Raw genomic sequence first — 72089 nt, forward strand, 5'->3', positions numbered from 1 at the left:
CTCTCCATGGTCTTCATCACATGTGATGTCAAAGCAACAGGCTGGAAGTCATTCAGCTCACTAGGACGTGATACCTTTGGGACTTGGGTGATGCAAGAAGTTTTCCAAAGCCTCAGGACTCTCCCCTGTTCCAAGCTCAGGTTGAAGATGCGCTGTAGAGGACCCCCCAACTCCGATGCACAGACCTTCAGCAGTTGTGGTGATACTCCATCTGGACTTGCTGCTTTGCTGGCACGAAGTCTCTCTCAGCCACCTTTGTTGTATTTATTTTAGAATCTCTTTGTAGAATAAGTGATACTTGATCTGTTTCCACCCTCGTGTCGCTTTACTTGATGACATATGAAAGGCCTGCAGGTGTACAGTGGACGATTGCTTTTCATTTCATCACTTATCACTTATTCAATGAGCTGTAAGGGGACCAACACATTTGTCCCCGGCTGGATGTTCTCAGTCATTTCTTCTTAAGATCAGCGCTGACTCTTTCTCAGTAATTCTTTGAAGTCCCAGAAGTTTTTCTTTACTTTACTCATTCTTCTTTTCCTCTCACCTTTATATTTATCAGGACTGTTCTCTCCTTGCTAATCACCATTACTTTGATTCCATTCCATATTCCTGACAAGTCCTTGATGCCATTAGGGCAGTATCATCACACTACAGGGACTATTAATGGGTCCTCAGTGATTTGGAGATTGTCATTTGCTATTAAATATTAAATCAAATAATTTAATGTGACCAGGTAGTACTTATCACAGCGTGTTTAGTGAGGTTCTTGGTTACACATATGACAAACACTAGAGCTTATTTTTAGAAGTCATTGCAGACTGAACAAATATGTTTGAAGACTGGAAGCTATCAAATGTTGTCCCATTATGTTGAAATGGTGACCAGGCCACCACTAGTAACTACTGGCTAGTAAGCTGATCAGGTATCAGGAGAACATGAATAGAATGAAACATTAATAGACAGTGGAGAGCATGCACCATTATATGCTGTGAGTCTATGAGGACACAACAAACCTAAGGTGCACACAGAGAGAGAAGCGGAGAGGTGTATGTGAGAATTGACAGAGGACAGGATTGGGCAGAATCAGCCCAGTTGAACAGCCCATGAAAGCAGGACCAAGGGCTGTGACAAAGGTGTCATGGCTGGGCTCGAGTCTGTGAGCAATTTAAGGGAGCAGATGAGACAGAGAGGGCAAATGAGCTTATTGAAGATGAGAGGATCCAAGGCATGGAGGCATCCATTGTGACTGGCAAGGCATCCGTGTGACAGGTGGAGACTGACTGACGTGGCAGAACAGGAAGGAGCGGGCTACAATTATAACTGAAAACATCTCTCCACCTTTTGATAAGTAGTCCATGGTGCTGTGCTGATTTTAAATAAATAATCGCTCCCTGTGACATGCAGGGTCCAATTGGGCACAGAGGTGCAAATGTTTTTCACTCCAGGGACAAGTTGGGGTGCCTGGCTGGCTGAGCAAACGTGCAAATGCGAGAATCAGACAGGTGCCTCATTATTACCTCGGAGGGAGCGGTGTCTCTCACACACACACATAAATACGTGGATGATATAAGAGGGGAGAAAAAAAAACAAAAAGAACAGAGAAAGAAAAGATGGAGGTAGACAAAGACAGGAACAGGAGAGCCGGTGCAGAGGAAAGGGAGCAGAGAGCTGGGAGCAGAGCTCCATAGAGGAGTGTGGATTTGATGGTCAGGGGGATGAAGAAGATCCCTCTGGCTGAGCGTGTTCAGAGAGCTGGAGTGACCCGTTAGTCAAGCGAAGGACTCTCAGCATAAGACCAATGAGGGGGAGGCGCAGTGCAGCGCCTTGTTGGGGACACAGATGGCTGCAGCGACCTGAACCTGGAACAGAAAGTGGGCTGTGCCTGTCAGTAGGACATCTCCTCTGTCTGCAGGAGCCACTTCAAGGTTCAAGGTTCTTTTATTTGCCATTTGTGCATAAAACCAACAGTCAAAGCACATTGGAATTCTTGTGCAGAGCTTTGTCTGAGTCATAGTAAAACATTAAAAAATTTAAAACAGTAAAACAAAATAATAAATAATGTAGATTATACAGTGCATCCGCAAAGTATTCACAGCGCATCAATTTTTCCACATTGTGTTATGTTACAGCCTTATTCCAAAATGGATTAAATTCATTTTTTTCCTCAGAATTCTACACACAACACCCCAAAATGACAATGTGAAAAAAGTTTACTTGAGGTTTTTGCAAATTTATTAAAAATAAAAACACTGAGAAATCCCATGTCCATAAGTATTCACAGCCTTTGCTCAATACTTTGTCGATGCCCCTTTGGCAGTAATTCCAGCCTCAAGTCTTGTTGAATATGATGCCACAAGCTTGGCACACCTATCCTTGGCCAGTTTCGCCCATTCCTCTTTGCAGCACCTCTCAAGCTCCATCAGGTTGGATGGGAAGCGTCGGTGCACAGCCATTTTAAGATCTCTCCAGAGATGTTCAATCAGATTCAAGTCTGGGCTCTGGCTGGGCCACTCAAGGACATTCACAGAGTTGTCCTGAAGCCACTCCTTTGATATCTTGGCTGTGTGCTTAGGGTCGTTGTCCTGCTGAAAGATGAACCGTCGCCCCAGTCTGAGGTCAAGAGCGCTCTGGAGCAGGTTTTCATCCAGGATGTCTCTGTACATTGCTGCAGTCATCTTTCTCTTTATCCTGACTAGTCTCCCAGTCCCTGCCACTGAAAAACATCCCCACAGCATGATGCTGCCACCACCATGCTTCAGTGTAGGGATGGTATTGGCCTGGTGATGAGTGGTGCCTGGTTTCCTCCAAACGTGACTCCTGGCATCCACACCAAAGAGTTCAATCTTTGTCTCATCAGACCAGAGAATTTTCTTTCTCATGGTCTGAGAGTCCTTCAGGTGCATTTGGCAAACTCCAGGTGGGCTGCCATGTACCTTTTACTAAGGAGTGGCTTCCATCTTGCCACTCTGCCATACAGGCCTGATTGGTGGATTGCTGCAGAGATGGTTGTTCTTCTGGAAGGTTCTCCTCTCTCCACAGAGGACCTCTGGAGCTCTGACAGAGTGACCATCAGGTTCTTGGTCACCTCCCTGACTAAGGCCCTTCTCCCCCGATCACTCAGTTTAGATGGCTGGCCAGCTCTAGGAAGAGTCCTGGTAGTTTCGAACTTCTTCCACTTACGGATGATGGAGGCCACTGTGCTCACTGGGACCTTCAAAGCAGCAGAACTTTTTCTGTAACCTTCCCCAGATTTGTGCCTCGAGACAATCCTGTCTCGGAGGTCTACAGACAATTCCTTTGACTTCGTGCTTGGTTTGTGCTCTGACATGAACTGTCAACTGTGGGACCTTCTATAGACAGGTGTGTGCCTTTCCAAATCATGTCCAGTCAACTGAATTTACCACAGGTGGACTCCAATGAAGCTGCAGAAACATCTCAAGGATGATCAGGGGAAACAGGATGCACCTGAGCGCAATTTTGAGCTTCATGGCAAAGGCTGTGAATACTTATGGACATGTGCTTTCTCGATTTTTTTATTATTAATAAATTTGCAAAAATCTCAAGTAAACTTTTTTCACGTTGTCATTATGGGGTGTTGTGTGTAGAATTCTGAGGAAAAAAATGAATTTAATCCATTTTGGAATAAGGCTGTAACATAAGAAAATGTGGAAAAAGTGATGCGCTGTGAATACTTTCCAGATGCACTGTACCAGCACTATACAGAAAGGTGGTAATGTCTACACAAAAAAAAATACAATATATTTTAGGTATTGCCCAGTTAAAATATTGCACATTTTTCACTCGTCATTTACATGATAAGTGAAGTGAGGTAGCGTGAGGTTATTACACACATTCAATAGTTTTGTTTTTCCATCAGTCTGACTGTGGCAAAAAAACCGGGGAAAAATCTTGTTCTGTGAGTGATGATGCTGTCCGCTCTGCTGTGTCTCAGATTGTACGTACAGTTTTTGTGTCTGAGCAGAGAATGAGCTGGATGGAGTGAGTCCCTGATAATTCCCTCTGCTCTTTTCCGACAACGATGTGCGTACATAAAGTCCATGGAAGGACGTTTTGTCCCTATGATCCTCTCCACAGTCTTTATGACTCTTTGCAAAGCCTTCCTCTCTGCCTGTGTGGTGTTCCCATACCAGACAGTGATGCCTGTGGTGAGAATGCTCTCTATCAGTCCTTTGTAGGCCTGGGTGAGAGGGCGATGGTTCAGGCTGGCTTTCCTGAGCAGCCTAATGACATAGAGCCTTTGCTGGGCTTTTTTCACTGTGGCTGTGGTGTTAAGAGTCCAGCTCAGGTCTGATGTAACCTGCACTCCCAGGAATCTGTGGCTGTCAGCCCTCTCCACCTCAGTCCCTTTGATGATAAGAGGCTGAAGAGGGGGAGGATTCTTCATGAAGTCCAATATTATTTCTTTGGTCTTGTCTGTGTTGAGGATGAGGCCAGTCTCCTCTCCGTAGACAAGAATGTTGTTTACTATAGTCCTGTACCTTGACACATGCTCCCCCCTTGATGAGCCCCAAGTTGGTAGTATCATCAGCGTATTTAATGACGATGGTGTTGTCCTGGGTGGAGACACAGTCATAAGTGTAGAGAGAGAAAAGTTTGGGACTGAGGCAACAGCCCTGTGGGGATCCTGTGTTGTGAGCTCAGCAGACACCCGTCCTCCCATTCTCACAACCTGTGGTCTATCTGTCAAGAAGTCCAGGATCCAGTTGCAGGTGGGAGTTGGGACGCCAAGGTCTGTCAGCTTCTTGATCAGTTTTCCTGGGCGGATAGTATTGAAAGCAGAACTGTAGTCCAGGAAAAGCATCCTGGCATACGTTCTGCTACTTTCCAGGTGTTGCAGAATGTGATGTAGGGCTATTGCTACCGCATCATCCACTGATCGATTGGGGTGGTAAGCAAACTGGAGGGGGTCAACAGTGTCCGGGACCATATGGTTGATGTGCGTGAGAACCAGTTTTTCTAGACATTTCATACCGACTGGTGTGAGTGCCACTGACCTGAAGTTGTTTAGAGTAGATGTGTCCAAACTTTTGGGGACTGGTAAAATGGTGGAGGATTTAAAAATACGGGGGACTACTGCCTGGGATAATCACAGGTTGAAGATGTTAGCATACACACCAGCTAATTGGTCTCCACAGTCCCTCAAAACTCTGGGAAGAACTCCATCGTGTCCCACCGCCTTGTGGGGGTTCACCTTCTTCAGGGCTTTCAGGGCCTGTGTGTGTGTCACCTGAAAGACAGTGTCTGTGGGGTCACAGGGGGCCTTTGAGGGTGTGTCTGTATTCAGCCTGTCGAACCTGGTATAGAAGGTGTTTAGTCTGTCTGGAAGGGTCTCGGAGATCTGTAGTTTTTGTCTTTCTCCTGTAGTTTGTGACAGATTGAATTCCCCACCACATGCTGTGCGTGTTGTGGTTAAGGTAATAGCCTTCAAGTTTTTGTGAGTGAGCCCTTTTTGCTGCTCTGATGGACTTCTGCAGCTCATACCGGGCTCTCTTATACTCCACTTGATCTTCTAACTTGAAGGCCTCCTGCCGCTTCCTAATTTTCTGTTTTATATCCCCATTAAACCAAGGTTTTTGGTTGGGGAACATACGCACGGTCCTGGGAGGGGCACATATGGATGTGCACCAGCTAATGTTGTCACCCACAGTCTCTGTATATTCATGAATATCGTTAGTGGCCTTTTTAAAAATGCTCCAGTTTGTGGCCTCTAAGCAGCCCTGCAGACTAGCTTTTGCATCATCAGTCCAGATGTTGACAGTCCTGGTTGTGACTGGTTTTGTCTTGAGCATTTTGTTATAAACTAGTTTAAGCCAGATCACCAGGGGCCTCATGTATAAACGGTGCGTACGCACAGAAATGTTGCGTACTCCCGTTTCCACGCTCAAATCGCGATGTATAAAACCTAAACTTGGAGTAAAGCCACGCACATTTCCACGGTACCTCATACCTTGGCGTACGCAATTTCTCCGCTCAGTTTTGCAGACTGGCGACACCCAGCGTCAAAGCAGTGCTATTGTTCCTGCATGGTCACCCTTTGTTTCTTAGCTCCACATTCCTGACGCGGCTTTATAAATACACTGAAACTAACTGCATATTGTTTATTAGTGTAATGCATCTGATTGTAATTAACCTGCAGCAATATAAATAGTATTCCAAATACCATAACTGCTTTAGCGTTGTAACTCTCACTGCATCTTCTTCTTCTTTCAGCTGCTCCCGTTAAGGGTTGCCACAGCAGATCATCTTTTTCCATATTACTCTCACTGCACCACTCGGAGTATTTATATCACTGTATCTGAGTGAGGAATCACAGCAGCAGCTGATCGGAAAGAGAAATATCGGTACACAGCATGAAGCAGACGCTGACTGAGCCACGGCAAAATGCTTTAGAGACTTCCCAGTACGGACTTCGCGGTTTAGAAAAGGTTTCATCCCAAGAACTATAAACGTACTCAATCAGTCCATCAAGTGCTCCTTGTAGAACTGTTTACTTATAAGTACAATTACCTCACTGTAAACTTGCACTACGGTTATAATATTGCACAACCTGTGCCACTTTATAAAGCGCGTATTTACATATGATGACGATATCATTTTTAAGATAAAATGCAGCAAAATATGTTGATTACATTATACAGATAAAACTTTAACTTCATTTAAATAATCTGTATTTTTAATAATTAAACATGTGAGGACACAGTGCCGCAGCGCTAGCTAGTTCAGGGATTGTACCTGCATTGCATTGTATTCTTGCTGGTGCTGACGCGACACTGGAATGCTAGACGGATAGAATAATTAAACATGTACTACAAGATATTTCAATGTTCCTTAAAAGTTTTGAAGAATCTGCGTTTTAAGCTTACAGATGGCTTCACGTCTATATAGCTGATTGTGTGGCGATTGGGTTTTTGGAGAAAGAAAAGTAAGGACAGGAATTGTAGGTTAGTACGTTTAAAAGAGACAGTACTTCTGCAGTAAATTATTTCATCGAAGGTCGCGCATGGCGCCGCAAGCCTCTTGCGTGAGACATGAACAAGCACTGCGCCACCGTGTTCCCATGTTTAATAACATGCTTTCATTCCTATCATCATGAAAAAGATATCACGTATACATCTCAGTATTTTAATTATTCAGAGAGCTGTAATATCACAAATGTAATGGATTATATGTCCTGTCGGAGAAAGAGAAAGCCCGTTTAAGAAGCAGGTAGTGATTCACACATGTAGAGCACATAGAAGATCAAATACAGAACAAAGCATTTAATGTGCTACTTTAGTTACAATGGGATTTGAGAAACTAGTAAATTAAACGATTTTAAGATGAAGTTTATGATGTTCTAAAGTTAAAGTGGAAATTTCGAGATTAAAGTTGACATTTCGTGCTTTTTTCCCCACTGTGCGCCTATTTTTTTTGTCTGTACCCTAATAAGCTTTCATATGACACTCAGACGGTGGGCTACGACTCGCCTTTTCACTGCGACTTTGATATGTGATTTCTTTTTTATTTCGGGCACTGTGCGACTTTGTGAAATTGAGCTTTCGAGTTTCTCCGACACTCTGTCACTTGATCAACTTCCTTTTGTTGATTATACCACTGTTTAAACCAACAAATAGTACGTTTTTTCTTTGCCTCCACTTGGTATTCGCTGAAATTCTTATATTTCCCCCTGTGCTTTTCCCATTGTCTTTTCACAGAAGGCTATTTATATTGATTTGCATATTCAAAGAGGTGTAATTCTGGGAGGAGTTGGGGCGGGACAGAAGGCGCAAGCACGTACGTTACTTTTCACGCTGATCGGGATTTATGTAGTGGGAGAACGTGAAAGTTTGCGTACGTACAGATTCCTGCATCTGGATTTTTCTGTGCGTACGCACATTCCCGCTTTTGTGCTTACGCCATGTTATAGTGTGAGTTCTACGCACGGTGTTATACATGAGGCCCCAGGTGATCAGACTTTCCAAAATGAGGTTCTGGTTCAGCTGAAAAGGTTTCTGATGTTACTGTAGCAGTAGTCCAGTATTTTATTTCCCCTGGTGGGGAAGATCACAAACTGATGAAGTTTAGGCATATTTTTCCGAAGATTGCACGACACTCACAATGATGCATTGCAAGTTCTCTGGGCAGATAAAATGGCCTTAACTTCAAAGTCAGATATTCCACGTTCTCAGAACAGGATTTAGAAATGATCTTACAGTCGGTACCCCACAATTGTTTGACGAGGGCGACCGTTCCTCCTTCGTGAGTCTTACCGCTGTCCGCAGCGCCTCGGTCCTCCCTGAAGACCGTGTGACCGTCTGGTGTTATTGCCTCATCAGGTGTCCTCTCCCCCAGCCAGGTTTCGCAGAAACACAACTATGGAGCAATCCTGAATGTCCTTCTGCGTGGAAACCCGATCATGGAGCTTGTCCATCTTATTTTCCAGAGACTGAACGTTTGTAAACAGTATGACCGGGAGGGTTAGCCTTCCATTCCTAACCAAGCGCCGGAGCCTTCGGTCAGCTCCTCCTCGTCTGCCGCGCCTCCGCTTCGGCCTGTTCTCAGAAGAGCTCCCTGCCGGGGGTCGACCCAACATCGAGTCAGCATAGCACGCTAGCTCAGGGTGGGATTCCAGCAAGATCGGGTCGAAAAGTCTGATATGGTTGCGCACTCTCAGTTGTAATAAGGTCGCCCGATCATAGAAAACATTTGCAGAGTATGTCTTAACTTGGCACAAAGGGGTAAGCAGAGGAGATGTCGATTTTAAAGGGGGACTGAGTTTACAGAGACTGTGTACTGCCAAGTGATTTTAAACTCATTTTAATGGCTTATTTATTGGGACTGTGTTAAACCGCCACATTCACCTTGGTTTTAATAGATTATTTATTTATTGAAGAAGATTGCACTGCACTGTCTGTTTTTGGACTGATGTTTAATAAAAACACTAATTCACTATTGCACCGCCTACCCCATGTCTGGATGTGTGTGTCGTCATTTGCACGGCTCATCTCGGTTATGAGTATCGAAGATCTAGGGACAAGAGGCTCCCGAATGCCACAGGGAGAGCACAGCTAACCCCAACTTTACAGGGATGATTTTTATTTATTTATTTAAGGAGCACATGAGGGCACTTTTAAAGGCACAATTTCACAAATGTACAGGTGCTGGTCATAAAATTAGAATATCATGACAAAGTTGATTTATTTCAGTAATTCCATTCAAAAAGTGAAACTTGTATATTAGATTCATTCATTACACACAGACTGATGTATTTCAAATGTTTATTTCTTTTAATGTTGATGATTATAACTGACAACTAATGAAAGTCCCAAATTCAGTATCTCGGAAAATTAGAATATTGTGAAAAAGTTTAATATTGAACGGGCGGCACGGTGGCGCAGTGGGTAGTGCTGCTGCCTCGCAGTAAGGAGACCCGGGTACGCTTCCCGGGTCCTCCCTGCGTAGAGTTTGCATGTTCTCCCCGTGTCTGTGTGGGTTTCCTCCGGGCGCTCCGGTTTCCTCCCACAGTCCAAAGACATGCAGGTTAGGTGGATTGGCGATTCTAAATTGGCCCTAGTGTGTGCTTGGTGTGTGGGTGTGTTTGTGTGTGTCCTGCGGTGGGTTGGCACCCTGCCCGGGATTGGTTCCTGCCTTGTGCCCTGTGTTGGCTGGGTTTGGCTCCAGCAGACCCCCGTGACCCTGTGTTCAGATTCAGCGGGTTGGAAAATGGATGGATGGATGGATGGTTCAATATTGAAGACACCTGGTGCCACACTCTAATCAGCTAATTAACTCCAAACACCTGCCAAAGCCTTTAAATGGTCTCTCAGTCGAGTTCTGTAGGCTACACAATCATGGGGAAGACTGCTGACTTGACAGTTGTCCAAAAGACGACCACTGACACCTTGCACAAGGAGGAGGGCAAGACACAAAAGGTCATTGCTAAAGAGGCTGGCTGTTCACAGAGCTCTGTGTCCAAGCACATTAATAGAGAGGCGAAGGGAAGGACAAGATGTGGTAGAAAAAAGTGGACAAGCAATAAGGATAACTGCACCCTGGAGAGGATTGGGAAACAAAACCCATTGAAAAATGTGGGGGAGATTCACAAAGAGTGGACTGCAGCTGGAGTCAGTGCTTCAAGAACCACCACACACAGACATATGCAAGACATGGGTTTCAGCTGTCGCATTCCTTGTGTCAAGCCACTTTTGAACAAGAGACAGCGTCAGAAGCGTCTCGCCTTTGGACTGCTACTGAGTGGTCCAAAGTTATGTTCTCTGATGAAAGTAAATTTTGCATTTCCTTTGGTAATCAAGGTCCCAGAGTCTGGAGGAAGAGAGGAGAGGCACAGAATCCACGTTGCGTGAGGTCCAGTGTAAAGTTTCCACAGTCAGTGATGGTTTGGGGTGCCATGTCATCTGCTGGTGTTGGTCCATTGTTTTTTCTGAGGTCCAAGGTCAACGCAGCCGTCTACCAGGAAGTTTTAGAGCACTTCATGCTTCCTGCTGCTGACAAACTTTATAGAGATGCAGATTTCATTTTCCAAGAGGACCTGGCACCTGCACACAGTGCCAAAGCTACCAGTACCTGGTTTAAGGACCATGGTATCCCTGTTCTTGATTGGCCAGCAAACTCACCTGACCTTAACCCCATAAAAAATCTATGGAGTATTGTGAAGAGGAAGATGTAATACGCCAGACCCAACAATTCAGAAGAGCTGAAGGCCACTATCAGAGCAACATGGGCTCTCATAACACCTGAACAGTGCCACAGACTGATCGACTCCATGCCACGCTGCATTGCTGCAGTAATCCAGGCCAAAGGAGCCCCAACTACATATTGAGTGCTGTACATGCTCATACTTTTCATGTTCATACCTTTCAGTTGGCCAACATTTCTAAAAATCCTTTTTTTGCATTGGTCTTAATTGATATTCTAATTTTCCAAGATACTGAATTTGGGACTTTCATTAGTTGTTAGTTATAATCATCAACATTAAAAGAAATAAACATTTGAAATACATCAGTCTGTGTGTAATGAATGAGTCTAATATACAAGTTTCACTTTTTGAATGGAGTTACTGAAATAAATCGACTTTGTCATGATATTCTAATTTTATGACCAGCACCTGTATTTATTGAAATGGTTATTTGATGCACGTTTGGATATTTTAATTGTTTGCTTTTATAATAAATGTCTCTGATCCTTCTCGTACAGGACTACTGACATCCCATAAGAAGATGGTGCCTATGGCGCTGGGTGTTAGTCTTCAATAAGCACACCAGTTTGAATGTGAAATACTTTACTTTCAACAATGCAAAAAAAACACAAACTGAAAAAGAACTGAAATACAAACACCAACCAAACTAACAAACATCCGCGCACGCCTACAAGGAAGACACATTGTCTTAAAGGGAACAACAACAATAACTCAGTCTTAGTAGATTTACCATAATTATACACTTAACACGTATGTTCAGGTTATGCAAGTCATTTTGTGGCCAGCCTATGCTACTAAAGCTGTAAGAGGATGGGGATGGCTAGTTGGTTTACTGCCTGGATTTTATCGTGTGCCATATGGGAAGGTCTGAGTATCATCCTTGTAAGACAAATGTATTCTTTTGCAGTTTTCCTCCATAATTCTTTATGATTGTTTTCTTCAACTTCATTTACTCCCAAATCATCCAAAAACAGAAGATGTGCGACAATCAGGGGGTCTGGCTGGTTCTGGGTGCTGATGTTGAATCCATGACAAAGGATACTGAGAAGGGTGCTTCACTACTGTTGGCACTGGCATTAAATCTATGGTGAAAGCGAATCTCCCTGGTAAATTCCTTTTTTGGTTTGTATATTTGGAATTGTAATCTTTCCTTTGTTTTGGTGGAGCTGCAAGTGTGTCTGCCAGTGGTTCATGGTGGTGGAAATGAATGTTATGAGAGCAGGGTGGATTTTGTGCAGTTCCAAACATCGGAGTATCCACGAGTGTGGCAGGCTGTCAAAGGCTTTCTTGTAACCCACCCAAGGAACACTCAGGCTTCTTCCCTTTGTGCAGCACTCCATCACAGCTCTCTTCAATAGCTGGTCTTTTGTTCCTTATGATGATTGTTTGTTAACTTTATCTTCTGCTGCCGTTATGGTGTTGTCTTCCAGGTGACTATGAATTCTCTTATCAATTGTTTTGAAGAGTTTATAAACTGTGGATAGGAAAGGTATAGGGCGGTAGTGTTTTGTTTCATTGGTTGGGCCTGATTTTGAAATTAGAAGTGTTGTTCCAGTAGTGAGGCACTGTGGTGTCCTCTGTGGCTCCTGCATGGATGACTTTTTATATTTAGTCATGTCCTGCTGCAGTGCTGTCAGTTGTTTGAGCCAAAAGTCTGTTAAGGCATCAGGGCTGGGTGTCCTCCAGTTAGCAGCAGATTTAAGTGTGTTTACCATTTCTCAGTAGCTACCGAGGCCAATCCATTCCCGTCATTGTTTTGTTTTTATGTCTTTCTGGATTTTTCCTAACCAGTCCGCTTTCTTGATTGGAGAAACATACATGAGGATGCCCAAGAGCACAGAGTGTTTCAACATCTGTTTTTCTCTGGTGGTGTAGTTACTTCCACTGTGTCCCCACCCAACGCTCTACAACACATTTGTGCCTTGTCCCTGAATAATCTGTTTTGCTATTTTCCTTTCGCTTTTGTTTGCACCTTCTTAGCTTCTGAATTTCTGCAAGGATTTTGAGTTTGTTGTTTTGCTATTGTGAAGTTCGAGTCCCCCTGTGTTGAAATACAGTACTGTAGTTTCAGCTGTCGTATTTTAGCTAAGACATTACCTCTTCCATGTCGGCTTTGGTTAAATAAACCCCTCAATTTGTTTCACCCATGGAGGAATGTAGTTTTGCTGATTTTCCTTATCCTAATATTCTTCTGCTCTGCTAGTTTTAGGCTGATGACTTTATTTACATAGTATTTGACCTCAGCTCTAACACTGCGTTGTGGTGATGTTTATTGATATTCTTGGTCACCTCTCTCTTCTCTAGATATCTGTGGGTTTGTCCACATCAACAAGGTCCAGCAGCTCTTCCTTGATTTCCTTAATTTCTTTATTCCTCTATTGACGGTACCTTTTCTGATTCTTTCAGGGTATGCTCTTCAGATGTCTTATCCTTTTTGGTATTTTGTCGATTTTTTGTTGGTGTTTTTGTAGTTTTTTCTATGTCTGGCTGTTCTGCATCTTGAATATTTGGAGTTAACTTCTCTTGGGGTCCTTGTCAGTTTCTGTGGCACACAGTTCCTTGTTGTCACTTTCAGGCTGTTGCCCCTCAATTCCTTCCATTCTTAATTCTTTCAAAACTACTTCCTTTATTATTTGCATATCTTTGTTTTTAGAATCGGCTACTTTTAAATACATTGCATTTCTGAGTAGTAAGCATTCTGTTTGTGTTGCTGTTCATATTTGGATGTTTAGTTCCGAGTCGGTTTTCAACTATGTCTGTTTCCTCTTTTTTTACTGTTCGGTGGCTGATACTTTTATATTTGTGTAGATGCCACACCATACGAGATCTCTCCTCTTCTCTTCCTCCCAGGTCATTGCCCATTCAATTCTCATGACCCAGAGGTCTTGCCATTATTCCTGTATAACTTCTACTTTTTCTGCTTTGATAATTATTCTAATCTTTCTTGGCTTATTTGCTCTCTTTCTTTAATCATGCATATTAGTAATCTTAGGTTTGCATCAGTTTTTTTGTTTAATTTACTTTGGAAACTGATACTACTTTCTAGGATTCTGGTTTTGTACAAACCCTCTTCGCAAATCTTCTAGTCAGAAATTTGGGATTTGTTGCATAAAAGTCACAGTACACAAACTCATCTTTATCTTCAAGTGACCACTGGACTGTGTCCAGTCATCTTCATTTCTAGCTCAAGCTTCATTTTTGTGGTTTGTTCTGTTAAAAACCTTTCCTACTATAATAGTAGCTTCACTTTGATAAGGTTTGGTATAGATATTTTACAATGAAGCCCACCACGTGAAAGTACTCAACACTTGAGTAACTGGAAAGGTGACTTTTTCTTCCATTCTTTCTTCCTTCTGCTTCTTCACCCCTCTAACATACTCCTTTCAGGGCCTTTCTCCAGAATGGATTCTTGCGTGACTCTTAAGACTGCTACTCTGAACAAATCTTTTGCCGCATTCGGAACAGCTATATCGCTTATCTCCGGTATGAATTCTTGTGTGTGTGTGAAGATTGCTAATCTGAGCAAAGCTCCTGCCACAAACAGAACAGCAATATGGCTTTTCTCCAGTATGAATTCTTGTGTGATTTTGAAAATTTGTAACCTGGCTAAATCTTTTGCCACATTCAGAACAGCAATACGGCTTTTCTCCACTATGAAGTCTTTTGTGACTCTGAAGATTGCTAATCTGGTGAAATTTTTTACCACATTCAGAGCAGCAATACATTTTTTCTCCATTATGAATTCTTGTGTGATTCTGAAGACTCCTATTCTGGCTAAATCCTTTACCACATTCAGAACAGCAATATGGCTTTTCTCCAGTATGAATTCTTGTGTGATTCCGAAGACTCCTATTCTGGCTAAATTTTTTGCCACACTGAGAACAGCAATATGGCTTTTCTCCAGTAGGAACACATGTGTGACTCCGAAGACCACTAAACTGGTTAAATATGTCGCCACATTTAGAGCAGCAATATGTCTTGTCTCCATTATGAATTTTTATGTGCCTTTGAAGCTTGTAATTAAAGAGGAAACTTTTGCCACATTCAGAACAGCAATATGGCTTTTCTCCAGTATGAATTCTTGTGTGACGCTGAAGATCTGAAACATGGATAAATGTTTTGCCACATTCAGAACAGCAATGTGGCTTTTCTCCAGTATGATTTTTTGTGTGAGTATGAAGATTGCTAAGTTGGCTAAATCTTTTGCCACAATAAGAGCAAGAATGCGGCTTTTCTCCAGTATGACTTCTTATGTGCATTTGAAGGTTGTAATTAAAGAGGAAACTTTTGCCACATCCAGAACAGCAATATGGCTTTGGTTTTGAATGAACTGACTTATCTTTACATTCAGACTTCTTTTTAAAATTTTCTCCACATGCTTGACCAGCGCACAAAGCTTCTTGATCTGTGTTATGTGCTTGTTCTTGGTCAGATTTCACAGGTTCTCTTGAAAAAAGAGAACTACACTGGAAAGAGGCCGTTGCCAAATTCTCCAATCCTGTTGTTGATTTATTCATCATCTCATTGTCTTGTTTCTGTTCCAGTTTGCAGGCAAGAAGGGGCTGAGCAGCTGAAGATGGACAGAAGCTGACATTCACACATAAATCTGCAATGAAATAAAGAATTAAAATATCTTTAAATAGATAAAATCTTAACATGAAATTGGGTGCTCAATGGTTGGCGTCTCTGCCTCACCCCACAGTTCCATTCCTAGCGTAGTCTAAGAAGAGAGATTATTAAAATGAAACTTAGCTGATTAAGTCTCGCTTGAATAAGCCTTATTTTCAAATTGTGGCCCAATCAATTTTAAAAATGCAAAGTCTTTACCGTCAGCTCGACATGGGCTGAGGCAACCCATTAATTTTGTAAGCAGTTGTAAAACTTAAGCATCCCAGATAGTGTGAGGGCTAAGAGTTACATGGAGGAGAGTGCAGTACAGTAATCCCTCCTCCATCGCGGGGGTTGCGTTCCAGAGCCACCCGCGAAATAAGAAAATCCACGAAGTAGAAACCATATGTTTATATGGTTATTTTTATATTGTCATGCTTGGGTCACAGATTTGCGCAGAAACACAGGAGGTTGTAGAGAGACAGGAACGTTATTCAAACACAGCAAACAAACATTTGTCTCTTTTTCAAAAGTTTAAACTGTGCTCCATGACAAGACAGAGATGACAGTTCAGTCTCACAATTAAAAGAATGCAAACATATCTTCCTCTTCAAAGGAGTGCGCATCAGAAGCACAGACTGTCAGAAAGACAGAGGAAAGCAAACAAATCAATAGGGCTGTTTGGCTTTTAAGTATGCAAAGCACCGCCGGTACAAAGCTGTTGAAGGCGGCAGCTCACACCCCATCCGTCAGGAGCAGAGAGAGAGATAGAGAGACAGAAAAACAAACAGTCAAAAATCAATATGTATCCTTCAAGCTTTTAAGTATGTGAAGCACCGTGCAGTATGTCGCTTCACGAAGCAGATGCACAGAAGGTAGCAACGTAAAGATAATCTTTCAGCATTTTTAGACAAGCGTCCGTATCGTCTAGATGTGCGAACAGCCCCCCTGCTCAATCCCCCTACGTCAGGATCAGAGAAAGTCAGCGCAAGAGAGAGAGAGAGAGAAAAGTAAGTTGGGTAGCTTCTCAGCCATCTGCCAATAGCGTCCCTTGTATGAAATCAACTGGGCAAACCAACTGAGGAAGCATGTACCAGAAATTAAAAGACCCATTGTCCTCAGAAATCCACGAACCAGCAAAAAATCTGCGATATATATTTAAATATGCTTACATATAAAATCCGCGATACAGTGAAGCTGTGAAAGGCGAAGCGCGATATAGCGAGGGATCACTGTATCTGTAGGTTGAGTATTTGTGACTAAGTGTGAATCTGATGGGATGCACATTGTATCATGGAGACAAAAGAACAAGTAACAAGGACAGTGGTTGTCTTTTTAGCAGCTGAACAAGAAACAGCACTTGATCTATAACAGAAAAATGTGTTTGCTGTTAAGAAAGCAAGAGAAGCTATGAGACAATATATTGAAGACCAATGCCCGAGTACATTACTGTTCTGTATTTCTGCACTGCATAACTAAATATCATTATTCAAATACAGAAGGTTTCGTTTATCCAGTTTGTTTGTAAACATGCTAGTTTATAATATCAGACCTCAAACTCTTAAAACAATGACAACTTCAGAGTCAATGTGACAAGAGAAAACTGCATAGAAGAACATCCTTTAGAATTACTAGTACATTCATTTATATTCAGACATATATCGCGCATTTAGCAATCGGTTATGACACAAACAAGATGTAGAACTGAGATGTACTGAACCTGGAAATTCAAATAGGAGCACAGTGAAGTCCAGCAAAATGACATCTTTTATTGGCTAACTGAATAGATTACAATATGCAAGCTTTCAAGGCAACTCAGACCCCTTCATCAGGCAGGCTATAAGTACAGGAGCACAGGAAAACGGCAATGAAGTGCAGGAAAACTGACTGGAAGCAAAACCCAAGGAAGAGACAAAATCAGAGGAAAAAAAAAAAAAAATCAAGAATCAAAAAGTAACACATACTAGAATTATTTAAAAGTGTCCACAATGTTGGACAGAGAATTATTAAATCCGATCATGTATGTTATACACTCAGGGCAGCTTCATCTACCGGGGCCATGCCACTAGAAACCTCACGTTGCAGTGAGCAATGACGTCATGGAATGGAAATGCTGGAAGCAAAACAAACATGTTGTCATGATAAAATAAAAACAACCACATTTAAATTGAACACTTTTAATTAATTACTATTGGGATTCAGGACACAACCAAAAAGAAAGATTAGTTTGCGCTCATCACTGTGGCTGATTACACAATATGAGGGGCCACACATGTAAGTGTCGTTTGACAGGACTGCCCTGTGCTCTGACATGACGAATGATTCATGTTTTACACACTCGGCCTCTAATGAGCCTGCCAGTGCCGGACGTCACACGAGTGCAGTCTATTGTGTCGATGATGTTAGGGAAGTCTGAAGTGTCACTGGTACATATTTGGAAAAATGCATTTTACATACATTTTAAATACTTAGGAACTTAGATAAAAATCTTACCTGGAAAGCAAAAACAAAAAAAATTCTCTAAAAGAAATCAGCGTTTAATTCTCCTCTGTAAACTCAAACTATTTAAAGTAGACAAGGACCTCATGTTGTCCTTTTATCAAAGTCTGTTATCACTTTCAGTTTCATTGCTTGGTTTAGTGATCTAACAAACCAAAATTTAAAAAGAAGCTCCAGCAGATTACTAAGTATGCAGTTAAAGTTATTGGGACTGATGGAGATGATCTGGCAAGTGTGTGTCAGAGGATGACGCTAAAGAAACTAGGAATAATCTCAACTGACAACAGACATCGATTACAGATACAACTCCACGTCAGTAAATCAGGAAGGACAGTTGCTTTGAAAACCCACACAAATCGTTCCAGAAATTCCTTTCTTCCTAGTGCCATACGACTTTTTAATGAAGAATATCGGAGAAAATGATTAAGGTTTGATATGTATGTATGCATGTATGCTGTAATCATTTTTGTGTAAATACGCATTATCTAACTGCCTTACCTTAACCTGTCTTGTCTCTGTTTTGTTTCATTTCTTTCTGTCTTGTTATTAGATGCAACTGAGAAGGCAAATTTCATGTTTTCTTGTGTAAACAGCACTAAATAAAGCAACCTTGAACCTACATGGATTCAGGTGTAAAAAACAAAGAAATTGAATTGACGTAAACAATTTGTGTTAAAGTAAAGCATTTGCTGCAGTGAGTTGACTTCACAACAGTCCCATAGCTGTTAGTAAACACCACGGGGTCGGTGCTGACTTTTAACAATATTTGTTACGGACAAACCGAACTCCCTCATTCATTAGACTTTCTAGGAATGGCCACATCATGGGCTGCTGAAAGTAAACTGACTTTTTGTGCACTGAATGGACATCACAATTTTTATACTGTTTCTATTGTACTGTCAGACCTTAAAATAAAGCGTTTTCTATTTTTAATATCTTACTATTTAAAAAAAAATAAATAAATAAATAAAATAATAAAAATAATGACGAGGTCCACCTTCAGTCAAATATTGAGGTGTGTAACAATCTATTTGACATGCTACTCTATTATTATACAGTAGACACACACACACACACATATTGTCATGTCTTCTATCATAGTGACAAGGGGCTTTCTTTCAAATCCTTACTTGTGCTGGTGGTCCAAAAGCTCTATGTAGTTCTCGTGGACAGCAGCCCACCACAGCCAATTCTAGAAGGTCTTGACGTTGGCCATTGTTCTTGTCCATGACGTGACTGTGAATATCTGTGCACTGTTTGTGTTTGGGACTTTCTATAACTTATTATTTTCATTTTATACATCACACCCCAACAGACAGTTTTTGTTTCTATTTCTTTATCATTTCCTTTTGCGTCTTGCTGACCAAAAAGTCCAAAGGGAATGAATGGCATTAATGGCAATAACAATTAATTGTTATTTTTAATAGCCAGTTTAGCTTTTTTTTAATGTTTTACCATATTTTAATGAACAAAGCAGAACAAATGCTAGTGGAGCTGAAAATGCAACATTAGATATTCTTAAAAAAAAAAAAAAAAAAAAAAAAAAAAAAACAGGTGGCGACAAATGACGATATTTAAAATGTCATATTATTAATTCTTCCATCCATCCATCCATTTTCCAACCCGCTGAATCCGAACACAGGGTCACGGGGGTCTGCTGGAGCCAATCCCAGCCAACACAGGGCACAAGGCAGGAAACAACCCTGGGCAGGGTGCCAACCCACCGCAGGACACACACAAACACACCCACACACCAAGCACACACTAGGGCCAATTGAGAATCGCCAATCCACCTAACCTGCATGTCTTTGGACTGTGGGAGGAAACCGGAGCGCCCGGAGGAAACCCACGCAGACACGGGGAGAACATGCAAACTCCACGCAGGGAGGACCCGGGAATCGAACCCAGGTCCCCAGGTCTCCCAACTGCGAGGCAGCAGCGCTACCCACTGCGCCACCGTGCCGCCCTTATTAATTCTTGGCATTTTTAAATATATAGTTTTACCTATCTCTTACCATTTTGTAATTAATATGTAGGATCAGAATACAGCCATATTAGATATTGTAACATAAACTACTCTGCACCTTTTGTCTCCCATCGATGGTGAATTTCCTGACCACTTGATCACTCGGCTAAGCTTCATCTTCAGCTGGGACGGAGCCGCCTAATAGGTGACACTTAGTGGCCTCGGTCACCAAGTTTGACTTGCGCTGATCCTCTTTACTGAGCAGAACAGAAATGTCTAAAAAACCTAGCTCAGATTGTCGATTTATGTGAGTCTTACCTGCTAAGTGCACTTCATGGAAGAGCCCCTGGTCTGTCCACTGTTTAAACAGACTGTGAATGATCTCCTGGTGTCTATTTAAGTTCTCCATCTTTCCTTCGTACCCCACACGTGTCTGCTGTGTTAATCACCATCTGCTGTGGCCAAGTGTTGATGTGTGTTTTCACGCATGCACATCCCAAGTTTACTTTCTGGGTTCAAAGATATGTATTACCACTCCGGGATGATAGGAGGCACTGATGCCAACATTATCATTTCCTTGATCATCCACAGCTTCGAGAAGAACACCCAGTGTGGGCAACTGACCCCAGCCCTTCAGGGCCGAGTCCAATAAAGAGAGACCTGTTCTCCAGAGCAGCATTTGCAGATTAGAGAATGCTACGGATGAGATTTTTGTTGTTTAAAGCCACTGCACATTCGAGTGTTTTCAACTGTTTTTTGGTTCAACGTTTCTTTTGGACACTATCTTTACTCTCACTCAATCACATTATGGCAGTGAACCCTGCTGTGGAGTGGCCTCCATGCTCAGTTTGATGTCTGCCTCAGTTCGTAAGCTGTTCATGACACCAGGGGTCAGATTTATAAAACTTGCGTATGCACAAAAAGAGGTTTGAAATGTATGTATGCAGCCTCATCAAACGTTGGGATTTAAAACAGAAAACTTGATGGGAGAACATGCGTATATTTACAATAACTCTGGCCCATCCGTGCATAACATTTTGGAGAAACTAAGAAGTGATGAGACCCTTAAATCAAGCAGGCAAATGCACCAAGCCACAATTATAATGTACATTGACATAAAAGATGTATTAAAACTCAAAGTGATTATTATGACGTAGAGACTGTTTTATTTACATTTTAAGATGGCTAATGCAGCATATTTGCAGTGATTTTTTATTTTTTTGATTTTCAGCAATTTATATCGGCTACCTGTTGTTCCTTCTCAAGACATTGGCTGATATTCCAGAACGATCTCAGCCAAGCTTCACTCTGTCCATCGACCAACTGGCAAGTCACTACATCCGACTTTCGTATGTTATGGGTGAACATACATAAAAGCTAACAGGTTTATGTCAACATAAACAGGCAATTTGCAGCAATCTTTGGTACTTCTAATGTAATCAAAGCAACTTACTGCTCCAAGAAAGGCACCTAGCGAGAATAAAGCTGTTTCTGTTAAATGTATTCACTTTCATTCTATTAATGCATCTGTGACAATCATCACTCGTTATGAAACAGAAAATGGCATCGCCAAGTCCAGACACCATTTGCAGATTGCAATCAGAGAGTGCTCGTGTGCTTTTCTTCTTCCATATACTCGCACACACTGCTGCTTTTGCTGGTTTCTGACTCCCACACTTAAGCCACCATATAAAGGTTGGTTGTGTGCCTCTAATTTAAAGATGAGAGCTTCTGTCTCACTCTACGGGATGCACCTTCTGGGCTGCAGTACCAGCCAATGAAGGTCTGCAGCATCCTGGTTGCATATGTATGAGCTTCATTAGTATGGTCCATATATGGTCATTTCAGGGTGGGCGGGGTCATGAACGCACACTTACAAGATGATTATGATTTATAAAGTGTAATTTGGGTAAAAATGTGCTCACACCAGATTTCATAAATCCACACCAAGTTTTATAAATAAGACCCCAAGTGAAGAAAACGGATGGAAGGATCTGACAATTGGAAGTGATGAAATGTGTCCGTCATGTGCATTCAGCCAAAATAAAGCTCAAGCCCCTCCATGCCCCCCTCACTCTTACTTATTCTCAGTGCTCTTCCTAATTATAATTTTCTTATTGTTCCTCTCATTTCTCCCTTCATCTTATTCTATTGACATTCACCTCCACCATGATGGAGCGACAGAGAGGGGATGAGTAGACAGCTGATCAAAAGAAATGGCAATCTGGGACATGAATTTGGGTTTTCCATCGTTGTTTGATTTGATACAATTCTGATGCATCAGAAACCCGATTTAAATTCAACATCACTGCTATCTCATGGGTTCATGATTCTGGGGTCAAATTCTACACCCAAATGTTACCCACATGGACCTCACATGTTCTCATTATAATCTTTTCACAAATCATCCACAGGAGACCGCAGTTCTTCTCTCAGGTTCTCAGAGAATGTGCAGGTCACATGGACTGGTCCATTGTGGGTGTCAGTGGGCAGTAAAGGGGCCTAAGATGGACTGGACTGGCACCACTATAGGCCTGCTGTCTGATGTTGCTGCTCCTCCATGTGCGACTCGGAACTGAACAGTGAGAATATTATGGGATTTTACATATATATTTTAGTCTTAAGTGTATGCCGAATCATTGCACTTTCCCCACACATGCTATATATGTGTATATTACACAGTAATCAGCCTAACGTCAGTGCTGTGTTTAACAAATCCACTTATGAAGTAAATGTCTGTCTGTGTGAGGAGGTGAGTCTGTGGACACGATCACCACAGACAAATCACTCCACCTGAATGGAACCTGCACAGCATTAGAAGATGAAGACTTTGGACCAAAATCTCTCCAGTAGATTTGGCTGCATAGGTGGAAGAACTATAGGATTTTTTTTTTGGTGTAGAATTTGTTGCAGGAAATCAATATACTGGAGACTTTCAGTTTTTTGGAGTTCACACAAACATTTACATTTTACGAATTTTAAGGTCAGCTATTGTTAGTTCTGCACCCAAGCAGCTCCTCTCTATTTGTGTATCTCACTGTCATTTACATCGACTACAAACACCGCAACATGTAGAACTTATAAAAGAAGGTGAGAGGTAAATTTTAAGTCATTACATTACTTACTTCTTCCCATACTCCTAGGTGAATTCTGTTCATCTGCTCCTTTCTCAATTCCTTCACTGATTTTCTCTTCACACTCACTTAGCTCAGATTTCAACTCTATAGAATTCTGCTGGGTGGTCAGTTGTCCCATATTAGTGAACGAAGGCTGTGAACGGCAATGCGATTCTTCACAGACATCTTCCTTAGACATATTCCCAGTTTGGTGCTTTTGCAGTTCAAGATTAACGGACACATCTTCTGATTTCTCAACTTTAATTTCTATAATCTTCTCCTTGCACTCCTCCTCTTTAAAAACTGAAATTCTTCTTTCACAATCCTCCACCTTCCCACACAAATATTGTGGTGCACTGCAATCACAGTCTTCTTGCTTAATGTGCTCCAGTCTTTCACCCCTGCCCTCCTGTTTGGCTAACTCCATGTTTTGTGTGAAACTCTTCTCTACTCACAAGTGTCTGCTGCTGTCTTTTAAGGTGTCGTTGTCACACAGACAGCCCTGACCTGAAGGCCATTAGTCATCCCCCGGCACTGCCATGTGAACTGGGATGGAGGATTCTTTTTATCTGTCAAAATAAAAGAGGCATATTTACTTAATAAAGCTGTCAAAATAACTTGAGCACATTTCAAGGTTAACTACACACAAAGACGCTACTGACTAAGCTTTTATCAGAGATTTGAAATGCGATGAACCCTTCACCTTAGCTTAGGGATGAAGATCTCAGCAGATTTGGAGTGAAAACTTAATTAATATGGAGAGTCCAAACGATCAAGAAAAGGTTGAGAACAGGAAAAGGGCAACATTTTAAAAATGCATTATTTTTATAATGTTGAACTGTTTAAACTGGCAATATATTTCAAAGCTGGAACAAACACAACAGTGAAAGCTACAAAGATAAATTTGACCTAAACTAAGGTTGCCATTTTAAAGAGACTGCCTGTGATATCTTGATATTTCAAACGTTACTTACAATGAAACCAACAGAAATACACATTCAGCAATAAAACATTGAGTCACGTTTGCCTGTCATTATGACCACCTCCAGCCTCAGTGGGACTGTCTGAATGGCCCCCAACTACCAGGAGAGGTGGCTCTTCCAGCTGCCCACTGCCCCATTCTAAGGCGCACTCCTCTTCCTCCCTGTCTCTTCATCTCTCTTATTCCTGCCTGTTGACCCCGCTCTACAGCTTTCCTCTCCATTCCTAACGTAACATACTTCTCACATGGAGACATCTTTAATGGCCCCCAGGTGTCATTTTCAGCCCAGAATACTGGGCAAAAGTTTGAAGCTCATGTAAAATGTATGTAAAGGGAAGATGATTTTATTGAACAAAGAAATGAAAAAGGTACTCAATAGCAAAATTGTGCTCAAAAGAGCAATAAAAGTGAAAACCCAATCCAGTCCATGTTTGGTGTGCCCACCCTTTGCCTGTCAAGCTACTCCACTCTCCTCAAGTCAATGGTCCGCAGTGCCATTTTATGAGATAGTCTTCCCCAGTTCTTCTGTGTCTCCATTTCCTCTCAGGCAGACTCGCTGATGTGGAGATCAGAGTTCTCTTTGTAGGACGTGACATCCAAGCTAGCAGAGACGTGCTGCCATTACAATTTTTCTGACATCTGGAATGATTTCAGATTAGAACAGGCTGTTTAATTTGCAGTTCATTTTTGGCATATCCCGTCTGAGCAGAGTCTATATTAGCACAGACACATTGGCTCCCATGTTACACGTCAAGTTTCGGCACATCACATGTGAGTCAACTCCGGATTACAACAGCCATTGGCTGACTAGCTGAATAACAAGATACACTTGGACCAATCAGGACAGAGTTCTCCATGACAGACTGTAAGTAGTTGACTCAGTTACAGCTGTAGCCTTCACTCCATTATATCTGTGTCAGCTGGACTGGAGTGGCATTTGTGATCTGAACTCGCACGGCTTAGTCAGGCATTGAACAGACAGGGCAGTGTCCTCAGGGTCAACATGGGCACAGCCTCAAGAAGACATCACTGTAGTAGTAATAGTAGTAGTTTATTTATATAGCGCCCTTCACAGACAATGGTCACAGAACACTGAAGAACAATACAATACAAAGCAGAACAAATAGAACAAAAACCTAAACTAACAAAGAAGAACTACTCAGCACTGATTAAAAGCTTGTTTAAAAAGAAATGTTTTCAGTTGCTTTTTAAAAGAGTCAATAGACTCGGCTGCACACAGACCACAAGGCAGGCTACTCCATAGTCTTGGTGCCACAGACTGAAAAGCACAATCCCCACGGGTTTTTAGCAGAGTGGGTGGGACAACTAAAAGGCCCTGTTGCCCAGATCTAAGAGCCTGACAAGCTGTATAACGATGGAGCAAGCAAGTAAGGTACTCAGGAGCTTGTCCATGCAAGGCTCTGTAAAGAAGTACCAACATTTTAAAATGAATTCTATAAAACCCTGGGAGCCAGTGCAGTGTGTGCAGAGTGGGAGTGATAGGATCACTCTGGCTAGCTAGCGTGATTTAAAAGCCTGGCGGCTGCATTTTGCACTAACTGAAGACATGAGAGAGACAGAGGACTTGCTCAGACCTTTATATAAAGAGCATTACAGTAATCAAGTGGTGAGGAAACACAAGGAACAAGCATCTCCAATTCTGATTTTGAAACCGCAGTTCTTAGTTTAGAAAGATTTTTTTAAATGAAAGAAACACAAGTGGCTGACTGATCTTACACATGACTCTAGCGTCAGGGACTGGTCAGAGATAACCCCAAGGTTACGTAGACTCGACTTAACAGCAAGAGAGGCAGAAGATCATTTCAAGCTAATCTCAGAATGGAAAATCAGGAGGAGCAACAATGAGTACCTCAGTCTTTCCTGAATTCAACTGCAGGTAATTACTACTGAGCCAGTCTTTAACCGGAGACGAGCAATCAACCAAAGTATTAATTTGATTGGGTTTAAATGAGAAATAAAGCCGTATATCAACTGCATAGAGCGTATATGAGATATCCTTACAAGAATTAAAAATCTGTAGATGACCCCATCTTGAAGTGTCACTTTGTAAAGTCAAAGGACACACACAGGTCTGTTCACAGCACTTCTCATGAGCTGGTGTGGCTCTTCCACGCTCATCTACGATACGCAAGAGTTTTCTTTTAAAAATAAACTCTTCTGGGAAAACACAAAACTAATCACAGACAGGCAACGGCACCGTCACCAACAGCACATTGTCACTGGACGTGAACAAAACTTTGAGAGTGAAGTAGGCAGTAGATCTCCATTGGATAAACACTTTTATACAGCAGAAGGCCCAACAAATGGCTGCATGAATGGTCCATCATTTGTCATCTGGCACTGGTGCAGCAGGAAAGTGGTAAAGATATCGGCATTGCATGTGCTCCAGTCATCTAGCATTAGCTATTGACAGAGAGGTGAAGAACATACATAGTGTGCAATCAAGTGACAAGAACCAAACAGACGTTCTATTCATACAAAGTGAATCCTACATGTGCTGATCGGCCCACGTTGGGGTCACAAGGTGCCAGTGGTTACCTCGGCAGCACTGGTGTCATGAGAGAAGCACACGTGGTGGTGAACCACAGTCTCAATCAGAAAACAGTGCAACGTGCAATCAAGTAAACGACACAGATGAAGCTTCAGTCTGGTGTTGATCGAGCTATCAGCTACTACAGATACTCTGAACCAGTGTGACCTGGTGGTGCAGTGGCCAGTGTTCATATGTCGAGCCTTTGGGGGCTCAGATTGGAGATGGCAAAAGGGGGTGGAAGTTATTAACTTTACAGCACATTAAGGACTAAACCTGCTTTGATCATTAAGAAGTATTACGGACTCATTTCCAGTATTCAGTGTTATAACAGGTACTCCTAAGCAGTTGAGCACATTCACTGATGCCAATCAATGCACAAATACACAAGGACAACATGCAAATTTAGAGACCACACGAAAATACATTTAGCAGGTGATACCGGAGTTTTGGGGTTTCTAGATTTGGGTACAATACAAATAAGGCCCACAGTATTTTTGATTTACAATAAATATGCTGTAGAGTGCACAGAGAACAGAGACAAGCACATGCAGAACTTTGGCACAATTCAGCGCTGCATGTCGGCACTGAGGAGCAGTTGTGTCGTGGTGGTGAAGGCGAGCACACAGAAAACCAACACACTGCAACTGAAGATCATAAAACAAAATGAAAAGAAATAATTCAGGCTACAACTGCATGCCACTGACTAGGCTACTAAAATAATGCAATTAATACACCCGAGATTTAATATTTAGACTTGTGAAAGAAAAAGGGTTCAAATAAATTTATAATCACTATGTGCATCCAAGTAAGAGATAAATTAAGGTGTCCACAATATTTAATTCCTTTTCAAATTCACTTACCATGATGGTGTGGTCTACAACAAATAATAAAGGTAATATTAGCTATTACAAACAGTTCAATCCTAGTGTCTGTTAAAAATGACAATATAATTCTGACAGAAAACAGTTTCATTACCAGGGGGGGTAAACGTTAATATTTAACATTATACATAGTTATTGTCTGTTTTTTTCACCTGTATTATTATCATTCTTTAATTTAATATTATTTATTGTATCAGTATGCTGCTGCTGAAGAATGTGAATTTCCCATTGGGATTAATAAAGTATCTATCTATCTATCTATCTATCTAGATGGCACACTATGAACAGAATTACCATCAACACAGAGAAAATCAGAATATAAAACTCACAGATATATATATAACAGTGAATTAAATATAATAATATAATACATATACACAAGGGTTGTCTGGGTTCCACGCGGAATTTTATCGTTTGTCGAGTGTCAGCCTGTCGAAATCTGTTGTGCTGTGTAGAGGGATTATTCAAGTGGTTGCATGTTTTTGTTCAGATGATTTGCTCCTTCTCTTCCTTCAGAATGAACAGGAGAAGCAAACGAACTGAGAGTGCGCAGCCGGCAAAGCTCCCGACTCTGTGCGTGCGTGACTTTCGAGTGATGATTTTTTACGACTTTTCTGATGGTTTAATAGCTAAAGAGTGCTGCCAAAAACTTTCTCGCATCTTCAAGAAGAATGCTCCAAAGAAGATGGTGGTTTTTAAGTGGTTCCAGCGCTTCAGCACAGGCCACTTAAACTTTGACGATGAAGAACGTGAACCGAAACCGCGAAGTTCGACTTATGGCAGAAATGCTGATCGTGTGAAGGAGTTCCTGGAAGAAGATGGTCGTGTGACCATCAGGAAAATTGCCCTGGAACTTGGGATGACACGGTATGTTGTCGACACCATCATTCGACGAGATCTTGGCTTTACAAAGAATTGTGCCCGATGGGTTCCAAGGCTGCTGACTGTGGAACAAAAGCAAGCTCGCGTGGAATGGTGCAAGTTTTTCCTTGACAAGCTCAACAATGGCCAATCGATCTTGCACCATGTGACTTTTGGCTCTTCCCGAAGGTGACAGAACCCCTGCGAGGCCACAACTTCGAAACTCGAGAGGAACTGATTGCAGCTGTCAAAAAACAGCTGGACAACCTCCCAAAGACAGCCTTTTGCGAGTGTTTTGCGGCGTGGGTCAGAAGAGCCCAAAAGTGCATTTATTTTGGCGGTGAATACTTGGAAAAAGTTTAAAAAGGATCGAAGTACATGAGAAAAATAGGAAAATAAAATCCTTGGCTACTTATTTCGAGTGATTCCGCGCGGAACCCTGACAACCCTCGTGTGTGTATATATATATATATATATATATATATATATATATATAAATAAATTAGCATTAACTTAATAATCCTCAATACTCTGATGATAATCCTAGCACTAAACACCTGTGTGAAAGTTCTTCAAATCCTCTATACTTGGATGCTATGAATTCATATATACAAGTGTGACTCACTATATACAGAAGTTTAAGGTAATCTATGCACTTTATTGAAATACGCACACTTAAAGAACAGCAAGAACAAAACTGTCTGTTGTTTGTTTGTTCCAGTTAGTTTGGTAGCAGAGCAAAGTAGAACATGACTGGTTAAGTTCCAACTTGGTGAAGACCAATCACAAACTCTAATAACTACTGAGGTGTCACTAGAGCTCAAATGAAATGAACACACACAGGTCACCATATCTATCTAGCTGTTGCCTTTTCAGCATTTATTTATTAAAATACCAGATAAAGTCAAACTGCCCTAAAATGGACTTGAGATGTCCCAAAGGTTCAAACCAAACAGAAACAGATGTTAAACCACTGAACTGAACACACGAAGAGGTGAACGCGATGAGTCGAAAACTGAACTTCAGCACAAGTTTCGTCATCACAAGGTTAGTGCCCAAGTCACACATTCACTGGTGGGGATTATTATTATTATGACATTCATCTAATGCTGTAATTCACATTAGCAACATTTTTTTTCAAATTTCCAAAATACTTTGGGGTAGGTGCTTTGTTAATGGGTGTTACATTAATGTTAAACATTTGATGAAAAATCAAATGTTATTGTGAATATGTGTAGACACAAGTTGTTTTGCAACTGTCATTTTAAATATGTGCTTTCCGGATGTAGTCAGCAGGACGGCTCTTTATTTGTGTATGAAACTCAGCTCACTGTGAGGCACTCTTCTACAGCACTTTCATGTCTATTGTGCCCTTCTATGCCACCCACTGGCGGGCACACTGATTTCCATGGCTCAGCCTTTTGCTAGACAAATGTGTGCCCCTGACTGCAGCTTACTACATGAACACTGGATAGCTAAAAGTGTCTAAAATCTATTTTAAAAGATTGATGGAAGTCTGCTATATCACTTTTATGTCAACTGTCCCCTCCACCCCGTCCCCTGGAGGAGACACTCATTTCCACGGCTGGGCGTTTGCCAGTGTCTAATTTATCCATTTAAAATTAAACCAACACTTATCACCCCAATCTCGGCCAAATTTTGTTGTCCTGTATAAATATCTTATTGCACGTTTTTTAGCAAAGTCATTTTTATTCAGTTACTTTTTATTATTATTATTATTTATTTATTCAATTTAAAACTTGTCTGTAAAGTGTGGCGTACCATCACACCCACCATGTCAACTTAGCATTTAACAATGGCGTTGTTTGGGAGTGAAAAGCAGACCAAGTGGAGACTATGCATGTGAACAACGAGACTGATGACATGGAACATATGTGAAATCAAAAGGCGAACCAGCGCACAAAGGTCTACGAGCACACACAGATCGGTAACAATCACACCGTACTGCACCTGCGCTGTATCAAAATGGTCACTGTTCCTGCGGGACGTTGATACTTTCATAAGAGCCAAAACGTTCTGGGAAAAATCCCACAGAACCACAACGCAAAGTGAGCAGCAAGGGAGCAATTTGCTGTGCTGACAACAAGAAAAGAAAATGTAAAGCTTCTAAATATGGGCGTCCAATGCAGAGCCGGCCATCTCCTAAAATTAGGAAGCCCTCAGAGCTGGGGATTCTCACCGGTACAAGAGTCTCGTGTCCGACTTTCTCTTACCTAACGCACTTTTGTTTCTCGGCCGAAGAAAAGCTGCACACTTGGGACGAATGGGGAGTGGGAGAATGAGCGAGAGGAAAAAAAAAAAAAAGGAGGTGGAGCCACAATCAAAACAAGTCGGCACCACAAATCAGAACACGTAGGCAGCGGTGCTCCACTGGACCGCCAATCAGATTGAGTCTTCACACAACGTCATTTAGTGAGCAGAAACCCTTCTGCAGTATTAAATTCTATGTAGAACGGATTTGTGTTTCTAAGTTGCAAAGTCTGAGCTGAGTAAACCACAAGGAAACACACAAAGTGACAGAGGAGAGAATAGGAGGAAAAAATAAAAGAAATATTCAGCTTAGCACCTTTTCAAACTGCAAAACTGACAGTTTGAATTTTTAACAGAAATCTGAAAGTGAACACACTTTTTACCCTTAACATTTCAAGTCGTCTGTTCTGTATTTTCGTCATTAAATTAGATAACCTGGAAGTACAAGATCTTGTTATTTTAGGAGGGTCTTGGAAACCATTCACCTCACAGCCTGTCCGTGAAAACTGCCACATTTGATAGGAAATCACAGCAGGACGTTGCAGTCTGCACTTACAAAAGAGTTTAAGAAACTGTCCAAGGCGCAGTCTTCAGCTCAGAGAGGTGGAAATACAGAGCTTACTGCTTATCAAAAGAATGGCTGAAGCACAGGCTTGTTTTTATTACAACAAGGAACATTGCATTTATCATTAGGTTTAAATATTCAGTTTTTGGACTTTTTAATTCAATGGGGCATGGACATGAATATATACAAGATGGTGGAACATCTCTATATAATTTTCATGCCTGAGTGTTTGTTACATGTAGTTACATCGCTTAACGCACAAAACATGAAGAAAACATTTGATGTTATAATTTCTCAGAAATTACATAAAATTCACCATAAAAAATGCGCGCACACACACACTTGGGATAACAGTTTCCAATGGCAATAGCATTTATTTTTATTTTTCCTTATTCTACAGTCGAAACTCTTCCAAAAATAAAAATATTTAAAAGAACATGCTTTTGCCAAGTGTGACATATAAAATGTCAATTATTATAAAACTGTGCTTTTATGACCAAGCCTATCCTGTAGTTGTATTAAAAAAATAAATACACTCAAACTCAAAATATAAAAATGTTTATGAAATACTGATGATTTCACTAAGTAATCTTTGGATACAGCAACCTGATCATTTGAGGTGATTATTGAAGATAAAGGAATGAATAAATATGAATAAAAAGTACAAAATGCTCATCCTCTCTCTTCAGATGTGTGATATTCAAAGGAGAGAAATAAGCAACACTGTGCTGTGTAGCTGGCACAAGAAAAGAATGGACATTGGTGTCATGTTATTATTATCCTTCTTGCAGGAATATCCAGTTATCAGAAGCCTCCCAGCAGCCCTCAGAAGATGTGCCATGAAGGAGCCGCTGTTTGAGACATGCTAAGGTTTGATTTTGAGAATCAGCAGGACACGGACAAGCTCCTTGATAAAACCAAGACTGTGTCACCAAGGCCAAGTCCTGAGCAGCTGTGACAAAGACGACGTAAAGAAGTCCAAGTAAAATCGAATGATCTGAACCTCAGTGGTTCGTGACTGGCTATTTATTTATTAATTTGTTTGTTTGTTTTGGGATACAGTACTCACTTTTATCTGTAGATGGTATGAGGCTGTTAAATGGTCTTCATCTATGTATGATTAATTTAATTGTTTCTTGATATTGTGCATTTATAAAGTAGAAATAACTGTTTGTAAAGCAGTTTAATATAAACTGGTGTCCGACTGTGCACTTTACATTTAAAATAAATAACGTGGGTCTATGTACAGTGGGTACGGAAAGTATTCAGACCCCCTTCAATTTTTCACTCTCTTATATTGCAGCCATTTGCTAAAATCATTTAAATTAATTTTTTTCCTCATTAATGTACACACAGCACCCCATACTGACAGACAAAAAAAAAGAATTTTTGAAATTGTTGCAGATTTATTAAAAAAGAAAAACTGAAATATCACATTTGACAATGTTTTAAAAGTATTTGTCACCTGAAAAATTTAACTCCAGTCAAACAAAGAGGGAGTGAAATGAAATGTAACGTGTGCCTGTATTATTTTTATACTTTGTGGCATACTAAAGCTTTTTGTAAGTACATCGTATTTATGAGAAAGGCAATAAGGATTTTCATTTCAGTTGCAATAGGACCTTTGTAATCTTGTGGTTTAAAGGTAACAGTCACAGTATTTTCCATATTAGGGGTAACTAATTAATGGATAAATGTAATTTTTTGTAAAACACTGTTAACATTTGCTATTTGTATATATATATATTTTTTTTAACATTTGTTCACAATTTTTGTCCTTAAATTAAGCAAAACAATGCAATCTAGGTGTTGAATTAAGAATACAATTAAGAGGGCATGTCGGACACAAGACTGGTGTAAAGTGTGCCCTCCAAAGCTATCAGTAAAGTGTGGCGCGTTTCTGATATGGCACAATGACAGGGGTGGGCACCTGCTGTTGTCACATGACATTAGCTTATCGTTTAAGCTGTTGGTTTAGGAGGAGTACACACACACATACAGTTAACTGAATATAATAGAGAGGGTTTGCTCATTAGTAATAACATACTTCTTATAGCTGCAGTTACTAAAACAATGCCCCTTTATAGTATTTTTTTCCAGACCCTACAGGATTCTCAGTGGCATTCAGCCCTCCAGCTAGCTGAACAGATTCCTGTGTACCCGAACTTCAAGACACAACTGGATGTCCCTTTCTTCGGCTTTTAAGATTCCCAATTTGAGATGATGTGCAGTTCATCTCAGATGTGGTATTTGTGGAGGTAAAACCACTAAGGCTGTCCGCTTCAGAAGTAATGCTAAGACGCCCCATATTTATTATTTTATCTGTAATATTCCTGCTTGCTTGAATACAGTCCTGTATATTTGAATACTCTTTATAGTGACTAACACTGGCATGAAAGCCTCAGTTCATGAATCCTCACAAACACAGCAATGAGGTATATCATATACCTATAATATATATATATATATATATATATATATATATATATATAAAATCCAACGTCTGTCTGTTTGCATGTCTGTCCGCTTTTTACGAGAGCACTATTTAACGGATTTAGATATTTTTTTTTTTCTATTTGCTTGAACATTCCAGTTGACTTCTCTCATTACGCTAAGTATCACAGTTCTCCTGCAGTACGATTTATTTGCGTGAATCCGAGAGTGACGCAGCAGGCAGATGGGAAGGGGTTCTCCTCACTCACGCACCAGCCTAGGGGCGTGTACCTTACCTCCACTTAGCTAGCGAACGAGAGAACTACTTAACAGATTTAGATTGGGTTTTATTTCTAGAATTTGCTTGAACATTCCAGTTGATTATGCAACTTCTCTCTTTGTGCTACAAATCATAGTTCGCTTGCAGGAGCGATATATTCGAGCTAATCCAAAGCAGAGGCTGCGGGCCGAGGGGAGGAGGAATCGTGATGTCAGGAGTGGGGACCTCGCTGTCCTGTTTCACTACTACGCGTGCAGAGCCACAGGGGACAGCTAGTATGTAATATAAAAGAAAAAAGTGAGGCTACATATAATGACAAGTCCAAGTTCTTTCAAAATCCAACAACAAAGCACAGTAACTTAAACAGGTTGTGTACCATGTTGAAATTGTTTGTGGCCAACACCTTTAGAATCCTCCAAATTTCTGGTCTGCATTTACTGTAGCTTTTCCAAGAGATATCTGGAATGATATCTGTGTATGGTGCTGAATATGAGCTTCCTGCCTCTCTCACGGTGCATCAGTGGGACTGGAAAACATGATTACTCTACTCAAACCATTCAAGGAACTTACTAAAAATATAAGCGCACATTCATCTACAATTGCGGACGTAATTCCGTCTGTAGAAGCGCTTAAAAGTCTGCTTAGCAAGTGGGGCAAAACAGATTACGGTGTTCAGACGGCAAAAATCACACTTTTAGAGGCTGTCACAAAATGCTTAAGTGGTGCATTCTCTGAGCCACTATCCTGTTTATCTAATGTCCTTGATCCATGGTACAAAGATCGATTTTGTGACCGAGCCACCAAAAAACAAGCGCAAGAAGCACTTAAGAAACAACTGGTCGAGATGTCAGTTGGTGAAGGAGACACAGAGAGCAACAGCGAACCAAAAGGGAAAAAGATTTGCACTCGGAGAGATGTTGCTGCTTCATTGCTGGACATGTATGAAGAAATTCTTGAAGAAAATTCGTATCCGGCTGCAAAACCACGTTCAACTGCCGCCGAGTTAAAATAACAATCATAAAATTATTAACAATAATCACACTAATTAGGATGACTAGATGTCCCGAATTAATAATAATAATAATCTTCTTCTATAATACGCTACCATGGCTGCTCGTTTGTCTGTCTAGGATTTTAAATCACCTGTAGCTCGCAAACCGTTTCACCTATTGACTTGAAATTTGGTACACATATACTACGTGACGTCTACTATCCGATTTTGGGGTGATGATTTTATTACTCTTTTTATTTTTATTTTATTGTAGAATCAACTCTCGGCTGCGCGCAGCAGGGCGGCCGTGTGGCGCATGCGTACGGGCACCGTTCTCATTCCCTGCCACCTTCGCTAATCATTCTTGAGGCAGATTGAAGACTTAAGTGCCAGATTAAGAGAAAGATTAAAGAAAACGTACTAAGTCAGTGTTTCCCAAACTCGGTCCTGGGGACCCCCTGTGGCTGCAGGTTTTTGTTCCAACCAACGTCTGTTTTTCATTGGACTCTTAGCCTAATTAAGTGAGTCATTATTTCCCAGTTTCTGTGTTTTGGAGTCAATGTAGAAATTGCAAAATTAAGTTAGGTAGATTTTTATTAAAATGTAATAAGCAGTTATATGGGGAATATATAGTTTTTTTTTTTAAGTTGTAAACAGTATTTTCAACCTGATTTCCATTCTGCTTTTCAAAGTGTTCTGGTAATTTAATTATTTATTTACTAATTAGCAGAGCGGGTCTGACAATCATTGCTGCTTTCATCATCCTGGGTGTCTGCTATGCTGGTTGTTAATTGTCACTATTAGGGTTAAATGAAGGGAGCAAACTACACAGGAAAACAACAAAAGAGAGTTACGCATTTATGACTTTAGAAAAAAATAAATATATTTCTAAATGTCTTATAAATATAAAAAACATACTGTTGTGTTTTTCTGAATGCAGAATAAGAGAAAAGTGAAAAAGACCAGCTAATTAAATGAGATCAGTTGTTATCAATTATTATCACCAACTGTGAATCTGGTTGGAACAAAAACCTGCAGCCACAGGGGGTCCCCAGGAATGAGTTTGGGAACCACTGTACTAAGTGATTGCAACACAAAAACTAACAGTTTTAACGCGAAAAGATGCCGACGAAAGAAGAGAAGCAGCGTGCCACTAGGGTGGAGAAAAGAAGAGCTGCTCAGGAAGCGGCAAGCACATCAACCTCTGAGCAAACGATTGCTAAACGTACAGAGAATGAATACTATGAATGCTCAAGTCATGCGTATTCACTGCATGTTATTGTGCAGTGCGCCGTTACTGGTAGTAATAATAATAATTAAAAAAAAAATTTTTTATTACGGATGTAATTTAAAAAAGAAAACACAAGCCATACACTGCAGCTTCCTAATATCCAATCAGTATCATCGTGCATTTGCCGGAAAGTCACTGCGAGGCGGCTTCTGGGACTGTGCATAACTTAAGAGTGTAGGGAAAACTGCTCCGCAAACATTAGCTGAGAAGAAAAGGAAGACATTAATGGCATCACCTCGCCTTTTTTGTCAGGTTTTAGATAGATAAGATAGATAGATAAGATAGATAGATAAGATAGATAGATAGATAGATAAGATAGATAAGATAGATAGATAGATAGATAGATAGATAGATAGATAGATAGATAGATAGATAGATAGATAGATAGATAGATAGATAGATAGATAGATAGATAGATAGATAGATAGATAGATAGATAGATAGATAGATAGATAGATAGATAGATAGATAGATAGATAGATAGATAGATAGATAGATAGATAGATAGATAGATAGATAGATAGATAGATAGATAGATAGATAGATAGATAGATAGATAGATAGATAGATAGATAGATAGATAGATAGATAGATAGATAGATAGATAGATAGATAGATAGATAGATAGATAGATAGATAGATAGATAGATAGATAGATAGATAGATAGATAGATAGATAGATAGATAGATAGATAGATAGATAGATAGATAGATAGATAGATAGATAGATAGATAGATAGATAGATAGATAGATAGATAGATAGATAGATAGATAGATAGATAGATAGATAGATAGATAGATAGATAGATAGATAGATAGATAGATAGATAGATAGATAGATAGATAGATAGATAGATAGATTTTCCCAAGGGGGGAAAAAAAAAGAATTGCCAAAAAAAAACTTATTGCAGCAGCCCAGTTTGTGGGGTTTTCCATTTTAGACAGTCAAGACACTGTGGAAAAATATTTGAGGAATTTAATTAAGTAGGAACTTAACAAAAAGGAGGAACAGGTTCGCCTGCATGCTAGAATGCCCCTTCAAGTTTTGTACCTTGTGAAAGATGCGTCTCCTGTGTCTAAACTGTAAAAGATTTTAAGGCATGATCTACTCCAGCTTTAATGTAAGCATTACTTTAAAACAAAATCACCCTAAAATATACAGCAGTCTCTCAATATTTCAAGGCACACCTGTGTTACAAAGTGTTTCATTGTGGAACAGCTTGTGCTGCAGCTCTTAAAAGTTCATCTGCATCACACTTTATAGAATGCCCTTAATATGGCTCAAATCATTATACGTCAAGCGTTCAACATCTCAAGTTTTTATTAATGGCGGTGGTTAGTACAGGTGGTGGTCCTGGTTTTCTTTACCACAAATCTGGTCAACCTAATAATAATGTATTATTTTTTAATGTAATATAGGTAAACGTTTGTAAACTTGTTTTTAATTTTTTTCAGCTAAATAACAATCTCCAGAAATAACTCTGGTATTGGAAAAGCAAGGCAGCCCATTTCCCAACCTTAGCCAAGGCAGCGATCAAGTACCTATCGGCACCTTGTGCCAGTGTAGACACTGAAAGCCTTTTTTCAGCTGTGTCGAATACAGTAAAAGGCAGAAACGCTTCTTTTTGTTAAGAAAAACCTAACCTTTGTGCTTTTAAAGAAGCCAACTTAAGACCAGAGTTATTGGCCTCATTGTACCTTTTATTTTAATGTCACTTAAAGTAATAGATTATGGCACAACGAATATGCGTTTATTTTTTGTTAATATACCCAATGCCATGTTCTTTAATGGCATGGTGTCTTGATGTGCTTAACTTACCCAGAATGTGTATGTTAAGAAGATTTTTGTAAATGACCTGGTGTATTTTTTCTATAGAGATACTGTATATCTTGCTTAACCATAGAAAGGACTAGCTGCTTATATCTATAACAAAGAAGAGCGTAAAAGACAGCAAGTTAATCAAAAAAGTTCATCTCTGTTTCACGTACTACTGTTTCCTTGATAATGCATAATACATTTTCAGCCTAACTAAAACATTCAAACCTGACGTAAATAAAAAAAAAAAAGTCGGACATCGGTTATTGGTATTGGCAAAGATGGATAAAAACATATCAGTTATCGCTATCGCCGGGAATTTCCATATCGGTGCATCGCTACATTATACAAATACATTTTTTACTTCATTTAAATAATATATACGGTTAATAATGAAACGTGTGGGCACAGTGGCGCAGCAGTAGCGAGGAGCTGGCGCCCCATTCACAGATTGTTCCTGCCTCGCGCTGTATTCTTGCTGAGGCTGGCGTGACCCTGGATGGATAGATGGATGAGATATTTTCATAGCACATGTTTAATTACTCCAATGTTCCTTAAAAGTTTTGAAGAATCGGCGTTCTAAGCTTACAGATGGCTTGACATTTATTAAAGAGCTGATTGTGTGGTGATTGGTTACTTGGAGAAAGAAAAGGATGGACAGGAATTGGGGGTTAGTACGTTTGAGAGAGACAGTACTGCTGCAATAAATTATTTCATCAAGGGTCGCATACGGCACAGCAAGCATCTTGTAGGAGGCAGGAACAATCTCTGGATAGGGCGCCAGCTCGTCACTACCACCGCGCCACCAAGTTTAATACATGCTTTAATTCATTTCATCATGAAAAGGATATCAAGTATACATCTCGGTATTTTAATTATTCAGAGAGCTCTAACATCATGAACGTAATGGATTCTGTGTCCAGTCAGAGGAAGAGAAAGCCCGTTTAAGAAGCACGTAGTGATTCACACATATACAGCACATAGGAGAACACATACAAAACAAAGCATTTAATGTGCTACTTTAGTTACGATGGGATCTGAGAAACTCTAATAAATGTTCTCCAGGGTAGATGCTCTATCCTGATAATCCTCTGTGCTCTCGACACAATCTGGCGTACAGCTTTCTGATCAGCTGCTGCACAGCTGTGATACCACACACATACAATGTGTTAAAATATTCCGAGTGATGCACTGAGAGTGACAACGCTAAAGCAGTTGTGGTATTTGGAATAGTTTGGCTATTCTGTGGACCATTATATTGTTACAGGTTGATTACAATCAGATGCCTTAAATTTATAAATGATATGCAGTCAACTTTAGTGTATTTAATAAAGCCACGTCAGGCATGTGCATCTAACAAAGAATGGGAAACCACACAGGAACAGTAACACTGCTTTGATGCTGGGTGCCGCCACTTTGCAGTACCAGGTGGAAACTTAAACTTGCGCGCACACACAGGTTAAGGCTGGTGTGAGAATGTGCGTGGCTTTATGGCACGTTTAGTTTTCATACATCTCGAAGAGTGCGTGGAAATGGGCGTACGCAACATTTTTGTGAATACTCACCATTTATACATGAGGCCCCAGGTGACTGTTATAAGAAAAGGTGCTGAGCGAGGTCATCATCATGAGAAACCCTGTACAGTAGAAGATGGGAAACGGTGTGAATGGGGGACATTTTGTGACAAGAATTGTAAGAAATCGGGGGGCTCACTTCAATTGAACTGAGACAGGCATTGTGCGCTCTGCAATGGTTTCCTATGTTGTGCAATTCTACACAACAATTTCAAACAGGTATGTGCGGCATAACACTAACACTGCCCATGCCTCAAAAAACAACATACCTACACAGTTGGTAATATGATGGTGGCAGTGCCATGCTATGGGCATGCCTTTCATGTGCTAAGACTGGGAAACTTACCAGAGTTCAAGAGACAATGGACAGACACAAATACTGAACAATACTGCAGGAGAAATTGTTCCGGTCTGCTAGGAATCTAAAGCTTGGGAGAAGACTCATCTTTCAACGTGACAATGACCCTAAGCATTAGGCCAAAGTGACACTGGGATGGCTCAAAAACAGAAAGGTGAATGTTTTGGAATGGCCAACTCAAAGCCCTAATCTTGGTACATACTTACCCAAAAGAATTAAGGCTGTTATTGCAGCAAAATGGTGATCCTGACAAAGTATGAATGCGTAGGATTTGAAAACTTAATGCAAACACAAATTTTGGAATTTTTGTTCAGTTAAATATCACACAAAAAAGGCTTTATTAAGGGTTTATTTTGGCTTTGGAAATGTATTGTTACAGCATAAGAGTTCACATTAAAAACACTGACTGGTTAAATATGTGGACAAATCTTTTATCATGCAGAAAATTAGGACGACATTTAAAGGGATTAAATAATTTTGCAGGTCACTGTATGTTTGTGAAAGAGTTTGGTGGGAATTATTTTTAATAACTAAAATGACCACGGGATTTAAATTAGGTACACATTCATCTGGCTTTTTATTCACTCCTAGCTGCATATATGCTTACAGTCAGCTACTTTTTCAGACACCTTTTGCAAACCAGCATCTTATTCTGTTTTAACAACAAGGTAAAATATTCTAGAACAATGGCCCCCTGTGGCTGCAGGTTTTTGCTCCAACCACCTTCTGTTTTTAATTGGACTCCTGGGCTAATTAAGTGATGTTTCCCAGGTTCTGTGTTTTGGGAACAATATAGACATTAGAAAACTAAGTTTGGTAATATATATATTAAAATATACCAAGTAGTTACAGTGGGTACGGAAAGTATTCAGACCCCCTTCAATTTTTCACTCTGTTATATTGCAGCCATTTGCTAAAATCATTTAAATTAATTTTTTTCCTCATTAATGTACACACAGCACCCCATATTGACAGACAAAAAAAAGAATTTTTGAAATTGTTGCAGATTTATTAAAAAAGAAAAACTGAAATATCACATGGTCCTAAGTATTCAGACCCTTTGCTGTGACACTCATATATTTAACGCCGGTGCTTTCCATTTCTTCTGATCATCCTTGAGATCACCTTCATTTGAGTCCAGCTGTGTTTGATTATACTGATTGGACTTGATTAGGAAAGCCACACACCTGTCTATAGAAGACCTTACAGCTCACAATGCATGTCAGAGCAAATGAGAATCATGAGGTCAAAGGAACTGCCTGAAGAGCTCAGAGACAGAATTGTGGCAAGGCACAGATCTGGCCAAGGTTACAAAAACATTTCTGCTGCACTTAAGGTTCCTAAGAGCACAGTGGCATCCATAATCCTTAAATGGAAGACGTTTGGGACGACCAGAACCCTTCCTAGAGCTGGCCGTCCGGCCAAGCTGAGCTACCGGGGGTGAAGAGCCTTGGTGAGAGAGGTAAAGAAGAACCCAAAGATCACTTTGGCTGAGCTCCAGAGATGCAGTCAGGAGATGGGAGAAAGTTGTAGAAAGTCAACCATCACTGCAGCCCTCCACCAGTCAGGGCTTTACAACAGAGTGGCCTGTCGGAAGCCTCTCCTCAGTGCAAGACACTTAGCAAACTCCATGCGGGCTGTCATAAGACACCTGAAGGACTCTGAGATGGTGAGAAATAAGATTCTCTGGTCTGATGAGACCAAGATAGAACTTTTTGGTCTTAATTCTAAGCGGTATGTATGGAGACAACCAGGCACTGCTCATCACTTGTCCAATACAGTCCCCACAGTGAAGCATGGCGGTGGCAGCATCATGCTGTGGGGGTGTTTTTCAGCTGCAGGGACAGGACGACTGGTTGCAATCGAGGGAAAGATGAAGTACAGGGATATGCTGGACAAAAACCTTCTCCAGAGTGCTAAGGACCTCAGACTGGGCCGAAGGTTTACCTTCCAACAAGACAATGACCCTAAGCACACAGCTAAAATAACGAAGGAGTGGCTTCACAACAACTCTGTGACTGTTCTTGAATGGCCCAGCCAGAGCCCTGACTTAAACCCAATTGAGCATCTCTGGAGAGACCTAAAAATGGCTGTCCACCAACGTTTACCATCCAACCTGACAGAACTGGAGAGGATCTGCAAGGAGGAATGGCAGAGGATCCCCAAATCCAGGTGTGAAAAACTTGTTGCATCTTTCCCAAGAAGACTCATGGCTGTATTAGCTCAAAAGAGTGCTTCTACTAAATACAGAGCAAAGGGTCTGAATACTTAGGACCATGTGATATTTCAGTTTTTCTTTTTTAATAAATCTGCAACAATTTCAAAAATTCTTTTTCTTGTCTGTCAATATGGGGTGCTGTGTGTACATTAATGAGGGAAAAAATTAATTTAAATGATTTTAGCAAATGGCTGCAATATAACAGAGTGAAAAATTGAAGGGGGTCTGAATACTTTCCGTTCCCACTGTATATGGGAATAATGTATTTTTTTTTCTTTTTAATAATATTTTCATCTTGATTTTCATTCTACTTTTCCAGGTACTTTAATTGTTTAATTAATCTATTATTTACTAATTAGTGGGTCTGACGCTAAAGTAGTTGCAGCCTTTGATTACTGTGTGTCTGCTCTTTTTATTTTTAATTTTCATTAATAAGACACAACAAAGGGGGAAAACTGCACAGACAAAGGGCAAAATATAATGAAATCAACAAAAAAGAGTTAAGCATTTAAATCTACAGCAAAAGCAGAAATATTTCTAAATGTCTTATAAATGTAAAAATCATGCTGCTGTGCTTTTCTGAATGTAGAATAAGAGAATAAAAATGACCAGCTAAGTAAATGAGATCAGTGTTGTCACTGATTAGGAAGCGGATTGGAACAAAAACCTGCAGCCACAGGAGGTCACAGGACCGAAGTTGGAAAACACTGGACTAGAGCGTGTACATTGCCTGCCATCATTACAAACTGATCCATTATTTGAAAATTAAATACATGTATTCCACATTTTGGACCTGCACAAGTCGAGAATGTTTAACTCAGCTTTAACAAAGGAATCCGTCTTGTCACAAAACTGTGAAAATGAAGGCGGCCCAACATGACGTAACCCTTTACAGTGGCCATTAAATATCACAGCGAATCCAATTTATCAGATCTTGGAGTCACAATATTTTGTCAGTTTCACCCAGGTGCCCACACTTGAAAGGGCAAAACTCGACTGCATCTTAACAAAGGCATCTGTCTTGACACAAAATTGTGAAAGGTAAGGTCGCTCAATATGATGCAACTCTTCCACGCTGGTCCTAAAAGTGTATTTAGCTTTTCAAAGAATGGACACGTTGATGACAACCAACATATACATGTTGTAGATGTGCAAGCACTGTGGCATTGCGGTTCCGGCTTGGCACTTTCAACCCCGCGTTTGTGGGTTCAAGTCCTGATACTGACACACTGTGACCATGAGCAAGTCACTTCACTTGTCGGAGCAGAGGCGCTAGGCAAAAAAAAAAAAAAAAAATGTAACCAGTACTGTCTAAATGTAGATCAGTTTGCCTTTAGAATAAGTATCTTGTTTGAAAAAGCTGTGTGGAAAAGTTCAGTCGCGAGATGCAAGTAAGCATGTAGCTGGGAGCGAATAAGAAAACGGCCGAATACGCAGCTAGCTTCAGCCTTGTGCTCATTTCAGACTCGTGGGTAGATTCTGTTAAAACAGTAATAATTACCACCAAGTACTTTCGTACGAGAAACCGACATAGTCCACACATACAGCCAATAGAGTTCAAGCGAAAAACAGACATGTTATCCACGCGATATGCCGTGCATGAAACCAATATAGTGCAAACACAAGTCCATTGTTAGACCGGCACAGAACGCAAGCCAATATAATTCATACGCAAACCGATGCAGTTCACTCACAAACCAATAACAAACGTACTGGAACCAGTGATGTGCACACGCAAATCAATACAGTTCATATACAAACCAGTGGTATTCATATACAAATCGATAGAGTCCACGCACAAACTGATAATATACGGACGCGAAACAATACAGTTAATAACAATGAAACCAGTACGGTACACTTGCAAACCGTGAGTAAAATATTCATAAACCAAAAGTGTTCACATGTATACCAATAGTTTTCGCACAAAAATATATGATTCATGGCCTGTTTGGGCCCTAATAGTTCATCACCAAAACGGACGGACATCCGCAAACTGCCGCGACGTTCTCTCTCGTCCTTCTCTATTTCTTCGTTTTTACTTCCCTTTCTCAGCATTCATCGCCCACACATTCATTTCATCTCCCACCCGGTAGTCCCTTTCCAGTTCGATTCTCCTAATGCTTACCGATTATCTTCCTCTTCAGTTTTCTTTCCTTCTCCCCTTCTTCAGTTCGCCTTTGTCTCTGAAGTACAGACCCCGTGTCTCAAATGGCAGGCCGAGCAGCCCGCCACCGAAATTAAACAAACAGAAACAAAACGAGTCATCAAAGGGCGACTCGATGGGCTGGTGTTAGAAAAGTCGTGCCAGGCTCGTTAACACTGCCATCTACTGGACGGAGGGAGAATCATTATAATTGATTTCCAATGGCCCAAACAGTTAATGTCAAATAAATTAATACAGCTTAATAATTATTAAAAAGGACAAACTAGCAAACCACTCATTGCTGCCAGGATTGGCTCCAGTCTCCTGTGATCCTGAATTGGATTCAGTGACCTTGAGAATGATGATGATGATAATAATAATAATAACTTCTGCCTGTGTCAGCAAATAAGCTCCAGCCTCCACAGGCCTTAACTGGTTTAGGTGGATTTGATGAAGGCTGAATGAACAGTTCTTTTCAAGACGAATTGCAATGTGACATTTCTTTGCATCATTCAGTGTTTCATGGTAGAAGTACTCCAGAGTTTCTTTGTTGTGGTCAAGTTGACTGCTGTTTGTTGTCTGAAATGTGTGGTCATCTAATGACTTCTTCAGTTTCAGTTTCTTACCAGGTGTCCACAGCCTAGAGAAGCTCTACTGGCAGGTCTGCAACAGACTTTTGGTGACAGGGGGGCAATGGATGATTGTTTGAAGGAGGTGTGCTCCATTTTCCTTCCTTCTGTTCCCTCTGTATGGTATGTAAGTAAAGCACTTGGGTTAGTTGCAATACCTGCTTAAGTTTACAGAGAAGGTGGTGCAGTGGTAAGAGAACAGCTTTTCCAAATTATGTGGCAACAAGATACAAATCCACAGAACTTCAAAGAGGCATCAATCACACAAGGGACATTGTTAGTTCTGTGATAACCTCAGTGGTGTATCCTTGCTGTCTGTCACATTTAAGATTCTCCCCAGGCTTTGTCTTCATCACATTACTTTACATCTTAACCAGGAACTCTTTCCTGAGGCCCAGTGTAGATTCTGGGAAGATTGTGGGGCTGTCAATATGGTGCTTGCTGTTAGGCAGCTACAAGAGAAATGCAAGGGGCAAAATGTTCATCTGTTTTGTTGCTATATCAGTTTGACGAAGGCTTTCCACACTGTTAGCAGAAAGAAGTTTTTGATAATCATGACTAAAGAAATTCATTACCATGGTGTGGCACTCCCTTGATTATTCAAGCTAAAGTTCAGGACAATGGTGATGCACAGGAGTCCTTCACTCTCTTAAATGGTGTTTAGCAGGGCTGTGTCTTGGTGCTGACTCTGTTCAGCCTGATGTTCTCCATCAAGATCACTGAGGCTTTTAAAGACTATAATGTAGGCACTGGCATTAGTTACCACACAAATAGGAAAATGATCAACCTTAGAAGGCTTCACAAAGACTTCCTCTGGATCTTAACTGTAGCCTCAATGCCATTTCGAAAACTGATAAGAAGTTCAGTGTTCATAAGTTCTCTGATGAATGGACCAACTTTGGACTTATCATCATCTATATATATATAAGTCAATGTGCGTATGTATGTTCCAGCAACACGTCACATTTCATGAAACTTGGTACACATGTTTTTTAATGGTCGACTAAAAATACTATTGGGTGAAGTCAGCCCTAACCCAACCCCTTCTGGGTAGGCTGGGGGTGATCTTGCAGTCTATTACCTGCCCTTTTTCCACACTTCCTCCGATGGCTGACATGGGCACTGTTAACCAACAGTGGGGAAAAGCCACAGAACAACGCAGCACTTACAAAGAGGGGAGGAAAAAAGGTATAGCTGTAATGCTGGGAAAGGTTTTCCATTACTGATCTAATGTTGATCAGTGAAATGCGATCATACACTAATGCTGCTGGAAAACTGCGTACGACTAGTGTCACAAAATAAACACAAAACACAAAAATATCCCACAACCGCAAAGACCGGGGCAAGACAAAGGCAAAGGTACAGCCTAACAGAGGCTCCATTGAGTGTGTGTAACTTCCAAGGATTCTCCAAAGAGACATAGTAGCCTACTGAAGGAGTCCAGTCTTTGTCTCAGGTCACTGGATTGAATCCGTGTCTCACAACCATATAGCAAGACAGGAAGCCCCAGGACTCTAAAGACTTAGACCTTCGTCCTTTTGCAGTGATATTGGGAGTGCCACACTCCTCTTTCCAGTGACCTCATGACCCCCATGATCTCCCAATCTGTCTACTGTCTACTCATCTATTGAAGTAGTCAGCTTCAAGCGCTGAGAACAAATGCCCGTGCCGGTGTGGTTCCCTATTTATCTGACGAGGTAGGAAGACGGTATCATGGCAGCAGAGCCGGTGCTAAGATAAAAGCCAAGCATTTAGCGAGAAATTGGCGCTACAAACCTTTGGTGCCTTCTGTGATCCTGGGAAATGTGAACTCACTACCAAGTAAAATCGACGAACTGGCTGCACTGGTGAAAAATGTCAGGACCTACAGAGAATGCAGTTTGTTGTGTTTTAGTGAAACGTGGCTTACAACTAACATCCCAGATGCTAACGTGGAGCTACCTGGGTTTATCACAGTTAGAGCGGACAGAGACTCAAGTACCTGCGGGAAGCACAAAGGAGGAGGACTCGCTTTCTATGTCAATACAAGATGGTGCAACTCTGGACATGTTAACGTTAAAATCTCCACTTGCTGCAGGGACATCAAACTGTTGGCCATAAGTCTGCGTCCCTATTACTTGCCCAGAGAGTTTGGACATGTCATTGTTGCTATTGTTTACATCCCTCCTCGGGCAAACGTGGAAATAGCTGGTGACATCATCCATTCCATAAGATGCTGCAGATGTTCTATCAGATGGTTGTGGCGAGTGCCCTTTTCTACACGGTGGTGTGCTGGGGAGGCAGCATAAAGAAGAGGGACGCCTCACGCCTGGATAAACTGGTGAGGAAGGCAGGCTCTATTGTTGGCATGGAGCTGGACAGTTTGACATCCATGGCAGAGCGACGGGCGCTGAGCAGACTCCTGTCAATCATGGAGAATCCGCTGCATCCACTGTACATTGTCATCTCCAGAGGGAGGAGCAGCTTCAGACATTCAGTTATTGTCTGTTATACCTGCATTTTTATTACTCTTTAATTTAATATTGTTTATGTATCAGTATGCTGCTGCTGGAGAATGTGAATTTCCCCTTGGGATTAATGAAGTATCTATCTATCTATCTATCTATCTATCTATCTATCTATCTATCTATCTATCTATCTATCTATCTATCTATCTATCTATCTATCTATCTATCTATCTATCTATCTATCTATCTATCTATCTATCTATCTATCTGGCTGGCTGGCTGGCTGGCTGGCTGGCTGGCTGGCTGGCTGGCTGGCTGGAGAGGAGAGGAGAGGAATGAAGGTCAGTAGGAACAAGACAGAATACATGTGTGTAAATTAGAGGGAGGTCAATGAAATGATGAGGATGCAAGGAGTAGAGTTGGCAAAGGTGGATGAGTTTAAATACCTGGGATCAACAGTACAGAGTAACAGGGATTGTGGAAGAGAAGTGAAAAAGAGAGTGCAGGCAGGGTGGAGTGGGTGGAGAAGAGTGTCAGGAGTGATTTGTGACAGACGGGTATCAGCAAGAGTGAAAGGGAAGGTCTACAGGATGGTAGTGAGACCAGTTATGTTATATGGGTTGAAGACAGTGGCACTGACCAGAAAGCAGGAGACAGAGCTGGAGGTAGCAGAGTTAGAGATGCTAAGATTTGCATTGGGTGTGACGAGGATGGACAGGATTAGAAATGAGGACATTAGAGGGTCAGCTCAAGTTGGACAGTTGGGAGACAAAGTCAGAGAGGCGAGATTGCGTTGGTTTGGCAGTGGAGAGATGCTGGGTATATTGGGAGAAGGATGCTAAGGATAGAGCTGCCAGGTAAGAGGAGAAGAGGAAGGCCTAAGTGAAGGTTTATGGATGTGGTGAGAGAGTACATGCAGGTGATGGGTGTAACAGAACAAGTTGCAGAGGACAGAAAGATATGGAAGAAGATGATCCGCTGTGGCAATCCCTAACAGGAGCAGATGAAAGAAGAAGAAGAAGAAGACATATAACTAAAGTTGTACTGTTTACTGTAGATTACAGTATGTACATAAATATTTTACCTGAACATGTTGGCAACGCAGCTCCTTTACTCTGTCATCATTTCTTTCAAATGGGACCCTGAAAGTTTGTTTCCTGTTGATTTGGGGTCTTTTCAGCACTCTGTCAATTGTTGAGATGCTTACAAAGGGGATCTTCTCAAATACATTGTTGTCTTCAATCACAGCTCTCTGGATCTCCTGTAGTCGAATGGCGTTATTTAGAACCACTACGGCACAAATGGCCTCCTCTTGTTGAATAGTAAAAAGATGCCTTCGACCAGCCCTGTGAGGTAGTCTTGTAGTCCTATTTGGACAGTATTGTAAAATGGAGAAAATACAAACAGTAAATATACTAGTGGATGATACAGCATCAAGTACAGAATGAAAATAAACAGAAAAGCAGGTTTCTGCAAACTCTTTGAAGCTTTACAATAAACATATTTTTACATTACAGTACCCACCTGTTCACCTGCCGAAATGTTTGTATGATTGAGGACACAGCAATTTGCCCAATATTAGGCTGTACCCTTGACCAGCCCTAGCCATTGTGAGAACATGATTGAGAACGTGGTCCACAATGGTGGTCCTTTTTTCATCAGGAGCAACCCTGTGTACTCGACCTCCCCTTCCTCTGCCTCTGTATTGTCGTCTTACTCTTCCACCCTGCATCCTAATTCACCCTCTTCAAGGCTGTTGCGCCTGTTCATTACATTGTGGTTGGTCCATTACCATGTAGGAAAATGTGTCTGTAATCTGTGTTATGTTAGGTCTATACAGTATATATATATATATGGTTGAAATAGTTTATTGTCAAATAATGCAAAGAGTACACGACACGTGTTTCGCCTTAATTCTGGGCTCATCAGGCGTACACACTCTAATGCACTCCCTCTCGGGAATCAAACCTCGGACGTCAGCGCTAGAGGCGAAGCCCCTAACGTTGCGCCATGGCGTGTGGTTCGTTTATTTGACAGCATGTAGATCGGGGTAATTACATTCACGGCATTCATAGTCTGTGTCACAATCTGATTGTATGGGTGGTTACCTACCAGGTAACGCTTATGGTTGGTCAGCAAGTTGGCTAACATCCGCCACGATGCCCTCAGTTGTGAGAAGCAGATCATAGAATGGTTGAAATAGTTTACTGTCAAATAATGCAAAGAGTACGCGACACGTGTTTCATATATATATACAAATTCTACTTTTGTGAAATCAATACTTTCTCTGCATAGAATTATTTGTTTTTGTAAGTCCCTGAAATGATTTTGTTATCATGGCACTGATTTGTGCCTAAAATAGACCTTTTCGGCCGATGTAATGAAGAGCTTCCTGTTTAAACGGGGCTGTGAGACATGAACTCAGCTCTTCGGCGCACCTCATTTGATTTTTTCCAGCAAACAAATTTTCAAAACAATATTAGTAGTCCATCCTGGTTCCACAAAGGGAATGAGTAGTGGATATATCATTGTGTCTAACCCAGAAAGAAGAACACTCACACGCTGAAATGCGTTTGTTGATCTGGACTACACTCTGAAATCCCTTTCGAAAGGTGGTGCACCATCTCCACTTTGAAAGACAATTGCTACCTCGTTATAGCGGGGAGCATTGTATCTTCTTTGATTGTCCCTGTGATCATTTATTAATGCCATGCTGATTTGCTTTGGTTGACGTCTGTGGACACTTTTTGTGACTGAAGACAGAGAAGAAAATTAAAATTAGTCAAAACCTTTTATTGATACATACCAGACAAGGGTAAAAATGACAGAGAAACACAGTCCTAGGACACCGCACTTCATCTGCCTCGAGCGCAGATGTCCTTGCTCTTTTATACCTTTCTAGTCTCCTGATCGTTGACCACGTAAGCAATAAAAATAGCGTCCTGACTCATTTTGTATTTTTCCAATTTGTAAAGTCATTACCCTAAAGGTATATTTTCTTGTCACACACATCATTAAAAGAAAACTTCCAGAAAGTATACATGCTTTTTGTCACGTACGCAAAACACAAACAAGTTTGATCATTCTGTCCTATTTTCTGTACTTACACACATACATTTTGTTCAATTACATCATTTTATGTTTTTACACTCCTCCCTTTTTGAACAAAATGATGTGGGTAGTAGAATTAAATTGAAATGGTTGATGAAGGGGAAGGGGGGGGGAAAGGGGATGGGGAGGAGAAAATGGAAGAAGCTATACGAGACATGTGCTCCTCATGTAGCATATATGCCCTTTCCATTGAGGCGATAAAGTACTTAGATATTATATAGCGAAACAAAGGGATAATACAACAACCAACCAGGAGGAGGAGGCAAAATGCCACAACCAAAGAAATGAAAACAGATCTTATCCATTGTCCCCAGGATCCGAAGGAGGATGCAAACCACAGATCCCAGGGATTTGTAATGCCAGAATTAGTGGAAAGTTCATTAGAGAGAGCAGTGAGGCCTGCCAATGCACGAGTTATTGATCCATCTGGCGCGGTATTATTTGGAATATATGTACAACAAGCATCGCCAAACATAGCACAGACACCTCCCTTTTCCGCAAGTAACATGTCCAAGGCTAGACGATTTTGCCAAGTCATCAGAGAAGTACGGTCAAGCTGTTCATGTATGCCTTCAATAGCGTCTTTGGTGAAGTTAAGGAAACGTTGTTGGTTATAATAAAGGTAATTAATCCAGTCAACATTCTTATTAATAGTAATTTGGGGTATAATAGATTCAAAACCGGCAGCAACTTGATCCCTAGCTTTAAATCTGTCTGGGACACCCCTAGGGACTCCAATAGCATCTATGTATACTCCAGGGCCATGTAAGGAGATATTAGTAGGCATATGGAAAAGGGAGCGGGTATGTCGGAAATAAAAAGGAGGTGTGGAATAATATGGGGAGTGAGAGGGAGGTAAGGATAGAAGTCTAAAAGGCATAACTAATTGGATTGGAGCACAGGTACCAGACCAGTTAGGGGGAAGGGTGGCAAATAATTTGGACCTACAGCACATCCACCAAATATCTGATCTAGGAGTGGTTTGGGAGAGAAGAAAGGAAGACAGAACGGTGTTCAGGGAAAAGTTGACCTGAAAAGTTTGAGAACAGAAAGAAAATGGTAATTCTCCTACCCATGTCGTTCCATTAGATTTGAAACATGTATAATTTCCTTCGTGAGTTTGAAACATAGGGGTAGTCATGTGACGGGTGGGGGGAAAAAGAATAGATAGATTAGAACACTTTGAATCAGAGAGGGGTTTCTTGGAAGTAGTGAATAAGTACAGAAGGCAGGGCAACCCCGCGGGGTCAGTAATGTTAGATAATGGGAAAGGGACTGTAGCTAAATGGGAACGGGCTGCAGCGCACGCGTAACAATGAGAACGATTAACTTGCTTAGCTGAATAGAGAACCCACTGCAACCATCTATTCTGATCCCCATAACCAGTTTCTACTGAAAAAGTGCTTGTTAAAGTGTTTAGATTTATCACGCGAACTATAGGGGCCGAATCGTCAGGTAAAGGAATGGTGGTGGGGGTGGAGGTTTCAAAGGAAACATTGGAGGGCGAAAGAAGGGGGTCCTGTACTCTAATATTAAATTTTCCTAAGGGGTCAATTCCTGAGACATAAGCCCCAAGAATATAAGTGCCAGTATCATGAACAGTAGGGTTTTTAAGCGTAATAATTAGAGGGTTACATTGATTCTCATCACATTTAGTAACGGCATGCCCCTTAATTATAGAGAATCGGGTCTTCAAACCGTATTGCAGGCTTTTATAAGGAGAATATCCCCAGTCATCTGACCCTGTATTTGCAAAGACTAAACCCCACCGACTGCACCAGTCTTCGTAATCCGTAGGAGCTGAAACACAAACATATTTATCAGACCAGGTCCATTGTTCTTGTCGTCCGACTCCACAGTCCACAATTGAGCAGAAATCAATTTGCACTGAAGTGGTGAGTCCCTGTGTGACTGTGATATTCGGGTATCTCTGATTCTGGTTCTGTTTTACCTTATAAAGATAAAGATCACCACCCATCCTTGGGTAGCCCGAGAGGGTGCGGGTAACAGTCAACAGAAAAAGTATTTTTAAGATAGCCATTTCTTGCAATGTGATGTGTGGATCCAGGCAGGCAGTCCTTCAACTTTCACGGCGTATGGTGTGGATAGAAGAATTTGGAATGGTCCTCTCCACCTAGGCTGATGCCAGTGTTTCCTCCGAGTATCTCGAACCAGGATCCAGGTGCCCAAGGGAATTGGTAAATCCTTGGAAAGGGGGCTGGTCCTCCAGGCTTGATTAACCTGCTGGTGGATTTCCTTCAACGAGGTTCGCAAACCTGCAAGACTAGAGAGAAGATCATTGTCCACAGTATGCAAATTCACATTTCCTACAACCATGCCAATGGGCATGGGACGTCCGGTCAGAATCTCAAACGGCGATAGTCCCAGTTGTCGGTGTGTCCGTCCCCTTAGTCCCATTAAAGCTAAGGGTAGTGCATCCGGCCATGATAAATTAGTTTGTTCACAAATTTTTTGCGAGTTTAGCTTTTAAAGTGCCATTGCATCGTTCTACGATGCCTCCGCTTTGGGGATGGTATTTACAATAATGGTGCACATTAATTTGGAGCCAGGTGGTTAATTCATTTATAACGGAGTTCACAAAATGAGTGCCATTATCTGTTTGTAACTTTTGAGGGATACCCCATCTTGGAATAATCTCTTTAATTAGTGCTTTAGCTACTGTTTTGGCATCGTTGTGTTTTGAAGGGAAAGCCTCTACCCATCGGGAGAACACATCGACAATCACAAGACAATATCGGTACCCTTTAGACGGGGTTAGTTCAATGAAATCCATTTGGAGGTGTTCAAACGGACCCATTGGATTAGGGGTAACGGCGGGACTTACCTGGGTACCTTTTCCCACATTAAACTTTTGACATATTGCACAGCGTCTGCAAAATTGCTCTGCATATGTAGAGAAACCTACAGCTTCCCAATGTTTTTCAACATCTCGAACCATGGCATCTCTATCTGCGTGATCGAGGCCATGGGCGATTTTTGCCATTCCTGGGAAAGAGGCTTTTGGGAGAAAAGGTTTGTTAGTGTGTTTATGAGTCCAGACTCCATCAGAGAGGGACCCTTCTTTGGACCATTTTCTCCTTTCGATATCCGTGGCTGCACTCTGTAAAGAAATAATTTGATTATCAGGGTCCTGGTCATTTCTCTGTTGGAATAAAGAAATTGGTGTGTTATTATATGCAGCCTCTTTAGCAAAGTGGTCAGCTAATTCATTTCCTTTGCTAACAGGATCCTGTTTTCCTGTGTGAGCTTGACATTTAACAATCGCTAGCTTCGATGGTTTGGTTATAGCTTCTAAAAGGGATTCGATCAATTTCTGATGTTGGATGGGTTTGCCAGTACTGGTCTTAAATCCCCTTAGTTTCCATAGTGCTCCATGATCATGGCAGACTCCAAAAGCATACCTGGAATCCGTATAAATTGTTACGATCTTCCCTTCGGACAGCTGACATGCTCGAGTGAGTGCTACGAGTTCAGCTGCTTGTGCACTCAAGCTTGATGAAATTCCATTTGCTTCCAGCAGGCGGTCCCCTTGGACCACTGCGTAACTGGTTGAGGGTGCTCCATTTTTCAATCGCAAGGAACATCCATCCACAAAAATCATTTCTCCAGTTTCTAAAGGTGTTTCCTGTAGATCTACTCTAGGTTTTACAACCTTTGCTATTTCATCATGGCAATTATGTGGTTCTCCTTCGTTGTTAATTGGGAGAAGAGTGGCTGGATTTAAAGTGGAGCATCTTTCAATTGTAACATTTGACAAAGTACAGAGTACATTCTGATAGTGTATTGCCCTAGCAGTAGTGAGATGTGAAGTTTTGGCTTGTACTAGGATAGAATGTACAGCGTGAGGCACTTTAACTGTTAGGGGGCTCATGAGAACTACATCCGTGCTTGCTAATACAGCTTCTGTTGTTGCAGCCACAGCACGAAGACACGGAGGAAGTGCTGCGGCCACTGGATCCAGTTTTTTAGAAAAATAAGCCACCGGTCTTTGTTTATCTCCATGTTGTTGCGTCAGTACTGCATTCATAAATCCCTGCTTTTCGTCCACGAACAAAGTGAATGGACGAGAATGATCAGGCAAACCTAGCGCGGGCGCAGATAGAAGAGCAGTTTTGAGGTCACAGAGAGCCTTCTCAGCCTGTTCATTCCATTGGACCTGGCCAGAAAGGGGGATGCCAGGAGTATTAGCCAATTGTTGCAACGGCTGTGCTCTTTCAGTAAAATTTAGAACCCACTGTCTGCAGTAGCCCAGAATACCTAAAACAGACATAACCTGTTGTTTTGTGACCGGTCTAGGAAGATTTTGGATGGCTGTAATGCGATCGCTAGAGAGAGCTCTTGTTCCATACGTAATGTCATGACCTAGATATTTTACAGTTGTTTTGATTAGCTGCAGCTTAACTTTAGAAACTTTATGGCCATTTTCCCCCAGAAACAGCAACAATTTCTGGGTATCTTTTGTACAATCTTCTTCCGTAGCGCTACATATCATTATGTCATCTACATACTGTATCAATGTACTACCTCTTTCCGGCCAAAAGCCTTCTAAATTTTGGGCAAGAGCTTGTCCATAAACACAAGGGGCTTCAGTGTATCCCTGAGGCATGACGGTCCATGTCCAACGGCGGTTTTGGAATGTAAAAGCAAACCAAAATTGAGAATCAGGGTGAACAGGGATAGAAAAGAAAGCATTAGCTAGGTCAATAACGGAGAAGTACCGAGCGGAAGGAGGGATAGTAGAGAGGATAGTGGAAGGATTAGGGACGATAGGGGCCCTAGGGAAGATGGCAGAATTTACTTGTCGCAAATCTTGTACGAAACGCCATGAACCGTCAGCCTTTTTTACAGGTAGAATGGGGGAATTGACTGGAGAGTATTCAATTGGAATAATGGCACCGCGTTTGACGAGATCGGAATGTACGGCGGAGATGCCAGCCTCTACTTCGGGAGACAGAGGATATTGGGCACGGTGCGGACGGAAGGAGGATTTCGGGTGGATCACCACAGGCTCACAATGGGCTATCCTTCCATAATCATTCTTTCCCTGGGACCATAGTGAATCAGGGAGCACAGAGAGCCAAGAAGGGAAAGTGGTTTGCAATGAACAAGCAAAAGAAGAAGGACGGCACAAAGCGCGATGTACTAAAAAATCAGTTTGAAACACCACTTTAGTTATTAAATGGTCAGGAGTATCAAAAATACCTGGAGTAACTTGTAACCAGTCTGTTCTTTCAAGGCATTTTTCCACCCATGGTCCTATTTCCCCCCATTTAACAGTGCGTGATTTAGCTAAGGAAATATGAAGCACTGTGCCGCCAAGATAATATATGTGCTGTGAGCATGTAAGATGAACAGATGCAGCTGCCTTTGTGGATGAAATAAAAACACAGGAGATGTGAAGGGTTTCGGGGCAAGTACTAGAAGTAAGGAAAGATTCTAGCCAGGGGGTGTCTACTTCTATAGGGAAGTATTGGGCAGTACAGTGTAAAATGTCAGGGGCCTGTAAATTGGGAAAGAGACAAGGGGAAAAAGAGTGTAGGGCTTTGAGGAGAATGGTGTGTGGGGAAATATCTAAAGTCCATGCTGCAAAAGAGGGTTTGGGGTAAGGGGTAATTTGACACAACAACTTGGGGGTTGAACAGAAAAAACCTTTGTCAGTCATGGAAATAGAAAGAGAAAGTTTTGTCATGAGATCTCTTCCTAAAAGGTTAACTGGACAGAGCTGATTCAAAAGAAAACGATGCAGTAAGGTATGTCCGCCAGGACGTGACTGGACTTGAAGAGGTTTTGATACTTGAAGAAGGTGAGGTTGTCCAGAAGCAGTAAGCACAGTAACAGTCTCGTTCGAGGCAGGGACCTTTGCCAGCGAGAGGGTAGATCGAGTGGCACCAGTATCGATTAAGAAAATAGTCTCAGTGCCATCAACGAACAATGTCAGTAAAGGATCAGTCTCTGAATTATGGGTGAGCAAAGGTAGTTGAAAAGAGTGGCTGGAGGTCCCTGCGTTTTCCTATGGCCAGTATTGTTGGTCAGGGGTGTCAGAAAAAACAGGTGGAATAAGGGGAGGTGGGGGCTGTTGCTGTCTGTGAGGGCACTCCCGACGAAAATGTCCAGTTTCACCACAGGCGTAGCAAGAGAAGGAATTAGCATTGGAATTAAAGGGAGAGGGAATAAAAGGATTCTTATTGTGGTCAACAGGAGGAGCTCTAAAACCACCTCGTCCTCTTCCTCGTCCTCGTCCCCTTCCTCTAAGGCCATATCCTCGGCCTTGGTCAGGAGCATTCCTGGTATAATAGTTCATCTGTGCTGCCAATAATTTGGCATGAGAGTCCGATTCCTTCTGCTTAGTTTGTTTTTCGGCATGTTCAGCATGTCGTTTGACTTCATCAAACATGGCACTTTCCCACTCAATACAGGAAGTGCGGACCTTGTTTTGTATATCAAGGCGCAAACCAGAAACAAAAGGTGGAACTGCAGCTCGGGTGCGGTCATCAACATTTTCCAAGCCCGAGTGATTAGCCATAAGGTCTTGAATCCTATGTGCCCATTCATCAACCGTCTCGTCTCTTTTTTGTTTTGCAGCAGAAATAAGGGACCAGTCCGTTCCTTTTTTATATTTTTCTGCAATATTTTGTCTCAACGTCTCCCATTGTGGGTTAAATTCGCCTTCTCCACCTATCCCCTGTCCTCGAGTTAAAGCTGGGTTCCATACCCATGGAACGTCATTGCGGACACCCCTGCTAACAGTGGCCCATGTGGTCCCAAGCTTTCGACAAAGTACCTGGGTCCATTCAGCAGCGTTAGGCTTATACATGCTATCTAACTGATCAAGTTGTTCAACAAATTTTAGTCCTCCTACTTCCTTTGGATCTGGAAGTGCATTCACGACATCTTTTAATTCTTGGATGTCCCAGTTCCGATTTATCATAACTGTTGTGGGATTTTGGGGTCCGGCTGGATGGGCAGGGTTATAATGGGGATTGGGAACTTCTATTAAAGGGCAAGTAAGTGAAGGTGAAGGATCAGAAGAGAAAAAAGTTGGAGCTGGTTTGTGAGTGGAGGTTTGACTTCGAGTGCATTTGGAGACGGGGGTTTGTCTAGTACAGGGTGGGTCATCACGATGGGTAGAGGGGTCATAGTGATCTGTGCCTGGGGGATCATCAGGGGAAACTTCTGCTAGTTGTAGTGCAGGGGGGGCAGTCGGAATGGGGGATAGAGGAGGGGATAATGGAGGTGCCTGAGGTTGGTACTGAGGAGGGGAAAAAATAATAGGATAAAGGGGGTCTTTATTTGGATTATTCTTCCTTTTCCTCCCATCTGCCTGTGGTTCAGTGCCTGTCTGAACTTTCTGTAATGTAATTAGTAATTCCTCTTTCTCCTTTTTAGCCTTTCCCTCATTTGCCCGCAACAATTCATTCTGTTTCTGTACTGCTTCTAAATTTCTGTCTTTTATTACTAATTCCCATCTATCGAACATATCCATTCGATACGGTCCACTATTATAACAACCCTGCTTATTCCTACACAGGATCTTCCTGACTTCCTGTATTTCACTTACATCTCCTGTCCCCTCTATCGGCCAACACCCACCACTCTGTCTATTCCATTTCTTACATGCCTTCTTGAAATCTAAACCTGTCTTCTTTTCTATAAATTTCCTAGGAGACCCATTTTTACGGGGCGTCTGTTGATCCTCCGAAAATAATTCTTCCAGCATTAATGATTTTGATCCCCCTGTGCGGCGATTAACAGGCTTACTGTTATAAGTTCCCATTATGTCCCCTTGCCCTCCCGGGTCCTGTATTTAATTTTCCAACTATATACTGATTCGCCTAATCCCTTGTCCATATGAATCAGCGAGGTATAAAGTGTGCCACTCACTGTTCCCTTACTGTTCCCTTCTTTTTTCCCAAGGGGAGACACCTAACTATCGGTCCTGTCCCAGTTCCCAGGAGAACACGGTATTGTTGCTATTAGTATGTAGATTTATTTATTCCGTCCTAACAGCAATCCTGCAATCTGTGCTCTTTTTCTGTTTATGTTTCCATACATATATATACCACCCCGTTACTCGTCCCGTTAGCCTGTCCGCTCACATCCCCGGATTCCAGCTCAGGTGACTTCGTGTCCGATTCGGTTCAGCAGAATACTACATCAATACGTCCAGCCGAGTCTAGGATATGGGTGAGGCCAGTATCCTTTCGTCAGACCTTTCGTATGCGTCAAACTGCTTGGGTCAAGTCTCCATCACCTTAAGCAACCCGTTGAGATATGAGTATGACTAGACGGTCAACAGGAAACTCGCCCTCCCGTTATTTAGAAAATAAAAAAAATGTTCGGAAATCCCCCGGTGCTTACCCCAGCCTGGAAGTGTGCAAGCTCTGTCTGGAAATCCGTTCAGTCACCGTGGATGTAGCAAAGAGGAGACCAGGGGCTCCTCACGCAAGAACTGTTTCAGGACAGGGCAGTCCTAACTTTTGCCGGAGCTGCATGCTCTGCTGCCGGAGTACTCAAGTTGACGGCAGTCCGCTGGTAAGACGGATCACTGAAATGGTCTCGCTGGAGGAGTCGACCGGCCGTCTCTTGCCCCACGTCCGGGCGCCATAAACTGTGGACACTTTTTGTGACTGAAGACAGAGAAGAAAATTAAAATTAGTCAAAACCTTTTATTGATACATACCAGACAAGGGTAAAAATGACAGAGAAACACAGTCCTAGGACACCGCACTTCATCTGCCTCGAGCGCAGATGTCCTTGCTCTTTTATACCTTTCTAGTCTCCTGATCGTTGACCACGTAAGCAATAAAAATAGCGTCCTGACTCATTTTGTATTTTTCCAATTTGTAAAGTCATTACCCTAAAGGTATATTTTCTTGTCACACACATCATTAAAAGAAAACTTCCAGAAAGTATACATGCTTTTTGTCACGTACGCAAAACACAAACAAGTTTGATCATTCTGTCCTATTTTCTGTACTTACACACATACATTTTGTTCAATTACATCATTTTATGTTTTTACACGTCCTTCGGCTACCTCCCTTTGCTCTTATTCCTGTTCAACTTCAAACATCATTTTGTATGCTTGAGCATACGGGTTATTATGACTCATGAAAGCACTCAACTCTCTCATGAGTTCATGTTCGCAACCGCTGTTTGTCAATATTGAAATTCTTTGATCAGCTTCTTCGTCTGGGTCTAATATATAGATTTGAGCAAATTTTGGTGTTTCACTCTCTCCGGGGTGCAAGGGTCCAGATTGATGATATCTTTGGCCATGTATTCTGTAACAATATAGACCATGGCCTGGAGGCAGGGATATTTGTGCGCCCATGGATGCACAGGCTAATGCATTATTGTACTTTCTGATATTTTCCAAGAAGTGCTTGGAGTTTGGGTCTAAATATGTCAACAGGGTCTTAAACCTGTCAGGGTATCTGTAAGGGTAAATTCGAACTCGACCTTATGGCAGCAATTGTATTCTCCACCTTGCTTGTTCTCACAGGTGAAGTTGAATGAGCTGCAATGTTTGCACAGGGTGTCAAATGCGCCAGAGTGGTGCTCTGGAACTTCGTCCTCAATAATATCTGTGTGATTGCACATGGCTTTGCATGACAAACATGCCGCAAGGCACGGGCTGGTCGAGCTTCTTCAGTCGGTTGTGCACGGCTGACATGATTTCCTTCAGCGTTAGTAGCATTTGTAGCCACACACTGCTCGTCCATTTGTTGTGCACGTTGTGTACGTCTGGTCACATTAGCAAGTCTACGTTCCTCGTCAGTCATGTGACTTTGTTTCCTATGCATCCTTTCCACGGCTGCTGCTGTTGTGGCTGTGTTGCGATCATCACTCATTTTAGATCTGAGATCGGCTAAAATTTAAACAATGACCGTTGTTAATACTCAGCCGTTATTACTCATGCTTCTAACTTGTATTGAGTCGCGGTATTGACGCGAACACCATACATACAGGGTATTGGCGTGAACACCATACATACGGATACTATCAAATTATATATAAGGATATATATATGTGCTACAGTAAATTAAAGATTCAGGGAATTCGCCTCTGCACAACAATTGTAGAGAGTTGGTTGATCGTTGGTTCAGCTAATGCCTCCTGATTATAGGTTAAGAGTCACTTGCGACTAATTACTCAATACTGTTATAAATTTCAGATTTACCAAATGCATAAATAAATACGCTAGACGGAATATGACAAGTAGCTCATCATTTTTGCACAGAATGACTTAAGCAATGAAACAATGAGTAATTGTTTTGAGTGGAAGGACTCATTAACAGAGAATGAGCATAACGCATTTTGACTGAGGTGACAAAAGCAAATGAAAACGTCATAAACAGCAGACAGTTGTACACAATCAGTTACATGGATGTACAAATCATTTGCTGTTTGTTCAAAAGAATGGGAATTTGCTGTTATGATGTGCACAACTAATAAGAAGATGTGGAGTTTGAACAAGTAGTTTTGAGAATTTCAATTCTGATCAGAGAAATGCATCAAAGTGATTGAGAAAAACTGTAATAGAGTAAAGTAATAAAATAATAAAAATGCTAATAAAATAAAATATGACAGGAGATCTTGAGTTCAAGTCTCAGCAGTGCCTGCTCTTTGTGATATTCCTTTCAGTTGATTTTCACTCAGGTGTGTCTCAAAACAGTAACATGGTAGCTTATTCCACTTCAGTGCAGATGACGGCAGTGGAGCGGTGCGTTCAGCTTTAATTCTCTTGGCTTTGGCCAGTGAAAGACAGTGAGGAAAGTGAATGCCTGCCTGCCTGCATTATGGGTAACAGATTGCTGTGTAGCAAGGCAGAAATGAAAGAGAACATTTCAGCACAATAGGACTGCAGGTGAAGTATCTGTGCTTAAGAGAAGAGCGTTGTGTGCTCCTTTACCAGAACCGTGAATTTGAATCTGGGCAAAAACCACCAGAAGGAAAAGGGTTTTATTGTGACAAGGTGGCTGAGTGGTTAAGGTGATGGACTGATAATCCATTGTGATCTGCATGTGCAGGTTTGAATCTCCCCTTGTCGAATAAAAATAAACTAAATAATAATGCTGTGTCATAGTTTTACTACTCCTTATTCAGTGATTATTTCTTTCAATTTAGTGCTTTATTTAGTTATTGATTTTTTTGTGATATTTTTCTATGTAAATGTTTTCATTAAATGTTATTAGTTTTTTTAGTCATTTTTGTAATATTTAAGAAATATTCATTGAATTTGTATGTCAGTTAGTTTGTATTCTAGTCAGAGTGGACTCTGCTGCTGCTATGTCGCTTACCCAAGGCCCCCTTGGCACATCTCAATCAGCTCCTGTTCTTGATCTTCCTCTTGAAGTTTATGATTTTGATGTTTTATGGATTATCTGTTTTTTGACCTTTGGCCTGCATTTTTAATTTTCAATGTGTTTACCCGTTTGAAGTGTTTATTGTATTTGCATTTGTTTTAACTTGTTTGGTTTTGAATTCTTTTTTTATGGATTGTTTCCCTTTAAAATTTTTAACACTGTCCAAAAGTTTGAACCTTTTTTATCTTAATTTAATTTAAAACATGTAATCACTCTAATTTAAAAATATATGTCTTTGTTATTTTGGACCAGGTGTTGTACGGTAATCCTCTCCCTTTCAGTCGTTTTGTAGGCCATGTGCCTTTCTTGTAGTATTCAGGCTTGTTTTTGAAGTGTGCAGGCCTAATATCATAACATGCTGTTATTTGGGAATTTTCCATTTCTGCTTCAAATTCTGGAATTGATCATAAATTTGGCACAAATACTCTGAATTGTTTTCTTAATAAAAAACCCTTTCTATTTATTTAAGTGTGGTTGCAACTAACAGTAAAATACATTAAACATTTTCTTGTAAAGAATGTGACAAAATCAAAACCTTAAATCAAAAAGATTGATGACCATGCCTATGAGTGTGGGATTTGGTCTAGGAGGTATATACCCTAATACTATAATTATATATAATTTGATTTTGAAGTCTGTTATTAGGGCCTCAAAGGATCTGTCCAGTAGAAATTCATCCAGTTGTCCAGGGGAGATCTTTTAGTTTGCATACTCAAGCTTTATTGACAAACATACAATCATAATGTGAGGCTGTGAAGGGTACAGGATGATTTTGTTTTGTTACACTGAGTGTTGAAGATGACTAAATCTTCATTAAAATCAGCCCTGGGAGCGGATAAGCTTTAATGAAGAATGTTCTTCAATGATCACATGCCAGTAAATGTCTTACAAAGGAACACAAATAAACCTGAAGGGAGTTTGCATCAACAGACCTTCAATCTTGTCGACTACTCCAGTCCTGTGTTATGGCTGTGATCACGTAAAGTAAGTAATGAAGTAATGGTGGACAGTGGCCTGTGGTATTTGGTAATCTGACAAAGTCAGGTATGACAAGAAAATATGAATCAAGTAGACAATCAATCAAGAGGACAGAGAGGCAGCCAGGTTTTTGGCATTGCATTTATCTTTATTTTACTTAGAAGACATCCTTTTAATTCTTCCTTTGTGGAAATGATTGGTCTGTGTGGGGTGTTTTGGGCTAAAAGAGAAACAGGCAATTAATCAAATTAGTAGAAAAATATCAAAGTAATTGACATTTTATAGAAGACTTTTGACAATGTGATATGAGTTCAACAACATTGTGAATTAATAGAAAGAGACGAGAGAGAAGGCCCTGCTGCAGTGTGCCATCAAAGAGCTGGTGACGGAATCAAACACAGGTGGAGGTGAAAGATACCTGTCCTTTAAAAAAGACCCCTCATTTGTCATACAAACTTTAATCATAACATTTAGTGAAATTATAACGGGAACCAAGAAGTAAGGACAAGTTTTCAAGAATGGGACATCCTCTTTCCTTAAACTCATGAAACACCTGTGAGATCCACAAATGTTTTTATGCCTGCAAACAAGTCAGTCAGCCCTCCATCCAGTCAAACATTTACCTCTGTAGGCCAAACATGCTTACTGACTTATTGAAGTCTTCAAAAATCATCTTCCATCCATCCATTATCCAACCCGCTATTTCCTAACTACAGGGTCACGGGGGGCTGCCGGAGCCAATCCCAGCCAACACAGGGCGCAAGGCAGGAGACAAACCCCGGGCAGGACGCCAGCCCACCACAGGGCACACATACACACACATCCACACACCAAGCACAATTTAGAATCGCCAATGCACCTAACCTGCATGTCTTTGGACTGTGGGAGGAAACTGGAGTACCCAGGGGAAACCCACGCAGACACGGGGAGAACATGCAAACTCCATGCAGGGAGGACTACCCTACCCTACCCACTGCATCACCGTGCCGCCCTCAAAAATCATCTTTAAGATCCAAATCTTCCTCCTACTTCAAATATTCCCCAAAGGTTAAAGAGTCCACTTCCTGCAGACTGACTGTGAGGATGAAATGAAGATGACAAGTCAGGATTTCCATCCCTTTATCTTTCCACTGTTCATGGATGAGGTGCTTTCTAGTTATAGGACAGCTGGCATAGTAAACAGTTACATTTTGCTCTCATCTCATAATGCAGCACATTATTCAGGCTATGAAATTAAATTTAAATAAATAAATAAGGTCATGGCCACTCATGAGTCCTTCCTTCTATAGCTCAGTGCACCTTTGTGTGTGTGAAGCTCATTGAAACAGCAGGCTGCCATTAAAGCCTCCTTCATTCACATCTCAATGAGTGGCCTGCTGTGCCCATTTCAGAATGGAGGCTCAGGGGGTCTCTGTCTGAACACTGAACACTGTGGCTCACCACACACACACACACACACACACACACACACACACACACACACACATACTTCATAGACTTCAGCTGTTCAACTGCCCTTCGATTCTCATACTTTGTGTTAAAGATTAAAAGAGAGCGCAGCATTTGCAACATAAAAATAAAAAGGACCTTTTTTATTGTGAATTTTTATTATTACAAAACTAAGCAGCACAACAAGCATTTTCAAATTAAAAGAGGAATTCACGTTTGACAAAATGCCAGACTGTAACATTGTAATGAACATCTCAACACCCACCAAATCCAAATCACAAATAGCCTTTCAAAGCTTAAGACCCTCCTGCTCTGAGACCGCTGCTCTGGAGGTTTGTGCACATTTAATGACAAGCAATAACATAAAAGAGATAATAAATAGAGGAGGAAAAAGGGAGTGAGGCAGAAACAGCTTATATCAACACATAAACTGATTCAGAGGACGTGAAGAAGGACGACTGTAAACACGAATCACTACTTGTAAGAGACCACCAGGGCTAACAATAAGAGAAAACAAAGTGGAAGACATCTTAAAGTGTTCAATCAGCTCCTGAAATATTAACATTCAGAAGTCATTAAAGTGTACTTGTGACACCATGTAGTGTATGTACATGGATGACCCCACATCAGGATAAATCAGGACAGTGGCCATACATCAGAAATCACATGCCAATGATCTTTTGTGACATCTTGGTATGAAATCAAGTCTTCTGTTAATTGAGTGCCAAGTGTGAATGGAGAAAGTCAGAATGTGTGAGTCCTTACAAAAATAACAAAAGTGGATATTATCATGTCTGAAGGGGCTAGTGACTGGAAGAGTGATAAAGCCAAGCTCACCAGTTAGTGCCCATGAGACCAATCCAGCCTGTTTTATCTTCTTTAACCCACCTTCTTATTCATTGTTTTCAGTTTCCTTGAGAGAACCTGTGGTTCCTGTCTGCTTCAAAAGAAAAGCAATTGTTGAGAAAAAAGCAAAAGTCTGTGACTCCACACTGTTGGCACTGGGATCAAATGCTTTGACAGACAGGTAATGGGACACATTAAATAGATTTTTCCAGATAATCCTCATCAACTCCAGTCTGCTTATCATCACAACCGCTCCATAGTAAATGCAACATCCTTTGTCATATCCCTTGCACTTCATTCCATCCTGGCACATGTGGATAATAGAAGCTACAATGTCAAAGTCCTGTTTACAGACTACAACTCAGCATTTAATAATGTTGGTCAAGCAAAGTTGACCACAAAACTCCTCAATTTAGAACTTGATTCCACTGAAATTTGGGTTTGGACTTCCTAATTACCAGGCCTCAGTATATGAGATTGGCAGCATGACATCCTCCATGCTGACCCTCAATACATGCCCTCCATGGTGTAGTGTGCTAAACCCCTGCTATGTTTGAAGTTGATTACATTTCGTGATTACTCCGCCATTTTAGGACAGATCACTAACACTGATGAGAGGAGGTCTACCTGCTGACTCAGTGCTATCAGGCCAATAATCTCACACTAAATGTTAGGAGCAGGAGCAGGGCAGAGACTTCAGGAAGAAGAAAGAAGACCACACTGACTTTGACATCGGACATGATGTTGTGGAGAGGGTGAGCACCTTTAAATTTCTCTGAGTGGCCATCACTGACAAACTGAAGTGGGAACAACACATTTAACCCCTTGTCCAGAAGGCTCACCGTTGCCTCTCCTTCCTCAGATGTCTGACCAGATCTTATTTTTCTCCATCTGCTCTCCTGAACTTTTACAGGTGTCCAGTGGAGTCGACACTCAATGGCTGCACCACATCCTGACATGACACCTGCAGAGCTCAAGAGTGTAAAGACCTGCACAGGGCACTGAAGGTGGCACAGAACATCAATGGCACCCAGCTGAGCTGCCTTATCTCAGGACATACACAACACTCGCTGTCTTAGAAAGTCAAACAGGATCATTAAAGACCTCGGCCATCCTGCTGAGCTGCTTTTCCTGCTCATCCCTTTACAGCCTTTGGCACTCGCACACCTTATCTAGTGAGTCACTTGTGAAGTTTCAGATTTGCATTTTATCTGTGAATTTGTCACAACGCTCTGTGCCTGCACCAGTGAAGAGCGCAAAACAAAAATCAACTGAATTGATTTGAGCTGAACTGGGAGATTCAGGGACAGTTTCTACCCACAGGCTGTAAAGTTGTTAAACAGTCAATTACAAGAACAAAAACTGTATGAATATACTGTGTATATATGTATATATCTATTATTCATATATTTAATTATTTGTACTTGTAATGCATTAAATAAGAATTTCCTTGTACTAAGTACACATGACAGTAAAATTAACTTGATTTGACACGATTAAGGTCATTTTAAACATCAGGCATCTCTAAAATCAGACACAGGCCGAGCGTTTGAAAGGGCAGTTAACAAGACCATAAAGTTTAAAAGAGAATTTATTATGAAATCTGATCATTCACTCCACCATTTAGAGTCTGTGCTTTCCTATTCACAACAACATCATTATATAATCACACCATGTTTGTGTTAAGCACACATAGTTCAAAAGAGACACTTAAAGTAAAAAGAGCAGCTGCTCAGGGACCTCAAACCTCCAAAATATCCGACATAAACGCAGTGTTTGTGTTGTTTGTCGATTCATTGATGGCTACGGATACACAATCAGCCCTGCTGACTCCATCTATCACCCGACTTTGGATTTCCTCTGCCAATACCTGAGCTCAACATGCAGGAACCTGTTTCATGTCTTCATTAACTTTATCCATTAATTTATCACTCTCTAGCTCCAGTAAATGCCTACAGCAGACTCTTTGAGTTCCACCATTCAGTAAAGGCTTTATTATGCTTAGCCAATATTCAAGTAACATGTAGGGAAGAGCTTGTTGCTCAGTGTTGCTGAGTCAGTGAATGGCTGGTTACTTTCCTGTGTTGACCACAACTCACTTCTAGATCTCGATTTTCCTGCACTGGTCCTACAACTGTGACAGATTAAGAAAGATTAAGAACCTGAATGGAGACGGAGCTCTGCACACACAGTCGAGGACGGAGGATGTGCCCCCTGTTCTGTGTGCCATTGTGTGTACGGCACTGCACTCCTCTCCTCTGTGAACACGTCTATGTTTTGTTGTCTGATGCCTGAACATTTGATGTGCACAGACGCACACAGGACACACAGACACAAAGTCTGGAGGCACGCGGTCACAGACTGGCATGGTTCTATAAAGTGACTGCTGACAAAATTTATGTCACATGAACCCTTCTGCCTGCACAGACATGTAAAGTTTAAAGACTCTCGACTATCTTAGTTTCATGGTAGGAAAATGTTTTAATTAGTTTTAGTAGTTCGTCTCTACTTTAACTGAATAAATTGTGATGAGCCTCCCACAATCCAGAGCGATCAGGGAAAGACCGGACATAAATTTATGAGCGGCACATTCTCCATTCTACTCACGCAGTGTTTTGGGTTACTGAAATATCTTTAAAGCTGTTGGCCAATTCATCATTCAGGACACAATTCTGAAAATTAAAAACAAAAGTACAATAAGGCTTTAATAACTGGAAAATAGATTTCAGATGACCTGCTTTTTAAAAGTATGGACAAGAAATTTACAAATGGAACAAAAAAAAGGTTTTGTAGACATATTTCAGTACAAATGTTAAAGGTCAGAACTTACAGCCATTGGCACAGAGCACAGGCACAGCAGAACCAGCAAGGCGGCGAGTCTCATGGTGGGGATGACACAGAGAAGTCCGTTGTGGTCAACAGAAAGACCTTCTTATATAGCAGATCAGGCAGGTGGGACAGGACTAGAGGGTGGGCATGAGGCCAACTGGAGTGCCAAGCCAATTCAAATCAGATCTGCTTTGCCTTGGAAGAAGAACAAAAAGAAACTGCAGTCAAATCACAAACTGTAAAGATCAGGTCATCAACTTTGCACAGGCTTTGCATTCAGAAAAAAATGTGTACATTTTTGCATCAAATTACTATGTAATTATTCTGACACAGAAACCTTCTGTTGAAAAAGTAACAGCGTTAAGCGTAAAAGTCATCATTTGTGTGCAATATGTTAAAGATATTGAATATTAACAGCAGCATCACCACATCTTCCTAATCTGAAATTAAGTACAAGTTTTTGAAACAAAAAAGCCTCCATTAAAAAACATCAGTCAATTATCAAAGCTGTCTTAAAACAAAGAAGCAATGCGTGTTATATTAATTACTTCCAATATTAGTTAAATAAGTCCCAGTTCAAATCACATGTGAGATTTATCCATCCATTATCCAGCCCGCTGAATCCGAACACGGGGTCACGGGAGTCTGCTGAAGCCAATCCCAGCCAACATAGGGCACAAGGCAGGAACCAATCCCGGGCAGGGTGCCAACCCACCGCAGGACACACACAAACACACCCACACACCAAGCACACACTAGGGCCAATTTAGAATCGCCAATCCACCTAACCTGCATGTCTTTGGACTGTGGGAGGAAACCGGAGCGCCCGGAGGAAACCGACGCAGACACAGGGAGAACATGCAAACTCCACGCAGGGAGGACCCGGGAAGCGAACCCAGGTCCCCAGATCTCCCAACTGTGAGGCAGCAGCTCTACCCACTGTGCCACCGTGTGAGATTTAACTTCCTTATTTTTATTTGCTAGGCTGAACTTTTTAAGGATTTTCTCAATATGCAGTGATTGTTAAAAATACACGTTAAAGGTTTGTATACAGACTCAGATCAGCCCCGACATTCAAACCACTGCCAGGTAATGTGAATAGTTTGGATTATCTCATTACAATGACGCCTGTCTAGAGGTGGAGATATTAGGCAGCAAGTGAACAGTCAGTTCTTAAATGTGATGTGTTGGAAAGACAAACGAGCAAATGTAAGCATCTGAGTGACTTTGACAAGAGCTGAATTGTGATGGCGAGATGACTGGGCCAGAGCGTCTCCAAAATGGCAGGTCTTCAGGGGTGTCCCCTGTATACAGTGGTTACCACCTACCAAAAGTGGTCCAAGAAAGGACAACCAATGAACCGGCGACTGTGAAGCAGGTTATTAACTATGGCCTAAGTTTGGCTGAAGATGGTCGACGGGTGCAGTCTCGGGTACCACGGTCTACAGTGGCCTCTGAAGTATTCAGGAATGAGAGCAGCAATCTGATTCCACATTTACTGTATTTCTGTATCATATGCAACATCACATTTCTGCAGTTTACTGTAAATAGTAGAATCTGTGACTTCTGTATAACAATTAATAAACTGATGACCTTTGTATTGTCAGAATAGCACCACTGACTCATTGTGGTGGGAGAGGGCCACTGTTGACACACGAGCAGCAGATGGCAATGGTGGACATGGTGAGAGAAAACAATCCCATGAGGCTAAAAGAGAACCAGCGAGCTGCTGTGCAACAACAATGAAATTTTTCACAACATTGTCCCGAAAAGACAAAAAAAAGTGTACAAGGTTCACTTTGAGCAGTGACAGAGTAAAAAATCTGTTCACCAGGAATTTAGGAAATTTAAGAAGAACAGATGAAAAACAAGCTTCAAAACTAAATAAGCGACAGCAGGTAATTAGCGAATACAAGACAACTTATAATTTTGAGACGAGCTTATGAGGAGGCCGGAGCTCCCACAGAAGAAGCTCAATAAGGTCTCAGCATTTCGAAATGTGCTCAGAGAGTACCAGGAACCAACTCTTCTTGTCCTTTTACACCTTCAGACATTAAACGGGGTTCCCCTGGATCCCCAATACTTTATCGGTATGTTTGAGTTTATTCCACTAAATATGCTGTATATACACTGATCAGCCACAGCATTAAAACCTCCTGCCTAAAATTGTGCAGGTCCCTCTCGTACCATCAAAACAGCTCTGACCCAACAAGACATGGACACCACAAGATCTCTGAAGGTGCCCTGTGGTATCCAACACCTAGACATTACAGCAGATCCTTCAAGTCCTGTAAGTGGTGAAGTGGGATCTCCATGGACTGGACTTGTTTTCTCAGCACATCCCTCAGATGTTCCATCAGATTGAGATCTGTGGAATTTGAAGGCCATGTCAACACCTTGAATTCTTTGTCATGTTCCTCATACCTTTCCTGAACAATTTTTGCAGTGTGGCAGGGTGCATTGACCCCCTCAATGAGGCCACTGTCAGCATGATATACTGTTGTATAAGTGCCTCAACAGTGAGAAATGTAGCCAAATAGTACCAGGAACCAACTCTTTTTCTTCTTTTAGACCATCACACATTAAATGGGGCTCCCCTGTATCCCCAGCATTTCATCAGTTTGTTTGTGTTTATTCCACATAATGTACTGTATATCCACCAATCAGCCCATATCAGCACCAATCAGCCCTGCCCATAACTGTGGAGGTTCTTCTCATGCTGTTGAAATGGCTCTGACCTATCGATACATTGACACAATAAGACCTCTGAAGGTGTCCTGTGGTATCTGCACCAAGATGTTAGTAAGCAGATCCTTTATGTCCTGTATGTTGCAAGGTGTTGTTTTCCAACAACATGCCACAGATGGTCATTTGGATTGAGATCTGTAGAATTTGGAGGCCATATCATGTCCCTCAAACCATCCGTGAAAACTTTTGGTAGTCTGGCAGGGTGCACTATCCCACTGTAATACTGAAATACTGTTGTCATGAAAGGTTGTATGATCAGTAACAATCTTTAGGTAGGTGGGTAGGTGTCAAAGTAACATCCACATGAATGCCAGGACCCAAGGTTTCTGAGCAGAACATTACCAAGTAGACTATTACACTGCCTCTTCTGCTTTGCCTTTTTCCCATAGTGCATTCTGCTGCCATCTTTTCTCCAGGTAAACAACATACACAGACCTGGCCACCACATGAAATAAAAGAAAATACGATTCATCAGATCAATACATCTTCATCCATTGCTCTATGGTCCAGTTCTGACACTTACATACTCATTGTAGGCTCTTCATTGGTGGAAAGGAGTCAGCATGGGCCCTCTGACCAGTCTGCGTCTACACCTTTCTCTCACGGCCAGCATTGGGTTTTAAGCAGTTTGTGTTACAGTGGATCTTCTGTGGGATCTGAGCGGATGGACAAGCCTTCACTCCCTACACACATCATTGAGCCTTGGGCGACTGCCACCCTATCACTGGTTCACCGGATGTCCTTCCTTGGACCACTTTTGGCGGGAGCACAACACTGTGCACTGGGACACCCCAACAGACCTGCCATTATGGAGATTCTCTGACCAGTCGTGTTGCCAGCACATTTCGACTCATGTCAAAGTCAAAGTCGCTCACATCCTTACATTTGTCCATTTTTCCTGCTTCAAATATATTCCCTTCAAGAACTGAATGTTCACTTGCTGCCTAAGATATCCACCACTTGAGGCGCCATTGTAACGAGATAATCCGTGTTATTGACTTCACCTCGCAGTGGTTTGACTGTTGGTACTGATTAATGCAAACATTTAAATGTATATTTTTAACAAATACTACATATTGAGGAAATCCCTAAAAAGTACAGCCTAGCAAATATAAATAAAAACAATAAAATCTCACATGTGATGTTAACTGGGACTTAATGAACTAATATTGGAAGTAATTAAGATAACAGGCCTTGCTTATTTTCCGTAAGACAGTCAGTTTTACAAATTGGCCGATGTTTTTTTAATGGAGGCTTTTCTCTTTCCAAAACTTATTGAACAAATTCTGCTCCATTTGAGTTTAAATTTAGCATTTGAGACAAATTTGCTTGAAAAACAAGTGCAGCAAAAATGAGTAAGATTAGTTTATTAGAAGCCGAGTTGTTTCACGTGAACAGACAGACAGACAGACAGACAGACATGAGGAGTGGGGCAGAGAATCAACCCCAACACCAAGTAATTAATTTCATATTAGAAAGATGTGCTGATGCTGCTTTTAACTTTATTTTTCTTATTCACGATATTGGACAC

At 41.3% G+C, this 72089-nt stretch overlaps 1 protein-coding gene across 1 annotated transcript; it reads right to left on the bottom strand.

Annotated features, from left to right (window-relative positions):
• Window positions 1-11386: 11386 nt before the first annotated feature.
• Window positions 11387-44210, bottom strand: LOC114641767 (gastrula zinc finger protein XlCGF26.1-like). Its single transcript, XM_028790788.2, has 3 exons — window positions 44114-44210; window positions 22919-23478; window positions 11387-15326 (listed from the first exon to the last, which is right to left on the bottom strand). The coding sequence occupies exons 2-3, from the start codon at window positions 23334-23336 to the stop codon at window positions 14104-14106; spliced, it is 1641 nt and encodes a 546-aa protein (XP_028646621.1). The 5' UTR covers window positions 23337-23478; window positions 44114-44210; the 3' UTR covers window positions 11387-14103.
• Window positions 44211-72089: the final 27879 nt, after the last annotated feature.

This window comes from Erpetoichthys calabaricus, chromosome 5 (genome assembly GCF_900747795.2).
Source record: "Erpetoichthys calabaricus chromosome 5, fErpCal1.3, whole genome shotgun sequence".
NCBI classification, from domain to species: domain Eukaryota; kingdom Metazoa; phylum Chordata; class Cladistia; order Polypteriformes; family Polypteridae; genus Erpetoichthys; species Erpetoichthys calabaricus.

Excerpts from the sequence above, each read along its gene's own strand:
- LOC114641767 (XM_028790788.2), bottom strand. The coding sequence starts at position 23,336 with ATGGAGTTAGCCAAACAGGAGGGCAGGGGTGAAAGACTGGAGCACATT. Across the intron at positions 15,327-22,918 it reads ACCTAGGAGTATGGGAAGAA|ATTTATGTGTGAATGTCAGC; the intron begins GTAAGTAATGTA and ends ATTTCATTGCAG.